The 71,021-nt window shown below is 41.7% G+C and overlaps 5 protein-coding genes across 12 annotated transcripts in view; 3 read left to right on the plus strand and 2 right to left on the minus strand.

Annotated features, from left to right (window-relative positions):
- Positions 1–10,718, plus strand: part of tesk1a (testis associated actin remodelling kinase 1a) — a gene marked incomplete at its 5' end in the record, with an annotated part of 11,379 nt that extends 661 nt beyond the window's left edge. The window contains 9 exons of the mRNA XM_079277832.1: positions 1,711–1,832; positions 2,740–2,788; positions 3,059–3,205; positions 4,166–4,248; positions 4,891–4,981; positions 5,316–5,399; positions 5,706–5,792; positions 6,009–6,102; positions 7,478–10,718. Of these exons, the coding sequence (XP_079133958.1) occupies positions 1,711–1,832; positions 2,740–2,788; positions 3,059–3,205; positions 4,166–4,248; positions 4,891–4,981; positions 5,316–5,399; positions 5,706–5,792; positions 6,009–6,102; positions 7,478–8,703 (1,983 nt within the window). The 3' untranslated portion in view covers positions 8,704–10,718. The remainder of the gene's footprint in view (positions 1–1,710; positions 1,833–2,739; positions 2,789–3,058; positions 3,206–4,165; positions 4,249–4,890; positions 4,982–5,315; positions 5,400–5,705; positions 5,793–6,008; positions 6,103–7,477) is intronic.
- A 2,416-nt stretch (positions 10,719–13,134) lies between these two features.
- Positions 13,135–15,408, plus strand: LOC306784970 (GTPase IMAP family member 9-like). The gene is made up of 2 exons (XM_079279179.1): positions 13,135–13,204; positions 13,904–15,408. The coding sequence occupies exons 1-2, from the start codon at positions 13,189–13,191 to the stop codon at positions 14,971–14,973; spliced, it is 1,086 nt and encodes a 361-aa protein (XP_079135305.1). The 5' UTR covers positions 13,135–13,188; the 3' UTR covers positions 14,974–15,408.
- A 1,676-nt stretch (positions 15,409–17,084) lies between these two features.
- Positions 17,085–25,376, plus strand: adisspa (adipose secreted signaling protein a). 3 transcript variants are annotated; one of them, XM_079279118.1, is made up of 7 exons: positions 17,085–17,168; positions 18,557–18,606; positions 18,950–19,027; positions 19,412–19,548; positions 19,874–20,027; positions 22,458–22,583; positions 23,140–25,376. In XM_079279118.1, exons 3-7 carry the CDS (start codon positions 19,009–19,011, stop codon positions 23,238–23,240), a joined length of 537 nt encoding a protein of 178 aa, XP_079135244.1. In that variant the 5' UTR covers positions 17,085–17,168; positions 18,557–18,606; positions 18,950–19,008; the 3' UTR covers positions 23,241–25,376. The 3 variants fall into 3 exon arrangements, with proteins under 3 accessions (XP_079135244.1, XP_079135245.1, XP_079135243.1); XM_079279117.1 differs by having other exon boundaries at positions 17,097–17,168; positions 18,955–19,027; XM_079279119.1 differs by lacking the exon at positions 18,557–18,606 and having other exon boundaries at positions 18,955–19,027.
- Positions 25,377–25,535: 159 nt separating this feature from the next.
- Positions 25,536–39,804, minus strand: LOC306783999 (E3 ubiquitin-protein ligase TRIM21-like). The gene is made up of 11 exons (XM_079277804.1): positions 39,687–39,804; positions 34,478–34,994; positions 32,355–32,526; positions 31,915–32,010; positions 31,439–31,528; positions 31,145–31,288; positions 29,714–29,861; positions 29,356–29,400; positions 29,198–29,224; positions 28,918–29,093; positions 25,536–27,529 (listed from the first exon to the last, which is right to left on the minus strand). The coding sequence occupies exons 2-11, from the start codon at positions 34,981–34,983 to the stop codon at positions 27,161–27,163; spliced, it is 1,773 nt and encodes a 590-aa protein (XP_079133930.1). The 5' UTR covers positions 34,984–34,994; positions 39,687–39,804; the 3' UTR covers positions 25,536–27,160.
- A 9,256-nt stretch (positions 39,805–49,060) lies between these two features.
- On the minus strand, positions 49,061–69,362 carry LOC306784882 (uncharacterized protein). Of its 6 annotated transcripts, none has more exons than XM_079279058.1 (24): positions 69,267–69,362; positions 65,391–67,107; positions 62,677–62,738; positions 61,524–61,553; positions 60,888–61,084; positions 60,055–60,233; positions 59,005–59,220; positions 58,366–58,464; positions 58,100–58,134; positions 57,897–57,991; positions 55,857–55,888; positions 55,441–55,560; positions 54,894–55,025; positions 54,668–54,709; positions 54,042–54,179; positions 53,679–53,843; positions 53,084–53,521; positions 52,498–52,971; positions 52,241–52,411; positions 51,906–52,146; positions 51,241–51,507; positions 50,768–50,887; positions 50,491–50,612; positions 49,061–49,337 (listed from the first exon to the last, which is right to left on the minus strand). In XM_079279058.1, exons 2-24 carry the CDS (start codon positions 66,756–66,758, stop codon positions 49,299–49,301), a joined length of 4,782 nt encoding a protein of 1,593 aa, XP_079135184.1. In that variant the 5' UTR covers positions 66,759–67,107; positions 69,267–69,362; the 3' UTR covers positions 49,061–49,298. The 6 variants fall into 6 exon arrangements, with proteins under 6 accessions (XP_079135184.1, XP_079135185.1, XP_079135186.1 ...); XM_079279059.1 differs by having other exon boundaries at positions 69,303–69,361; XM_079279060.1 differs by lacking the exon at positions 69,267–69,362 and adding an exon at positions 67,207–68,746.
- Positions 69,363–71,021: the final 1,659 nt, after the last annotated feature.

Genomic DNA, 71,021 nt, shown 5'->3' on the forward strand with positions numbered 1-71,021 from the left:
GAGGGTTTATACAAAGTGGATTCCTGTTCACATTCCTCTGCTCTTATCTGAAACAGCCAAAGCTTTACACACACACACACACACACACACACACACACACACACACACACACACACACACTTACCGTCATCAAAAACAGGGTGAGCAGAAGATATTTGATTCAACTCCGTACGTAGTTATTCAGTACCTCATATGATTTAAATGGCATGACTTCTTCTAGTAAGATCCAGGGTTCAATGCTGGAGTCAGTAGACGAGTAGATGCTCAGTTTCATGCCTTTTCTTTGTCCACAAACTGCAAACTAAACCAGCTACTCCAAGAACACTAACAATATAATCTTTATTCTGTTTATTCTCTTTTACATTATAGATAAGAGAGCTCCATAGTGACCCAGCCCTCATGTTTGATCGTTACCATTCTAGCGGTAGCATTTCACTCAAAGCGATGATATTCTCCAGTTGAGGAGGAGTGAAAACAGAGCTACTGTTCCTTTAATAAAAGCATGTAGTATGTAGAGGGAGCTTTCTCAAGTGCCCCTCTTACTGTTGGATGGGAGAGGGTTCATTCAGATCATTATGATAAATATAAAAGAGAAAGGTGGTGATGTGAACAGGAGAAAGGCAGGAATCAGGCCACTGGCCAAACGACCCTTCACCTGCAGCACAAGTTTGGTAAAACAATCACTCGCTGTTCCCCCTGCCTTCTCTCATCATCTCTTCATTCTGATGACTAGAAACAGAACAACACTCACCCGGTGGTTGTAATGCTCCTAAGGAGTGGATGATGCAGTGTTATTAAACACAGTAAGCACACAGACACCGAGACAGAGTGTAATACGGTACATTCATTCACTAACAGATGACACCTTGAAGTTTATGTTACATCAAAAAATACCAATGCATCTATCTGGTACACAAAATATACTTTGTCTCGTGCTTTAATAAAGCTAATTATTTGTTATTATACAGTGGTTTTTCAAGGATGGACATTTTCCATCAGATATCCAAAGGGAGACTTAGACGACTGAAAAAGGTCAAATTGGGTAAATTCCAAATGTATTCAAAGCCCCAGCAGGCCGAGTGTCTGAACGGACGTTACTAAAAAGAGAGGAAGGTCATTTTGTCTTTCACTTCACATTGCACTTATTGCTGTTGGACCCATCCACAGAACCAGTTCATGAGGTCTGCTATTACTGTTCAACCCAGCCTGCTGTCTCAGTAATGGACCAGTGGATTTGTGCAGATCAGGAGGAGTGATGGGAAATCCAGAAAGCCTATTAGTGCTACGTTATTAATACACACACACACACACACACACACTCACACACACACACAGGTCCAGACACTGGCTGAACCCATCCAGTCACACACATGACCACAGGCCCAGTGTGCCTGCAGCGTCACATGGCCATGTACTGGGACACTGTGGTTCTCTGCTGTGCAGAATAAAGGTCCAGCCTTTGACAAGTGAAAAGGAGCCTGTTGTCTCCAGCAAGTAATCAGAAGAAATCAACAGCTGCCCGAAGATAACTCATGTTACTATTAGCCTGCTGCGCTAACATTGCCATCAATTATGTCATTTCAAATGTAAGCTTCCTTACATATTTATATTCAATTTAGACAGACGTTTGAAATGAAAACGAGATGATAGAGGAAGTGCTTTCCAGAAGAAGCACCGCACCTTGATCACCCTTCTCTGCTTGTTTTCCAGGTGCAGCATCGGATCACAGGGCAGGTGATGGCACTGAAGATGAACACTCTGGCTAGCAACAAAGCTAACATGCTACGAGAAGTGCAGCTCATGAACAGGCTTTGCCACCCAAACATACTCAGGTATATATATATATATATATATATATATAAGCCTGTTAATAGGTGAGCTTAGATCAGCAACCTTTTGGATATGAATTGCCATTTTCACATTTTGTTGCTTTTTTAGTGTGCCACATCAACATTAAGGTTAACATTACGTTTAATTATGACACCACATGACATTTTAAATCTCCAACGGATCTGTAATTGTATTCCATCTATAAAGGCAATGTGCGCAGCAACATTTTTACCCCCCCCCCCCCCCCCCCCCATCATCAGCTGCCATCCTTATTGTATCATATGATACCGTCACAAGCATACTTTGGATTTTGTGTTGTCTTACTAACTTAGTTGTGCAATATCTGTGGAGACGCTCATCACCTTTCATTTTCTATTCATTCTATTTTTTTGCCTTGAATGAAGTCAAATTGAAGATTCTGAACCTTGGCAGGGCAGCTTCAGTCCACAGGTTATGCTACTCCTCTACAGAGGAATATAGTAAACATCGCCATTGGAAAGTTCAACCAGTGATTTTGGCATATTGTGAAGTATAAATTGAACACAAATTGAGGTAACAATGGAAGAAATCCTGTCTGTAACAGTATTGATATGCTCAGTGTGAACGCCTGTGTTCAAGTCAACTTCCTCAGCTTCTGTACAGTGTTTGAGCGAGGAACTGCTGCGAGAGAGAACAACACAGTGATCAGCAAATCGCTGAATATCTGTCTCTTATGTCGCTAAAAATAGTATCATAGGTGAGTTTTGATTGTGAAAGCCTGAAACCTGCAGGTAAATCAAGCACTTTCAAGGCCTTCATTATTATTCTTTTTAAATCCTTTTACATAATTATTTTCCAAGACACGTGGCAATTCTACAGTATGGCCTGCATTAATAAAAAAGAAAATCATATTTTTTTCTGTCTCCTCAGGTTTCTTGGGGTTTGTGTGCACGAGGGTCAACTCCACGCTCTGACTGAGGTAAAACCATCTTCTGTTAATATTGTCACATTTATGAAGCTTTTTGAAATGTGTTGAAAAGTGGTTCATGTTTTTTTATTTTCACTTTAAGTCTCCCTCTTCCATTTCCTTTTTATTGTTAATTTTTTTGATCTGATCCGTTATGGATAAAATAAGTAAAACACCACAAAATAATTGAATGTTGAAATAATTCAAATGCAGCTCCTACTTTAACACACATGAATGTGCTGACAGGGCATCTCACTGACATGCTGCTGTTTCTCTCTGTAGTATATAAATAGAGGCAACCTGGAGCAGCTGTTGGACAGTGATCTGTACCTGTCGTGGTGCGTCAGGATTGGTCTGTCTCTGGATATCGCCCGAGGGCTGCAGTACCTGCACAACAAGGGCATATTCCACAGAGACCTCACCTCCAAGGTACAGCAGGCAGGAATAAGATTCTTATGGGTCATTGATTATGAGTGGGAATCTATCTACAGAAACTCATTTTACAGAGAGACAATACGCTCTGTTGAATTCCACCATGATGCTGAAGTTCTAGAGGGAACAGTGTGATGACTGTGGCTCAGTGGTAGAGCAGGGTCGTCCTTCAATCAGAGGATCGGTGGTTCCATCGTGAATGACATGTAGTGTGAAAGTGCTTTGAGTGGTCGGACGACGAAAAAAGTGCTATACAAGTACAAGTTCATTTAGCATTTACAGTTTCCTGCATCCTGCTGTGAGAGTGCCAATGGGAAAAGAGAGGCTCAAAGCAAATTCATGACAGGAAACAACCTGAGAAGTGTTTCCCATCTCATTGTCTTTTGCGTCAGTTCACACCAGTCAGTACTTTGCGGCTGGCAGCACACCTCTTGAAGCCCGCCATGACTTCAGCACATGTAGAACATCACAATTTGCACCGACTAGAAAGTGCGATTGTTTGGAGGGCGAAGTGACGGTGCTTCCGTGTTGGAGAGCCTCCCCAGCGTAGCTACGGAGCAACCCATGCTGATCACAGATCTGATCTGATCATTTGGAAATAACAGTGTGGACAGTCTGTCTTAAAGATTTGATTTGAGAAACAAATGGGATCGTCTGATCGAACCCTAAACACCTGCTTTAGCTCCACCTAGACATTTCCTCCACGTCATGTCGGGCAGGATGTAGAGAAGTAAAGGAGGAGCACGTGTTCGATGATGCTGCACGTGTAACTGGAGGTTTACAGCTTCCAACTATAGCCTGAACAGTTCAGAACAGAGGGCTCATGTTACACATGAGACATTTCAACACAACCTGGACAAATAAAACGAAAACTGTCCGCATGGCTAGGCTAGAGGTCAGTGAGAAAATGTGTCTTTTTTTATTGATTAATAGGCTAATTTCACTTCCCCTGTGCAGAACTGTCTGGTTCGATGTGATAACAGCATGTTCACTGCTGTGGTGGGAGACTTCGGCCTGGCAGAGAAGATCCCTGATTACAGGTCAGTGAAGGGAAATCCAGAATCTTGGTGTCTTTTCTTCTGCTGCAGTCTAACAACAAACGCTCCATGAAAGAATTGTAGTCAGCAATACATGATGTCATTCTAATGTCATTCTGATGTCATTCCGATGTCATTCCCATGTAATTCTTAGCTTTTAGGTTCCAGTGACAGCTGCTTTATTTTAACAAACACATCTGTATCCATTGAGGAGCCAGTGTAAACCATTATAAACCAGTGTAAACCAATCATTATCAGAGGTTATTTATGCTGAACCCATCTCAGTCGGTCTGTTGTGCATTATATGCCGATGAATGACTCCTTGTGCAGAACCAGATCTTCATCCGACTCCGGAGATGACTACATTCTTTCATTAGTTGGTGATTCTTGGTACAGAAGTGTTGCTCATATTTAGTTCCCCGTGGGAACAGGGATGGAAAAGAATCAATATAATATGAACCAATACAAGAAGAAAGCGTTGAAAAGAACCACAGTGTTAACTAAACTGAGCAGTGCAAGCTCAACAAAGACGTGTTGCAGGGCTGTTGCTAGAATATACAAAATATTAAAGAGAAAATTATAGCACAAGCTCACAGCTAATCCCGACTAGTGTGACTTTGAATGAGAACCTTGCTTTCTCTGCAGTGATAGTGTGGGGAAGCAGCCTCTGGCCATCGTGGGCTCCCCCTACTGGATGGCCCCTGAAGTCCTGAGAGGGGAGCTGTACGATGAGAAGGTAAAGCTGCACAGCTCACACAAACACCCACTGGACTACAGAACACTGTGAAAGCACAACACATTCATCCTCCTACAAGTGAAAAGCTTCATTTTTAACAATTCAACCACTCTTGGTCATTTCAGTGCACTCAGGGTTTTACTTTGTCTGGTAGGAGCAGTAGCTTGTGGTGGCTGAAGTCAGATAATGTCAGCAAATTATAGATAGATGTTACTGGCTACCACACTCTCTGGTGCTACTTTTATACTGTGTTATAGGAAAAACATTCCGATAGTTCTATTAGGAAATGAAAGAAGAATTAAACATGATCAGAACTAACATGCATTCCACTCAGGTGGATGTGTTTGCGTACGGCATCATCCTGTGTGAGATCATCGCCCGCATTGAAGCCGACCCTGACTTCTTACCCAGGACAGAGGTAGGCTCCATGCCTGTGATTTAGTCAGGTGGGGGTAGTGATGAGTCGCTCCCTCACAGACAGAAACATGTTGCTACTTTTATATTTTATGGTGGGAGGAACAATATTGTCTACGTCAATGTTCCAAACTGCTTTTGAGAGCCATGGAAACTATTTGCAGTTTAACATTTGCAACACAGCAACAAGATGTGGAGGAATCAATGTTTTACACTGAAACACTGTGTGTGTGTGTGTGTGTGTGTGTGTGTGTGTGTGTGTGTGTGTGTGTGTGTGTGTGTGTGTGTGTGTGTGTGTGTGTGTGTGTAGGACTTTGGTCTGGACGTGGATGCATTTGAGAACATGGTTGGGGATTGTCCAGCTGCGTTCTTAAGCCTCGCTGTCACCTGCTGTAATGTAAGTGCTCACACACACACTGTCTCATTGGTCATAACCTATAAGGTTGCAAAGTGTGTCAGTTTCCCTCGTCTGACACCACCCTGGGCAGTTGGACCTCTCTGAGCCGCTGTGTCTTTGCTGACAGCATGTTACTACGTTCTCTAAATGAATGTGTTACTGATGTTAACGTTCTCATTCTTTGTATGTGGATCTTTGTCCTCGTGTTGTTTTCAGATGAGTGCACAAAGGCGTCCCTCGTTCTCTGACATTGTCCTCACATTGGAGGGCATGGAGACAGAAGAAGAGAGAGAGACATCCATTGCACTCGGTAAAAAGCATCAAAAAGATATTTTTTACGTCTTCATCAAAAACATCTTTTACAGCACTGTCTGTGTGAGTGCTCCCACAAGTCTTTGTGGCTTTCCCCCTGGATGTGGATGTGGAAAGGGACATCACTGGAGGAGGAACCCTGGGTCGGTTGGGAACCTTGCTGTGTTCAGTAGGGCAGCTTCTGGACCCTGACCCTATCAACCTCAAACTAGATCCCAATCTGACCCTAATGTACACTAAAATCACACAACTATGTTTGAGCCCTGTGATCACATGCAACACCAGGCATAATAAACCAGCAGAGCATCAAACAATCTGAGCTAATCACATTAGTAAATCACATCAGAATGAACAACACCATTTTTACCTCAGCAGGTGGCAGGTTTGTTATTCAAATGCATGTTGAATTCATTACTACTGTCAGCCTATCCCAGGGGAAGAGCTGTCTTATCTTAAGGAGGCTATGCAGACACTCAGAGATGAGCAAGCCTGGACTTTGCTTATACGATAAAAATAATACTACCAGTTACAAAAATATAGATGATAGAATAATGAGTAAATAAGCCCTCTTCAGGACTTCAAAAGTCCCTCCCCCCAAAGACCCAAATACTTAGTTGATTCTCCCTATTTATACATCTTTACTTGGAGCATCTTAACCTTCAGATCCATTTATGGTTAACAACTAATCATCACCAAACCATTGGATTATACTGTTTATGTTACATTTAGCTGGTAGCCCTCCTTCGAAGCTTCCTGTCTGGCCTTTATCGGTGGAACATCAGTCAGGATGTCTCTCACCGTTACAACCTGTTTCCTATGCTGAATCAGACCAGAGCAGGGTCAACGAAGACGACCTTTTTCCCTGATCTCACCATTCAGTGGATATAGAAGCACACGTGATTACATAACAATAAATGAAAGACAATCACATAAAGGTTTTCATCATTAAATGAACACTAAGTAATATGAGATTAGACATGAGGTATAAAATCATATCTGAGACCAAAACCCTCTTCGCGCAATAAAAGGAGAGAAGTCATAGTAACTTATCAGAGAGAATGAAACCGGTAGTTGGCCTTGGCTACAGCTTGTGTCAGAGATGGGGTTCCCCTCCGGTTCTCCCTTGGAGAGTTAGCTTACTTGAAGGCCGACTCACATACAGACCAGTGTTGAATCCTGGGAAATGAGATCCTGATATTTCAATGATGAACAAGAGGATGGTTTGGTTAGTAGTTTACATTCAAAGGGAATTGTTCTAGAAAATAGTACCATATCATCACACAATTCTTCCCCGTATCATCTGTATTCTCTACATTTCTCTGTGACATTCTGTGACTTGTTCACTGACATGTCTCCCTCCCTCCCTTGCTCAGAGCCAGTATCGGTAGAAGTCAGCCCGTATCGGCGCCGCAGCTCTCCCTGTCACCCCGGTGACCGAAGCCAGAAAAGACAAGACTTGGCGAGGAGCCAGTCGGACATGTTACCCCCGGCAACCCTGACCCCTCCTCTCCTCGGGACTCCCCCGCGGGTCAACCCCTTCTCTCTCAGGCAGGACCTGAATGGGGGGCATTGTAAACTTTTAGACACACCTAGCAAGTCCGTCATCTCCCTGACCTTTACCCTCCCGGCACTTCGCGACCCGTGTTCCTCCCCCCAGCTTCTGAGAGGGATGCCGGGGACGCGAGCTCTGCCGAGGAGATGTCAGTCGCTCCCCTGTACTCCAGAGCTCAGCCGGACTGTAGCCTTGCCACGAGACACTGAGGGGAAGGAGGAGGAAAAAGAGGAGGACATCAGAGCGGCGCTTAGAAGAGGAACAGTGGAGGATGTGGAGGACGATATGAGGAAGGAGACAGGGGTGTCAGAGAAGACAGGTGAAAGGTTGCAGGTCGAGCAAATGGAGATAACTGAGAAGAGAGAGTTGTTAACGGAAGACGATGAGATGGGAGAGCTTCCTGTGGAGCTGGAAATGGTGTCTCTGGAGCGACTAGAGGAGGTGGAGGAAGAGGAGGGTGTATGTCTAACAGAACCCATGGACTGTACCAAGTCTCCAGAGCCAGCAGATGGAGTCATGGAATCCACACCTAGAAGACCCCTGCTCACCTCCACTTGTTCCTCCTCTTTACAGACCAATGGCTGGCGACTCCCCATCTCCAACGGACCGCCCTCCTTGCCTGCTCTGCCACAACTGGACAACAACAACGGCTCGGCCCTTGTAATTGGCCAGCAGGTGCAGTGGGGTAGAGGAGGGCGTGCTAATGGTTACAGCGAAGCCCAGGTCCAGTCCTCTGACCCTCGTGGCCATGCTGAGCAGGATGAGGTCATTTCCTGTCCAGGTTGCTGTCTGGTAGGTCTGAGTTTTCCCTCTGTGTGCCTCCGTGGTTCAGCTGCTGTGCCTGCCCCCCGCCGAAGGGCTTCCTTACCACGGCAGCGACCCTACCGTAACCTCAATGGTACCATAACTGGTGGCAGCGCTTCCTCGTCAACAACGGCCTCCACAGCAACCAAAGCTCTACTGTGTCGCAGCACAAATGGACTAGTAGTAAGTGGGCCCTCTGTGCCACGTGAACCCGGCCGGTCCCTGCCGGAGGCCCAGACATAGAGCCAGAGTGCAACGCGTCATATTGTAAAAACCACGCCACCGGAGGGGAAAACAATCTCCGACACATTATGCAACCAAGGGCTAAAAGGCTAACAAAATGCCAGTAGCTCACTAAAATTATAGATTTCAGCATATTATTTGATCACGTTATGTTTACCAGGCGTGTAGCTGATAACTAAAATGGTGATGGACAAGTTAGCTATTAGCGAGCTAATGTTAACTTTGTGTTAGCAAGTTGCTGTAGCTAGCTAAGGCAAACATAAAATGGCCGAGCCTTCTGATGTGTCCACATTCCACAATAACATAATTCCCAAACTGTCAAAATACACAATACAAAGTTGATGGAGAGCCATCAATTGTTTTCTCCTCCGGTGGGGGCGGGACTTAATTGTGCTATGTCTCTTTAAGCCTGATGAAGGGGGATTTGGTTTTGAACTTGTGACATGCACCAGCACTAAATGCTAGCGTTCAAGCTTAGCAATGCTAACTGTTGCTGTGCTAACACTGAGAACCCAATACTGACCCCAGCATCTGAGATGTGTTGTTAACTCTGTGCTGTCACAGCAAACAGTAGCATTGGTGATTAGAGGGCCACCTGGTGGGCACAACGAGTCACCATGACAGTGAAGAACGTGGTGGTGTGACGTAAGACATGGCTGAAGCAGGCACAATACCGCTTAACCTGACAGGGTTCGAACAAAACGGGCTGAGCAGGGCTGTAAACTGAACACTGAACAGTCAAGGCCAACTACACTCATCACTGCTGGTCCAAACAGTGACGCTCGCCCCATTCTCTGCTGAACCAAATCTAACCGAACACAGTCTGCAATCTACTGTGCTGGCTTCACTTCTGGAGGCTCTCGTGGGGAAAGAAAGTGTGCGACTCATTTATCAACAAGTAAAGTTGCAGTTTATTACAACTGGGATCTTATTTACATAGTTATGGCCATCATTTCTATCAGTAATAATAACAATGTACTGTCCAAGCTAATCGCTGAGATCTGTGAACACGTGACATGATTAAAAAGAAGCAACCCTGAGGTTAGTCAAACTGGTTTGGAAGGACAGTAAAATAATGAGCCCCGCTGTCTGTGGACTGTGGTGTTCCTCCGTGTAAAGTCTGACTGCTCGTGCTTGTTCCCTGTCAGATTATATTGCGACTGTGTTCCCAGTTCTCAGCATTTATTTTAGTAAGTGTAGATATGAATGATGGCCCAAACTACAAAATATGAAATATCCTTTAATATGTAGAGTACTTTTTGTAAATGGCAGTGGGGGAAGAACATTTTGGAATTCATTGTTCCGCCCTTTATGGAGGAAGTTTAGGAGAAATAAAAAGGCCCACTACTGATGGACACACTGCACTGGTGCTATGTGGAGAGAACAGTTAAGCACCGTGTGGCTGCAGGGCCACTAACACATGTAAAAACACTGTTTTTGATTCTATTTAATTGACCAACAATAGCTACAGGGACAATATTTATACAATTAATAAAGATGATTTACTTCCTCCATTTTTATAGCAGTTGACCTGCATGTGTGTGTGTGTGAGAGAGAGAGAGAGAAAGAAGCCGACATCTGTTGCTTTGGGGGATTTAAAGAAAGAAACTGTTGTCATGTAAATTCTTTATTTTTGCACTTCAGTTTGCAGCACTTTGCTTTTACTTAACGTTGCTTTATTTAAATATGTGCTACTGGTGTTTGTAATGTGTGTTTGTGTGTGTGTCTGGCCCAACAAACGCACCTTTCATCCTTTGACATCCACTCCCCCTCACATGTAACTTGTGTGTTTACATGTGCATTTTGATGACACAGATGTAACTTAAAGGTGGTATGTGAAGCAGGTATGCATATTTATTGTACAGATCATTCCACACACTGTGTGTGTATGTGCTCTTGAACGAAGGGTAGAGTGACAGATACCTGCAAGATAACCTTTTCATCCCGTCATTTCTGATGTTAAACCCATTCTTGCTTCATTTCTATGTTAAGTTCTTCAATACAGCGAGGAACCTGCGGGCAATAATCTGGTAATAAACAAATATGGTTGTGCACAATCTTCTGTGCTGTTTGTATTTTATTCATCCATGCCACATATCTACCAGAAACCACAAAAACACACCTGAACTGTAACTCACAAGCCGGATACATGTGTGAATAAAAGATGTTATTGATCAGTTGCAGGTATTAGCATGAAAAAATACTCATTGAAGTTATATATATAATTATTTTTCTTTTTTTTCTTTTCATCAAACAACACACCACCTCAATCTTTTTTAGGCCCTTTCCAACAATAATAGGATTGTAATTAAGATTGAAAAAATTTGTGTTACCATGACAACTTTACCAACTTTTTAAAATCTTAATAATAACTAACAAACTAAATATAGATATGTTCTGTTTGTTTCCATGTTCAATCCATAGGGGGAACTGCTGTGCACTATTTCCTGCAGTTTGCTGCCATTTCTTGTAAATGGTGGAGGGAGGTGAAGTGTGGAGTTATGCAGGGGGAGCGAATACAGCAGCTCAAGTCTGATAAACAGCAGACTCTTTAGCTGGCATATGGAGGATTATGCCTGACTTATTTTCATAAAAGTAACTGAATTATTTAATGAATTCAATTTTTCAGAAATGTATCACTTATGCTTTGTTTTACAGGTGTTTCATTTTTTATAATTTCCTTGTAAATTCCAAGACACTTGTAGAAAGGACTATGTATTTTGACATTATGTATAAATCAAGATGTATTCAAATGGTAGACTTCCAAATAACTTATTCAGATTTTCTCGTGTGACCTTGAGAGTTTTTAAGTCAGTACACAGCATGACAGCTGTACACATAACAATTTGAAATTTGTCTACAGGTTTACAAATCCAACATAGAAAACAAGATATTTAGCAACAAACAAAAAATGAATTGCTGTTTAGATAGGGGATTCCTTAACATCTCAGTACAGTGGTGTTGCAATATTTCTATTTTTAGTTGCAAGATTATATGACATGTTAAAGAAGTCGTTCTGGTTATTAAAATGTAATTCTCCTCATGGAAAAATATATTCATCATTTATATCGTTTTTACTGTGTCTCTAATATTGTTCAGGAACACCTCAAACAGAATCAGGACTGAGCATCAGGTCACATAATCACGCAGATTCAATATGTGTACATATATACAGATACAGTATATATAAATACACATATATACATACATATATATATATACATATATATATATATATATATATATATATATTGATATATATATATATATATATATATATATATATATATATATTGATATATATATATATATTGATGTATATATATATATATATTGATATATATATATATATATTGATGTATTTATAAATATTTAAGAGGCTGGGATTCAAAGCAAGTTGTTCTATGCTTGTATTTTGGTTTTGCACCTTCAACACCTCCAGAGCACTCATACCACACATCCAGCTTGCGTTGTCGATATCGCTAACTTAAACACTCATGAGGCACTTTGAATTGTCTTTATGTATAGTATGTCATATTAAAATAAACTTGCCTCACAATGTCTTGCACTCCTGCCCTATGAATCATGTCATTCTTGTTAATCGTATAATTTATTACATAGGTCGATGAACAAGTCCAAAATACCCCGTGGAATTTAAGAGAATTGCTTCCGTTTCCTGTAAATACTGAAGGGGAGGGGGAGCTTTGTGCTGCTTTAAAGAAGTGCTGCCATTTATTGTAAATGCTCAGGAATATGAGACCAATGTTTAGGGTGTAACGCAGGGAGTTTCCTGCAAGTACAGCAGGGCCTGATCCAGAAGTCAGATAAACAGGACAAACTGTCAGACTGAATAAACCTTTTTTGAAAGGCTGAATTCAAACAGAAAATACAATTCAAACAACAGCGGGAACTTGCAAAGGAAAGCTAAGTTATAGGAAACGCTGTGACAAATAAACCAGCATGTGGTCATTGAGAAACACTTTTCTCCGCACAAGTTCCATATTCATCTGGGATATACTAAGTCATTATCATGACTGTATGCATAGTTGAATGATTGTCTTTTTTCTCAATATTCATGGATGTTTTGCAAAGGGATCAAGGTTTAAAACATTTGAAAGTACTCTTTAAAATGTATACTACACTAAAGCTCTGGTAATAACTGAATGTGTTACGTGACAAAGCTTGTGAGATTGTTTAAGCTAATATGCTATCTTGATTAATTCATCTACAATAATTGTCTCTTGCTTTCTTTGACAAGACTACGTAAACTTATCCAAAATGGTTAAAGACTATATTGTATTTAGCATATATTCATATCTATTAAAAATCATTCCATAACCGAAACCTCCATAAAAGCTTTAGTTTCCCTTTCTATTTGTGGGTGTGGTTTAGTACAAATAAGGTTGTTCTAACAGAGCTGCAGGAGACACTCTCTGAACTGTCTGAACTTCAGCTGCAGTATCTACTCCACTCTTCAACACAAACATGGCCAGAATCATAGGTAAGTCGGAAACTGTATCTATGTTTTAAAGTAAATTATTGTATGTTGATAGCAGTGCTCACTGCTGAATCTAATTTTATGAAATGTTCCTCTGTACCTCCTATAAACTAATACTGTGTTAGACTTTCTGGGTAGAACTGCAAATACATTTAGTTTTCTGACTTTAGTACCAAGAATGTAACCTTATACACATTCTGTAATACTTCTTTTCCCTTAAAATCATAATTTCTTCCTCACCAGAAAATTAAAAAAAAAGAATTATCCATAGTTGAGTCAGATGAATGGAATTTTTATTCTTAAGAATCTGAGTCAAAAGTTAATATGTTCTGTTTTCGTCATTGTATTTGGTAGGGAGGATTTGGTAGGGGAGGTTGAATTGTCTGGAGGGAGGTTCAGTTGAGCCTTTTCTTTGATGTATTAAAATACCTGCTGCCTTTTCCTGTAAGTGGTGGACTGAACAGTATATGGAAGACACATAAGATGATAGAGAGAAAGCCAGATGAGAACATTTATTTGTTTCAAATGAAAGTCTGCAACAAATGTTGTAAATTGGAACCTCCAACAAACTCCTTTATTGACTCTGTCAAAGCAGCGGAATGGTTGCTTCTGTTCTCCTATATCTGTACAAGTTACATTGAGTACAACATGTGTACAACCTGATGTAGATTCTTATTCAGTGTCACTCATTCTTCTACACAGGAAGCAGCAGGAAAAATGATGAGGTGCTGAGGATAGTGATGGTGGGGAAGACTGGAATTGGGAAGAGTGCCACTGGAAACACCATTCTGGGACCAAAGTGCTTTGAATCAAAGTGCAGTGCCACATCTCTGACTGTAGACTGTTCCAAGGGCGAAGCTGTGGTGGATGGACAACGTGTTGCTGTTATCGACACCCCGGGCCTCTTTGACACCAGGTTTGACGAGAAGAAAACATCTAAAGATCTCAGCCAGTGCATCTCTTATGCTGCTCCTGGACCCCATGTGTTCCTGGTAGTCATCGGGGTGGGCAGATACACTGAAGAGGAAAAGCAGACAGTGCAGAGAATTCAAGAAATCTTTGGCCAGACTGCAGATAGATACAGCATGGTGCTCTTTACTCATGGTGACAACCTTGAAGACTCATCTATTGAGGACTTCTTGAAGGGTAGCTCAGAGCTGCAGGAACTTGTGGACAGATGTAATGGCCAGTACCATGTCTTCAATAATAGGCTGAAGGATCGCTCTCAGGTCACTGAGCTGCTCGAGAAGATCAGAAAGGTAGCCCAGAAGAACGGAGGAAGCCACTACACCAACGAGATGTTCCAACAGGCAGAGAGGGCAATCGAAGAGGAGCAACAACGCATCCTGAAAGAGCAAGAAGAGAAAATACACAAAGAGCAAGAGAAACTGGAAAGGAAAATACAGGAAAAATATGAAAAAGCGATAAAGAAAATGAATGACCGACTCCAGGCTGAGAGAGAGAGGGAGAAGAAAGAGAGAGAGGAGGAAATGAAGAGGGAGAAGAATAAGATGACTGTGGCGAGAGAGATGGAGAGGAAAGAGAGAGAAGCCGAGAGAAAGAGAGATAGAGAGGAGAAAGAAAAGGAGATGGAAGAAATTAAGAATAAAATGAAAGAACAGCGTGACAGAGAAGTGAAAGAAGAAAGAGAAAAGTTGCAGGCAAAGCATGAAAAAGAGGCCAGAACGATAGCTGAGGAGAGTCATTCAGTTATTGATGTCATAGTTGACGGATTGACAACAGCTTGGAGCTGGGTCAGATCTCTTTTCTGAGACAGTTAAACTACAGAGTAACCCTCCAGAAGCTAACACATACAGGAATATATAAACAAAAAATGATTTCATCCACAGAACTATAATCTACATTTCCCTTTTTTAATTATCAGAATGAATGATAATGAAGCTAATTCTATGTATCTAAGTAGAGCTAGAGACTGTTGGTAGTCAGGCTAACTCAATATGATTTATTTTCATGTGGTCTAAGGAGGTATTCAGTGTGCAAGTTAACTTTTCATCGTGTTAAATGTACGCATATCAATAACATTTACAATATCATATCAAAACTGGAGAAAGTCAAAGCATTCTTTTCACAAGTTATGTAAAGCTGTAAGTAAGTGATCTAATAAACATGTGATATTAAGACCAGACCTTTTTCAAAGTCATGATTAACTGTTCAACCAAGAGTTCAAAGGTCACAAGTCTTCATCTAAACTTTGACACATATATGAAAAAGTTCTTTATACACACATACATATATATTTGTGTGTTTTAAAGTTGCTCTGGAAATCACCTTCCCTGTGTTCTCCTCAGAGATAAGAACTGACAACAAAAGGGAGACATTTATATTCTATATTTTTTACTCCTATTATTGCATTCATGTGACGCTATACTGTCCTGGTATGAATCTGTCTTTCAATAAACCCCATCAACTGTAGCCTGGCGCGTTGGAAGTTCACAAACCATCTCTGTGGGAGGTCAGTGGGAGCTCAGTGGGAGCTCTGCACAAACTTATGAATTAAAAAGTATGAATTAGGTCTAATTAGACTGTTCACACAGGAGGGACACAAGTTTAAGGCACTTCTGCATTGGCTTCACGTTTCAGAACCACAGTCTGTGCTATACTGTCCTGGTATGAATCTGTATTTCAATAAACCCGATCAACTACAGCCTGACGTGTTGGAAGTTCCAAAACCATCTCTGCGGCTCAGTGGGAGCTCTGCACAAACTTATGAATTAAAAAGTATAAATTAGGTCTAATTAGACTGTTCACACAGGAGGGACACAAGTTTAAGGCACTTCTGCATTGGCTTCACTTTTCAGAACCGGAGGTTGCTGCCTGGTCTTGCTTTTTTTCATTTCTTTTACACACACTTAAAGAGGCGAAGTCCTGCCCCTTCCGGTTGACCACAATGGGAAAAGTACGAACGTAGTCAATGGCGAGAGTAAAATAATGAGTTGATCCCCTTTGAATTGTGCCGTGAATTACAAATATGATGTTTGACCATTTAAAAAAATGTCCACATCAAGAAAGTTGCATTTTGTTGTAAAAATGTTGAAGGACAAGACTGTAAAAAAGTAATGAGAACGACTACACACACAAAATGCAAAAAGGAAAGTAACAAAAAGCAAACACGGAAATGTATGATAATTCAGATTTCATGAAAACTGAACATATGTTGATTGCGGGTTTTGTACGTTTTAATTGATTGTTTTATCGTTTAATCGAAAAAACGAAAATACAGAAATACCATGTTTATTCGTTTTATGTTTTATTATAATGCATAGATTGTATAAGGAGACGCAGCGTAAACGTGTTCACCCTTTCTACTAGTAGATGGCAGTATACGTGTATTTAAACCACATATTTAGTTCTGTGTCTTAGTTAATTATCTAGGTTATTAATGCAGATGTATTTAATGATGTTTATTTCATCTGATATTTGATGTTGATGGTTCATTTGGAACATAGTTTGTACATCATGTATTTACTTGTTATTTCTGTAATGTTAGAACCAAACATTCCTACATGGAAGAGTGAGCATGTGTTGATCATGAGGCAATAAATAATGACTATTGAACAATAAAGAGATGTTTGGTTTATTCTTTAAACACTAAGCAGAATTGACCTACCTCGTTGATTTATTTGTCACACTTAAATCCTGCATTGAATGGTTGAACAGAGGTCAAAGATATAATGTTGGTCAAAAGCTGTGGTACAAATAAAAGGATTTCACTCTTGACACGGATGCTATGCGCGTGTCCGCCGAGAAAGCACACGCCCGCGCAATTGAAAGACGTGTGCGCCTTCTCTCTGTCTGGTCAACGCAGTAGCCTTCATTGTGGCAGCGCTTCAGCGGGACAGATGTCGGTGCTGTGAGGGGACAGACGGCGTGTCCCCATGGTTTTATGAATAGATGAATGCATTCATGTAGAGAGGCTCCTCCAACGTCCGGCACATCGAACTCAGCGGTACGTATTGGTCATATGATTGATCTCATTTCACTGCGCCTTTGAGAGATGCTCGTGTGTCTGTGCGTTGGCCGGTCGAGACACTTTCATATTTGTGTCACTGCGTGCAGTATGGCTCCCTCTAACATTATGCGACCACGCCTTAAGTGCGATGTGCTCAAAGACGTCACGTTGAGAAGGAGGGATGCTCGTGCGTTGTGAGCAGAGGTGTAGCCATGAAGGAGACGTCCTCCTCGCTTCACTGTAGACTGTGAAGGGACTATGTTTGAGGCCCAGGCCCCTTACTTTGGTCCAAGTGAATCAGGAGTGTTCACCTCATTTATTTTCATGGTGGTTACAATCACAAATGTAAGGAGAACATATTAGTTTGTTTTCTTCTCAGTAGCTGCAGTCGGTGCTATGTATAGGGACACTGTGTACTTTATAAAGCCACATGATGAGAGAAAAACATCTGATTACAAAGAGACTTGTTCTGGCTAAGAAAAGCTGTCAGTGATTTGTATTGACATAAAATGTTCACAAATACCTTTTGGAGCGAGAAGTACCATTATATGAAAACAATCTAAACTTGATAAAGAATGCATTATTGCAGGATCTAAATGACATTTCATCCCATATGCTATTTACAAAATAAGATGTCTGTCTTTCTTATTACAGTTCCTCACTATCTTAGTCACCCACAGACTAGAAGCTTAAAGCAACACTACTGCATTGCAACTTTAAAGATTTCACCTCATAAAGACATCATTCGATTTTTTATTTTGTATTTTTAAAACTGAACAAGAACAACTATAGTCTGATCTGTTGACCAATGAGCAGTTAGGACTTGCTTTAGGACACCTTCAGCGTGGCAATGAGCAAGTGATGCCCTTTCACTTTCCTGACCTCCAATTCTGCAAAATGAAGCCGATGCTTCTTGTCCTAAAGCTGCATTCTCCCTAATGTCCATCAGGGGGCGACTCCTCTGGTTGTATAGAAGTCTATGAGAAAATGACTCTACTTCTCTCTTGATTTATTATGTTAGGGTTTAAACAGAAGGCTTCAGCAGGCCACAGGGAGATTTCTGCTTCGAGCTTCCTACTGCGCACGCGCATCAGAAAAACGGCACTGGATCCCGTTTAAAATTAAACAATATTTAATGTACGACACAAAGTTCACTTACAAACTGAATCAACTATCAATAGTAATGTTCTCGAGAACAGAGACCACATGCACGCATCCTCCTCACAGGTCTGGCCACTCCAGGTGCTGAAAAAGAGGGGCGGATGCGGTCTGAGGAATGCTCTCTAAAACAGTCTTTTACATGTCATAAAACGTGTGACTGATCCTCCGTTGATCAGTGATTGGCTCCGTTTGAATTCTGTCCCCTCCCTGGATCGATCCTTTAGCGAAGCAGCTTGGCTCCTTGCAAAACATCTTTCTTGGCTCCACCTCTCCGGTCAGTTGTCCGTCCCTGTCTGACCCTCAAAACTATTGTTACAGTGTTTTAATACCTACAGTGACTATACTTCTATGATTTAATACATTCAATGAGTTAATATACTGTAACATATAATATCTTCTGTTGGTAAGAATATTGTAAACACATTGTGACTAACATATATTATTGTGACACTTCTACTCACCACTAGGGGTGTTGTTTAAGACTGAAATTCTCCACAATTACCTCAGTAAACATTGTAAACATGAGTTTTTACTGCGAACTGTCAGACCTCACAGGCATGGCACCATCTCTCTCTCTGTTGTCCTCTCTTGTCTTTGTCTGTCCTCATACTCTGGAGGTCAGTGATGACATCTCTTAGGCATTGTCTGACACTTCCCAATTCCTAACCGCATTACCATGGCAACAGGAAGAAAAGGTAGGTTTGACACTGTGTGTGTGTGTGTGTATGTGTGTGTGTATGTGTGTGTGTGTATGTGTGTGAATTCACTCAGTGAATTCAGTGAGTTCACTGTGCAGCTCCTTATTGTAGCATACTACAGAACAACACTTTCTCAGATCTCTTATAATGTGAGTGGGGGAGATAATTCAGAGTTTCATTTATTGAGATGTTTCTGTTGACTCAAATCTGCTCTCCTTCATCTCTGTTTGCATCTTCAGTTTTTTTTAAATACACAATGCTATTTTTGCTTTGTTGCAGATAGGTCCTCATATTTAGCCATTATTCTTAATCACATCATCATACTTGTTCCTGCCTTGGTTGCTAGATGATTTAAATCCTGTATTTCCACCCCATCACCAGGCTCCACCTCCAAGGCCTGTGGGGTGCGTTTCCCTGACGACGACGAGCCCCCCGGCTCTCCAACACGGAGAGACGATGAGTCAAACCTCTGCACTCTCATTGCTATCCTAGAGAAGGATGGCAGCTACTTGGTCAAGGTGTGTCCATGTGTGAGGGTGTGAGAACATGGAACCAGAGGGGCTGTTTCAAGGCACGTCAACGTAATGTGACAGTGTGCGAGGGGCCACTCATAGTGATGAACCTACAGTGAGTCATCAGCTGAATCTGCTGCTCCCCTCGGCTTTACACAGCTTTTGTAGCTTCAGCTCATTGTGTAGCTTTCCGGCTGCTACTTCACTGTTGGGTCACTGTCGGCGCTCTCAGAGTGTTGTTTTCATCCACAGCAGACAGCTGTTTCCAGCATGTTAGCCCCTTAAATGTTCTCCTTTACTCTTTACTCTACTCCGTCGTTTCTCTCTCCAGGCGGGTTTCCTGAAGTGCCACCACTGCTATGAGGTTGTCTTCACCGTCCCAGATGTCCCCACTCTGGGCAAAGAGCTCTCTTGTCTCCCTTCCTCCTCTCCAACTCGGAGGTTCCCCAACCTGCGGGTCCATCGTATTAACTCCACAGTGGAGGGTAAGTCCAGGCATACAGAACAGTGTACCGCCTTTCTTAAGGAGGCAAGATCTGTGAAGATCAGAGAGTCTCAATGTGTGACGGTTGTGATCTCACTTCGAGACCATGCATGAATGGATGAGTGAATGGTTGGTTGTGGTGTGGAAGTCTACACCAGTTTGGTTTTCTGCCTTTGGTCTACCATGATGGCTTGTCAGACCGGCTGTGTGCTGATTGGCTCATTGTGCAGTCTATCTTCCTGCCTCTCTTCAGGATTATTCAGACGTTAAAACTCTCTCGTCATCAGGCAGCAACCAAGAGCCTGTGCAGTAGTAGCGGTTCTAATTACACCACACTCAGATCCACGAACACAAAGGGGAATAAGAGCTGACCTCTGGGGTTCCAGACTCGCCTTTTTCTTTAGAAACACATGCAGGTTTACAGTTAGATTACTGAATGTGATCAGTGGTTGACTGTATTCTAATTAGGCCAATGACTTCGGATGGCTCACCACCAGCTTATCAGTTACTGGAGCCAGAAAATGCAGAGCTAAGCAGAAATATGGAGCCTGGGGTGGAGCTGAGGAGGAACGCCACCATGGCTTAGTGTGAAAGTGCAGCACTGCTGTCAGTTTAGCAAAAATGCTCCGACACATACCTCTCTTTTACCCGTAGGATCTTTGTAGTCCCTTTGTGGCAGTGTTGGCCAGTGAGTCCAACACTTTTGTCCAAGCTGAAATATCTCAACAACTGTCAGATGGGTAGAGTATACAGAGGAGGAGGAAGAGGAGGATGAAGCCGACTGACTTTGGTGATCTCCTTACCAGCACCACCTGCTCTTACCCTGTGAAATATACACAGATTGTGTGCAGACATTAATGGTTCCCAGACAATTCATCCACAAATCATCAGGTTACAATTTCAATTCATCCAATGTGATGGATAAACTGCTGAGGCTGATCTAGCTTAGCTTATTGCAGATACAGCTGTATCGCTGTATGTCAGCCGACACAGATGGGGCAAACTAGGTTTGCGATAACTGAGATCATTTTAAATATTTGTACATAGAGACCAGAGAATGTTGAGGAGCTGATTTATTATTGTGAGCATGTTGGCATGCTTACAGTAGCATTTAGCTCAAAGCACCGCTGTGTCCATGTACAGAGCTGCTCACGTGGCTGTAGACTCTTGAATTAACTACTTTTCCCTCATTGGTATTTCACTACACAGTATCGGTACGAGTATCAATATTCACGAGATATTACAGTGCATTGTGGGAAACAAATGTCTTCAAACATATTCTACAAATTTGAATTCCAACAAGAAAAAATACATGATCATGTGAATAATGATTCCAGACACAGCCTTAATCTTGGAAAAATATGAGGTTTGCTCACGTAGCGTTAGGCAGGTGGCATGGTAGCTCCTGTCATCAGTCATTAGTGTATGAATGAGGGTGAATGGGTGAATTACAATTCTCTCAAAGCTCTTTGAGTCGTTGGCGAGGGTGTGGTCCTGATGCATTGTGGGTTTATAGGACACTGTCTGTAAGGTACCTACTGCTCCCTCCAGCAGGCATCCTCAGGAGGTGCTATAGACAGCTGGAATCCTGCACCCTTGCCTAGCCCGACTGCTCCACTAGTAAATGTGTGAATAGTCTTCACACACTGAGTGTGGTTTTTTTGTGCCATTATTCCCCACGTCAATATCAGTTTTCAAACTATTGTCATCATCATGCTTTATATTTACGTCGTATTCTCTATATACGCACTGAAAAAAGCTTTGGAATTTTTTTGGGAGCTTTCTGAGCTTTCGCACTGCAAGTAAAGGCATCAACCGATCACGTTTTGTGAAATGGACGTATTCAAAACAGACTATGGTGTACAACAACAGGCAGACTCTGTAGTCCGGCAAACTTTAGACATATTTGCAGCCAAGTATTTTGTGTTATTTGTGTGGTTTTTTCGTCAGGCCTGCACTGTGTAAAGGCCTTAACTCTGGCTGTCTTCATATGGACTTCTTTCATCAGCAAAAACATGTCCAATGAGTCTGAGCCACTGGCACACTGTCAACTCATCAAGAGACTGTAGTTGTTCAATATGTGTCGAATGTAGAATATATATATATATATATATATATATATATATATATATATATATATATATATATATATATATATTTAATTACATCTGAAGAGGCCTAGCCTTCCTAAGAGACCCAATGAAGTCTGTGCAGCAAATATGTACCATGCAGTTCAGAAGAAACTGTTTTGATGCAGAGCTGAGGGAGCAATATCCTGCACAGACAAATACGGTTTCAAAGTGCATCTGAAGCACCAGTAGAAAATACAACCATGCGTCTCTCATCCTACCCTTATGTCCTTCCTTGATAAGACGCAACTGAACAGTGTAAGTAAATGTATATATTGATGAATCCTCTCCCTCTCTGAAAGGAGGAGTAAAGGTAACGTGTGAGTACAGGACTCACCAGGAGGGGGTGCTGCAGGAGGAGATGACTCTGGTAACTAGAGGGAGAAAAGGCAGCAGTCTGAAGGTCAGATTCCAGGCCAAGGTCATTGGTATGTGCTAGCGCACACACACACACACACATGGACACACACATACACTCACGCACACACGCACACACTGAGTTTGATTTTCTGAGAAGTTTCTGTTGAGGATTTAGGAACTAATACACACATATACAAACTCTGAGTCCAACACATAAGGAGGAGGTTGATGTGCTGGAGGGAGCAGAGCGATAGGTCCGTTTCACAGGGGACATTTTGACATGTTACAGTAGGAAAAGCACAGGTGTCAAAATTAAAATGAATGATGACTGAATTCAGTTTAGCTGCTTCAGTTTCAGGGTCCTGGTGTTGTGCATACTGGCTCACTGTCACACTGTCATGGTTTACTGGGACGCTAATGGAACAGAGACATCAGTAAGTTAAGTGAGACCTGACATCCCAAAAAACTAAGATTGAAATGTTTTCTCTGGTAAGTGGCCATGCTCTAAGCTCCATAATGCACCCAGCAGTGTCCTGATACAGAAAGAAACGGACAAAGACTGTAATACCAGGAGTGAACACAAACTCTCCCATTGCCCTCATCCCTTTCTCTCCCTCTGTACAGACCCACATCACGGGACTCCCATGCTGCTAGAGGGGGTGAGGTGTCTGGATGCTCAGAAACACACCCACAGAAAGGACAGCAGCGACCGTGAGAGGATATGATAAAAATTATACACACACATAATGTACATGTCAGGGCCCAACACCAAATTTGAAACCACTGTATTGGACTGGGAAATAATGGGTCTGTGATGCTATGTTTTGCTATTGTGGCATTTCTAAATATTTGTCAGAAAATGAGAACCTGTCAAAAACAGTGTCATATAAAATATGCTTGATGATGAGGCTCTTCCACAAAAACAGGTTAAATGCCTTTATCAGTTCAGATAGCCAGGAGCCTCTGTTGGTGGAGGTACAGCCACAAGCACTCAACAGGAGCCAGCGGACACATCACACACACACACACACACACACACACACACACACACCTACACACACACACACACACAGCCTGGAAAAGTAAAAGTAATGATCAGAACCATACATACAGCAACAGACTGTAAAGTAACTGAAAATAAAAACATTATAATTTTACAGCAGCCCAACCAAGAAAAACTCAGATGTTCTCATAATGTCCCCGTTCATCAAAATGTCAATGTTGCTGATCAAAGGCAGTAATTTCTCTGTTAGAGACTTGAAGGCTTCAAAGACAGAACCAGCTGGCCTGGAGTCACTCACATGTCTGAGGTCTTCTCTTATGTTGACTACCTGCAGCCAGTAAGCATGAAATACATAATAAGTCAAATCTCAATATAGAGTTAGCTCAAATCTACGAGATGTAGTTAGCAGGGTTTGTGCAGGATGACACTCTGTTTCCCATGGTGTCCACCTCTTACTGCACCTCATTATTGCACTAATACTGTCATTGTAGAAGGAGAATTGATTTGACTTTAGTGACGGCACTTGTTCAAGTGCACTGTGGCAACATGGCACTGTTTGCAATAAGAGGCACTTGACTGTTCAGCAGCTTTCTTGATAACCAGTCCACCCTTTGCTATCAGGTGACATGATGGTATGTTATTCCTGTACTTCTACCATAGATGAAAAGATTTCCATAGAACCACACTGTCTGTTTTATGTATTTTAACTGGCTGGAAATGTAACATGTCAAATATAATATGAATAATATAACGTTAAACAGCACGATACTAGTAGAATGTGTCAGCTTAATAAGCAGAAAGTATCATCCAAAGACTTGACTGATTGTGTTGTAGAACAGAATCTGAACAGAAAAGACAAAGAGTTTATCTCTGGGCAGGAAATGCCATTACTGGAATATTTTATTATTATATTGTATTTTATACCTAAGAGTACTTTACATTGTCTGTTTCGTCAAAAAACATTTATTTGCCTTAAGCATCTTTTCTGTTGACATCAGCATAGCCTTCTTCATGTGTATTATGACAGCTTACATCAAATATTACAATAATATATCATGTTTGAGGTGTTTTCAATATACTATTAATGCTGTAACAGTGAAAAAGATTGCAGTTTTCCCCTTTATTCGCATGATTAATATTGTATGTCACAAAGTGTAACCAATTCAACTGCCCCGACTAAATAACAAAGACATTTTAACTTCTGAAAAAGTGTTTACGATACTTACAGGTTTTGTTCGGCAGGATCATTTTCATATATGTGCAGCACTTTTATGATTTTTGAAGCATGAATACAATCAGTCGACATAAAAAGCTAACGTTAGGCTATAAAGGAACTACAGCACAGTCACATGACTTCACATCTCCACCACTAGGCTAAAGGAGGACGAGGGAACTGGAGGTGCAAGCATGTTGAGTCATTTCTAATGACTCTGATGACTCATTGCTAATGATTGTTATTGACAATAATTGCAATTTAAATCACAATATATTTTCCCTCAAATTGTTCACCCCAAGTGGCCGTTTAGCCAAGCTTAGCTAACGCTACTATGCTTCATAGTAACACCAGTAGCCTGTTACTCAACATGAATGTTTACTGGAAGTGTTAGAATGGAGCTCCAATGCTTCTGATCTAAAGACACATTAATGACCAAACATGACAAGTGTGAAGACATTTCCTGTTTGTTTAGACATTGTTGATGGTGGAAGTGCTGCTGTATGTGGTGCTCTGACTGTGACCTGTCACCATATGTTTGTGTCCTTTTGCACTTGTGCCCATCAAGACAATACCGCTGTTCACTTGATGTCAATAAAGGGTCCTCTCACATGTGTACTGTACAAGCTCATGCCCTTTTCTGTTTCATTTAGTAAATGTATCTGCCATAGGTGCCTCTGATATCTTCTGATGCTTCTTGTGGACTCAACAATGTTTCTGACGTCAGATATGTAAAAATAGACATACATTCACTGCCTTAAATGCTTTTTAATCAAATACCAACTTGGACAGAAATATTATAAAAAGTATAAAGTCATGATACATAGTTGACTGTGTAATATCCATGTTGGACCAGAGCAGTGGTACAACCAACGTTCCTGCCCCAATGTTAGCATAGGACATCTGATTGACCCTGAGCTTTAACATCCTTTTTTTTCATAATTGCTTACAATGAGGGAATCATATTTGGATGGATTTAATTCGTCTGGTTTATAAACTATATATTTAGCTTACCACCGAAAGTGTTGGTGGTAAAATGGTTTCACTTGCATTACTCAGCAACTTATTTAGATGAAATTGATGCATCGAATTCATGTGCTATGTAACTTTGAACCAGCTGGGCCGTAGAGTGATTCTATTACCGGTACCTATGCTCTATGGGCCCAAAAACATGGACGCTAGAGGAAGCCTGAAAACATTTTTGGCATACGTGTTAATTTGGATAAATAGGTTCCATCTTTAATTCTATTCTGTTCTCAAAAAACATCCATGGTGTAAACATGCTATCTGTGGCCATGTATGCTATGCTGTTAACATGCGACTAGCTTTGAACCTCCATCAAATGTTTTTGATTTCTAGTGTGTCATAAGATTTGGAGCCTCACAGCGCATGCTTTCACTCAGCCTAAAAGCATTTTCCTGTTGCCCTGGGTTTCAGCAGAGAGTCTCTGCTCCAGTGTGTCTGAATACTTTCTCCGGACTAAATAGGGCCAAACCTGAAGAATCTGAAGGTTGGAACAGAAATATCTGCTGACTTCAGACTTGGCTCATAAAACAACCTCATCAGTGACACCTTATCCTAAAATAAGTTAAATGGCCTGCTCATTATCTACTCCACTGGGATGGGCATTTTCAAGCACACACGCTATAAATACAAAACAAGACTATTTAGTAAAAAAACAAACAAAAACATGATACAGTCAGAATATTAAAAGTTAATAAAAATGAAAACTCATCTTTGATGCAACATTCACAGGAAATTACGTGTTCAACATACATCCTTGTAAAGTATATTGTGCTATACTCTTATTGTATTAAATATCAATAAAAAATGTCACTTAGTCAGGGGTTGTCAGTTTAATCAATGAAAGAAAGGGGGTCCCTTAAAGTAGAAATTAAATTGGCACCCTTTTAGATCACATTCCCCATCATATTGTGCACCTATTTAAAAATATATGCAAAAATCGATTTCTTCGTATTTCTTTATCAAAATTTGAATCAGCTTTTCTTCCAAAAACAAAATATGACGTATTATGTAAGCTGGTGCCAACCAATTTCAACCAAAAACGTCATGACATCCATCAATCAATCTGCAACTTTTAGTGACGAAGGAGGTGTGTGTGGAGCCACAGTCCTCTGTAGCTCCTTATCGTGCGACATGCTAAGCCCGCCCACTTTGTAGCAGTCCAATCACATGTGAAAGATTCTATTTCAATGCCTCTTTTAACTGTACATAGCTCAAACATTCTGTTTCACTGGGACTTTACAGAGAAAAGGTTGGGAACCACTGCTCCATTGCAATGAAGGAATGAATGCAGATGTGATCACATCTGTTCCAGAAGTATGCTTGTGCATCTTAGTCTTCTTCCAATATACACGGACGCATGTGGAGGCTCATTAGTGAAGATGTCCTTAACTTGTTGGCTCATTTCATTCTGTCTTTGCAACAGGACAAATGATCAGTGGAGCCTCGTTCCGTCCTGATTTATTGGTACAGGGGCTGAAGAACGCATGGATGGTGTCAGAAAAATGATCTGTGAACGTATAAATGAGCAATCTGGCCTCCACGTTGTAGAAGGACACACGTCCTTTATCATAATCCACATAGATTCCAATCCGGGAGGGTCTGAGGCTGACTGTCAGGTTGGTTGAGGATTCTGTTCGGAAGGCGTACTCGGTACGATCCCGCAGGCTGAGGAACCAGTAGCCATGGGCGGGGCTTACCTTGACTTTGCCCTTCCGATTGACGGACCGACTTGCCACTCCCAGGTCCCAGTCAGTCTTTGCTCCCACCTCCACCTAGAAGAGGGCAGTGAGGTACAGCTTACTGGTGAGTGCAGACAGACAGACACACAGACAGACAGACACACAGAGATTCCTCGCTTTTATAATTACTTTAAATCTGGACATCAGATGGAAGTATAGCATTTCCTCAGTCTCAGTCCGACAGCAGACGAGAACATTTTCACATTGTGAACCTGGCCTTTCCTTCTGATTTACCAACCCAACAGATAAGGATGAGCATGTGCTCGAATATTTCCCAAATGTTTTGGTATGATTTTTTAAGCCTCGATGGGGAAGATTTTGATTTGTGTGTGCTGATGATGCTGAACCATCTCAACCTTACCTTTCCTTGAACTCAGAGAACCCTAGCTGTGTCATTGTAACACTTGCAGAGGAACTCAGGCACTGGGGGCTTCTGTTTACACTCAAGTTGTGTTGTCGTCCAGCTTGGTGCACTAAGCTTAGACTCCAACTACAGAAGACAGTTAGCAAACACTCTCTCCATCAGCTCAGCTGCTTCATCTAACTGTCTCTTTTCTCACTCAGCGGAAAAATCCTGTTTGTTGTTTAAATTCAAAAGAAATGACAAAAAATCAATTTCTTCGTATTTTTAAATCAAAATCTTTTCTTCCTGTAAAAGAATGACGTGTGACGTGTGCTTATGTAAGCTGGTACCTCTGTAGCTCCTTATCATGCTACATGCTAAGTCTGCCCACTTTTAGCAGTCCAATCATATGTGAAGGAGTACTGTACATGCTCAATTATTCAGTTTCACTCCATAAAAAGTAAATGCTGAAAGTTCACTCATTTATGTTTTTCATAAAAACAATGCTGGTGTCATAATTCTGCTTACTGCTTAAAGGCATACAGCTTCTGTGATAGTTAGCCTACAGTTTAGCCATCTTGCTGTTGACCACTAATTTCCGTCACGTTGTCGTCATCTGCTGGACTGGACCAGTGCAGATGACCGACTAACATTGTGGTGATGGATAGGTGTGTCCTACCAGGCTGGATGTAAACAGGAAGAAGTTGTATAAAGCAGAAGTTCAAAGTACCGCCTCCGATTGACAATACATTTAATACTTAAGGTCTTAAGTAAAAACGAATTAATTTACCCATTCCATACATGTGTTAATAATTCATTAAAGGAATAGTTCACGAAAAAATGATATAAGTTGTATCAAGTACTCTCCAAACACAACTATTTTCACGAAGCATTTTTGGATTAATGTGTGCATGTGCCCGTATGCACACAGCAAATAATTTTTTTTAGCAATATGTATTCATATAAAATAGCTTGCTGACTCAAAATTAAGCTTTGTGGTTGGTGAGGTGCCGCACATGGGTCCTTTGTGGACGACCGCCATGGACACGTACACAGCTTCACATTGTGTCCCACCTACCTCCCAGTAATGCCGTCCTGAGTTGAAGCCCTGGCGGGCGAGCACACACACCACCCGGTCAAAGCGCTCCAGGTTGTCAGGCACCGACTGATTGCGATCTCCACAGTGCACCTGCCTCCCATCTGCTGAGATGATGAGACGTTGGTGGGCTGTGTTGGCGTCTAAAGTGATGTCGTCTGACAGATTGAGAGAGTGATGGTTGGTGATTAAACTACCAATGAAAATAACACTCCATGAGTGAAAATTACATAAAAGCAGAAATTATTTTTTAAACCCTGACCTGCATATTCTTGGACCCTCCTAATCTCTGCAAAGAAAAGAGAATACATTCATAAATAATTGTATTATTTATTTTGACACTTTCTCATTGAATTTAAAAGGATCAGAACAAAGTTGAACTACATAACATGTTGTGCTGTTAGCTCATCAGAATCTTACTTGGGTTGGGCCTGGGTACAGACTGGTCCAACAAGGATTGCTGGCCTGTAGATTAGGGAAAAGAACATTTATTTTACACTGCTGTTTGGATCTTGTCCAGTTCAGCCTGCAATGAATATGATCTAAGCTCCGAATCCGAATGAGACATATTCAAACAAAAATATATGGGATATTTTTTGTCTTTTACCACAGTGGGAAACATGAAGGTACTGCTACGGTACAGTTGGTCCATTTGGTTCTAAGCTTCGCAGTAAAAAATGAAGGAGAATCCACCCATGGTCTTGGTCTTTTTTAATCAAATGTTTCCCTTAAATTCAACATCTTTACTTGACTACTCTTGGTCTGAATGAAGACTTACAGGCTTTGGGCAGTTTCTGCATCTCTTCTCCCAAGCGCTCCATCATTTGATTGACAGTCCTGAGAATCACCCCTGAGGTCAGCTGAGACCCTACAGAGACACTGGACCAGTCCTTAGCTTGTGGAGGGGTGGACAGGGCAGGGAACCTCTGCAGGTAGAAGAAATGTCAACAACACATGTGGCTTCAACAGGCTTAAAGAAATACATCCGCATTGGTTAACATTATCTCAAAATCCCTCTATCAGCTGGTGGATCATTCACGGGGTTAACAGTGTAACACATACTATTGGGAGGCAGTAGACAGGCATTTGTTGAGACCTGATAACAGAGAGTAAGAGTGAACCATGGTTATTTTGTCTTGGCAAACTTAAAGTGGTCTAATAAAAACCCTAGCAGAGGATACAGGGTTCTGAGAGACCCCATTACAGAAAGATAACACACCTCAGTGTGGAAGGTCTATAAATAAAACTGAAAACAATCCGAACAACTAATAGAAACAGAAATATTTTAGCAGCCCAGTTGCCAGGAAATGTTATGTTTCTGCAAACCACGGATAAGCTGAACGTCAACATTTTTGCATTGGGTCAGAGCAAGTAATGTAGTTTATCAAGTGACCATTACTGAAAGTTACATGGCATGAAAATGAAATGTTATAATCATGGGTATACCAAGAGGGGAAGTCCACTCAAATGGGAGGGATGGGTCAAACAAACAGGACTTTCACCCAGGGGACTCCTGTTTGTGTCCCGTGTGAGACCAAAAGTCAATGTTGACTTTATGATTCTTACAAAATGTTGTTGAGGCTCTTACACTTGAGACATAACGCTACGTAAAACGATTCCAGTGGTGTTTATGCTAGTTACTTTGTGGTGGTTGTTGTTACCATATTGTAGCAGTCTGACCACCTCCAAGAGCTTATTAACAGGATGGGAGTAGGCATATTTGACTGGTAAACACAATAAGGAATTAGCTGCCCTTAGCTGGAATAGCTCCACTAGAATGTGACGGACATTATGCTGTGGAAATATTTCATGTTTCACTTTTACAAGGGAAAGGGTTCAAGGATCAGGACAATCTTCTCGTTGGACTGATCTTGGTTCAAATGTCTTTTTCCAACAGAAATAACCTGGCTTGATTTATAATCTGGCCAGTACGGTAATACATACAGCCCACAAACCAAAAATATTATTTGGTTGCCTTCATGAAAATGCAACCAAAGATCCTGGGTTCCTACAGAAGGTCCCGGGTTCTTGGAAAAGTTCCTTCAGTGGAAAAGATACCTCAGATTCTTCACACTCCCATAATCACTGCTGCCAAGAAGTTTCTGGATTTAATGACTAAATCTAAAATGAACTAGTGGATTAATTGTTGAATGCATAACTAGTGGACACCTGCTTATTTATGAATGTATTTTTTGTGTTATCTTGGTACCCTGAGAAACAGTACGTAGTCTTCAGACAGAGCCAGCTGGCTCAGTGATGAACTCCTCTTCTTTAGCTCAGCGATCTCCTCCTCCAGCTCCCTCAGCAGGCCCTGAGCTCTGTGCTCAACTGCACGCCGAGTCATCTCTACCACCTGGGGGTAACAGATGCCATGGAGCTCAGCAGCTTATACCTCATAATGCTCCTCCTCCGTTAATAAGCAGAGGACTTGCCTACTTTTATTTCAGTGAAAACAGAAAAGACGTTTTTGTCCAGCGATTCTCTCTATATCGGTGTTATTTACCTCCAAGACTTCAGCTTGGCAGCGCTCCAAACTGGAAATCAGCTTGGAAAACATGCAAACAGTTCCATCTGTCTCTCTCTCAGCAGCAGCCTATAAACGATGAAGAGTAATATATGTGAGTTGTTTCAAGACACTCATTGGAAGTTTGTCAAATCAGCTACTTCTTTAAGCCCATGAGCAAACAGTGGGGAGGATATTGACTGGAAACCACTGATAAAGAGTGCTTGGGGGGGTGAGTGAACTGTTATTAGGATCCCGAATTGTATCGCTCCACCTCAGTTTGCTCAATATTAATTACAGCACATGTCGCATACTGGCAAAGATCTGTAGGTCCCAATCTGACACTATTTATTTCAATCATTTAACTTCTCTCTTTGAGAAAATTAGAAATATCGGTCGATAAATATTCTAAATAGATGTAAGTTAGTAAAAAATCCTGAAAAAGGATCCACCTTGGTGCAGAAGGAAAAGCTCACCTGTATTTCTCGTAAGGAGTTGTGTATCTCCTCCACTTTCCTCTCTCTCACACAGATGAGATTCTTCAGCTCCAGCTCTGCAATACCTACCTGGGACTGGAGAAGAGAGCACGCACACCTTTACTCAGGAGTATAGCATTACTGTCTATGACTAATCACCAGCCTTGTCCCAGGCCGGTCACATGTTCTATGCCAGACAGTACCCTAGTGAGTGGGATGCACAAACGTGTAGAAATTAGACTTACAATGGCTTCAAATCGTTTTTGGATTCAATTAGGTGTTGCCAAAGTCAAAGGTTTTAATCTTCAATACAACCTCAATGAAACAATCTTTTAGAACAATCTTGAAAATAACGGTCAATCACTCTTCCCATAATGCAATTACTGTAAAAACATCATTTTGTCCCCAGTTAGACAACGCTCCCTAACTGAAAGAAATACCTTCTTGTTGTGCCACTCTCTCTTGGCAGGGATGACGTTGTGTCCTCGGTGCTCTCCTGTCTCCACACAGATGCAGCAGACGCAGGTGTTATCAGTACGACAGAAGAACTCGAGACCTCTCGGGTGGATGGGACACAGAGGCACATTGGGGGAGGAGTCACCGGGACCGCGTCTTAACATTTAGCCAGAGACGTGGAAATTGAATCAGTACCTAATTGGATAACTTTTCAAAACAATGCAAACATGTTCTGCTCGTTTTCTGTAACCAGTGTAACGTTAACATGAAAACATGGTGTAATTAGCAAGCTAACATTAGATAGCTCACTATCCATTCGCTAAATGAGAAAGATGTAACATCTTCTCGCGTCGTAGTGAAGCACATCGCTATCGGGCACATCACATGACTCTCAGTGCAACTCATATCGCACACACCCTTTTAATCATGGCGGTGTATTTAAGCTGCCAGTGTACTGTTCTAGGAGTGACCCCGCACAGACGATTATTTCACGATTCAATGAAGGAGCCTCATTCAACTGCCAATCGCACAGTCAAATAGTCGCAATGATGGGAGAATGTGATCATAAAACAGAGGATCATTCATAATTAACAACATGGCTATTTCAAAATCAAAGAATAAGTTACATGTATTTCAGAGTGCTCACATAAGAACAGAGCACTATTAGAGCGCTAGATATATTTTTCAATTTATGAATGATTCCCGAAACAAACAGCCGTTTGTAGCTTGGATCTCTCTCTCCAATTGACTGTCCCTTCGCCGGCCGGCCCTCTCTGTCTGTGGACAACACTCGACCTAAAGTTCTATTTACAACATTGAAAATCAAGCAGGATGAAACAGTGCCTTTAATGAAACAGAGCTGTCCATTATTCTTAAACAACAGCCAAGGGATGGTAAGGTATATCTCGGTAAAATCTTGTTCAATAATGCTGTTGTTTTTATTTTCTTCTATAGATACCTAAAGCTTTAGGGGGATTAATTATATAGGCAAGACTTGACAAATCGGGTTGGACTAGTTCTTAATACCCTTACTCTGCTGGGTCTACGTACCTGTGTAAGTTGAAAAATGGGACAACACTGCCATCTGCTGTTGTAAATTTGTACCTGAGTAGCAATAGGAATGAATTATGGAGGATCAAAGCGATGGAGTATTTGCTACTTGGTAGTCTCTCTGAAAAATACACATAACAATGGCACTAGATTGATATGGTTGGATATAATTTATCTTACATTAAATGATAGGTTCAAGAAACCATTTGTTTCATGTGCTTTATTGCCAGCATAGCTAGCTAATATTAACATGATGCCGTCTTTCTAGACAGAACATGTGCTGTTTGTCCACAAGGGATGACCATCTGCTCTTTTCGACTTTGTCAGATGCAGATGTGAAATAAACCTGCTGTTATCACAAGCCTGACAATCTCTGGGAGATTCATTTAGTTAGGAGACCTTTCACAAAGGTCACACCTGCTCCCCCGAAAGGGGGATTCAATTAAATCAAATTCATTTTGAGATTTATCAATAATGCAAAGAATTGTCAGTTGCAGCCCTATTATACTATTATGGGAAAATGTCATCCACACCTGGCACCTTGCCGCTGATAATTACCTCAGAGACCTCTGCCAGGGATAGTGAGGCTTCAAACTCTGTTGTTCACTCCTTGACCTTCTACTTCTACACTTTTTATTTTATGATAACTTTATAAGATTTTCGGCTAACCGGATGAGCTCCACGAAGTTCAAGCCTCGCATCTCAATCACGTTTACCTTCAATACATCTGTTACACGCTTCTATTTGATGGTGTGGTCCTTGCTTGTGAATGACAATAAATTATCTTTGAATCCTTGAATACTGCCTTAAAGGTCCCCTAGCAAGTCCTGCTCCCCGATTACACTTTTCTTTGTCTCAGCATGTTTCCTGTTAATTTAGCACACCCAACATCATACCATCAATGTGTCAGGTTTTTTTTTAAAGTGAGGTTCATTTGTGGCACTATTATATGACAATTACTCACCAACCATTACTATTGTAGTAATAGCCTTTTCTGTGGAATGTTTAAGACAAGTCAAACCCATTTCAATGTAGTCTAAGGAATGTAGTTTGTCACCTGTGGGGAGGTGAGTATGGTGGATGCGGGTCGAGGGGCTCACTGTTGGGGCTTTGGGGTTGAGGGTCATTGGGGTAGGAGGGGGGAAACCTAGGAGTCGGCAGCTGCTGAAAACGAGTCATCATTTCAGTAAAGATGGTCTCTGGCATCTCTCCTGGCCTCTGGGGTGGAGACACAGCCAGGTGGTGATGATGTGAATTTGGATCCCCCACTCCTCCTTCTCTTCCATCCATTGGCACTCCAGCATTGGCCATCTCCTTGAACTGTTCAGTGATTTCCTTCAGAGTTCGGTTGATATGGAGCTCTGGCCGCTTGCGGAAGGACTCCTTGCAGAGGGGACACTGGTAGAATTTGGCGCCTCCTTCTCCGTCCCAGTAGTAGGAGATGCAGGCCTGACAGAAGCTGTGGCCGCATGGTGTTGAGACTGGGTTGTTGAACACCTCAAGACAGATCGAGCAGGTGAACTGGTCTTCAGAGAGAAAGGCGGCAGGCAGCGCCATAGTCATCCAATGTGAAGCTGTATGAGAGATAGAAAGAAATGCGAAAGAAACAAAAGAAATATAAAATAAACACAAAAGAGATACAAAAGAAATGCGTAATTCAGGATATTTAAAACCCTAATGGCAGCAGTGGCGGGCCATGCATTTTATACCTGGGCCTTCACTGCCGTCCTGCAGCTGAAATACCACCTTATACCCACATTGTGGCTCCACAGCTCATTTTTAAGGCCGGCTAGCAGCCGCTGACACGTCAAAGAATACGCCCAACATGTCAAACTAAAGATCTGATTGGTTGAACACTATGACAATCAACAATATCGTCCCCATGTACTTTAATCTGCACTGGCTGCAGGTGAGAGTCTGCCGGCCTCTGGCTCTGTTCTTACATAGAGACACAGAAGTGAGATCTGAGAGCAACTGAGAGCAACTGAGGAAGACAGTAGCTGTTCAATGAGAAAATAAGATAATGGGGGAAAAAAAATTATAAATTATAATACATGTAGTGCATTTAAGAAAAAATATTAAATTATAAAATAGATTTCTTTTTTTTTCCTTTTAAAAAAATATATATAATTAGCTTTGTGATTCTGTTTAGGCCAGCAGAGAAGGACTTGCAGGCCCTGACGGCCCACCACTGAATGACAGACATACAATCTTCATCTGCTCATTGTTGTGTTTTGGTTGTGAGAGATCATCAAACCTGATACATTAAAGGAAAATGTTCTTTACTTGCAGGCATTGTAAAAAACAACTCAATCAGGTTCGGCAATGTGAAATACAGTGGAATCAGATGCACTTACATGAAGAGGCCTGGCTTTCTGTCTCGACTCACAATCTGCTTATTTACATTTAAGGCAGCAGCTGATTACACAATCGATCACTGACAGTACCACTACAGAATATTTCAGGGAAAAACACATTCATTTCAGTGCAGAAAATATATTTTTTCTTAATTGCTTACTTTCTCTACATCCTGATGCATTGTCATTCAGCGATGCATCATCAGAGGAACATTGCAGAGTTTTTCAATCCAGCCGCAAACCAGTTTAAACTGCTGTGTAGTGTCTCTGCATCCCTCAAATAAGCCCTCGAAGTGGATTTACAGGCTTATATTTCATCTTTCTCACTTGGACCTTTTAGCACACACACGCTCCGTTTAGTCTGAAAGCCCAGCTCGAGGACGATTCATCAAATTAAGGAAAGTCAGTTCACTCAAAATTACTTTCCTCCCTCAGCTCCAGTGGAATCTGATATGCTAATTAGTTATTATCCATGATACTCTTCATGCAAAGGGTAGGAGTAAACACATATCATATCATTAAATCCACGATGAATCAACAGTGGAAAAACATTAGTTGTTTGTTTACTTTCTATTTGAGCAAATACGGCTCTGGAAAGTATAGAATATCATCCAGCCTTGGAGCTGCTAAATGTTCTTCTTTCTTACCGTCAGAATTTTACGAGCCATCAATGCATGTTTACTCAACACACTGTGGGCTAAACAGTGATCTATTACCAGACAGTGAGGTGGTTTACTTCCAATGCTGTGATTGGAATTTGGTGATGAATTTAACTTAATCCTAATCCTTAACTTGAACCCTTGGCCTCACCCAAAACAAATCTTACTTCTAACCTGACCCATAAACGGCTTCAATTGTTGGAGTGAGTGTAATAACATATGAAGCAGCACTGTTAGAAGCATTGTACTCCTCTCTGGAACGTCAGTCTATCTGAACGAGTGTGTGCCTCCTGCACTTAAACACACCCATGCTCACTTATACATTCAAACAATACTCGTGAGTAGTTTCGCAAGATCAGGAAATTCAGGTTTGGTTGGAACAGTTAGACTATGCCTGCTGACCCTGAGGGCATCATGGCAACAAACAGCTGCAAGTCATTCACACTTCCTCTTCTCTTTGTTTGAAATATTTGGGATCAGACTGCTTCCTTAAACGATACATCTGGTGGTATTCTATATTTTTCTTACAGACAACAACAGACCAAAACCAACACTGAATGTAACAAGTACTGTGTGTAGATCAAAGCCGGATAAATCTCTTCCTGTGAGCCATATTAAAAACACATCAGTGAACCTCACTGTTGCATTGGCTGACATGTTCCTTCTTTACCATGAACACACACACAAATGCACTATGTTGTCCTGTTTGAATAACATTTGTTTAAAACTACAGTGACCAGTTGTTTTCGGAAAATACTGGACATTTAAAATAATTTAAACTACAAACTAGTGAGCCATTTTTAAAGATTTACATCTTTAGTATGAACAATTCGACTCATGTCTGAGTGCCATGACAATAAGACAAATACAGAACAATATCAGCCTTATTCTTTATCATTGGCTAGATAAACGCAGAACAGATAGCGTGCCACTATGTCTCTTTTTTCCAAGACTGAAGCATTACAGTAATAGTGAACTTTGCAATGATTTGGAAGATTGAATGACTTATGGGACACCTGTTATTTGCCATGTTGGTGTCAGCTGCAGTGTCTGCATAACCAGCTGTTAATTTAGCAGCTAAATGCTGAGTCATGGATACACTTGCTAAGAAGTTTAATTGCTAGATTAGTTTAATTATGTGTCTGTCTCTCTCAGTGTCTTTAGAAAGCACATACACACACACACACACACACAGACACACACACACACACACACACACACCTTTGCACTGCTACCTGTTATTGTATCTGTCCCCTAACTTCTATCCTAACACTAATCTGCTCCCAAAATGAATCCTAATTTAACTCACAACTAAGCCTGTACAGATCTGAAGAAGGGATCCAACATTTAGCATTCTATTACTGAGGAATAGAATACACGCACACACACACACACACCAGCAGCTGTAGTACACATAGTGCCAGTATTTAGAGTTTAGAGTGAGACACATCTAGCTCATGGTAGAGCAGGTCCAATTGGAAGATTGGGAGTTTGATCCACCAGTCTATGTCAATGTATCCTTGGGCATGACACTTAACCTGCAAACTGTATGAATGGATGTGAATGTGAACTAGTTTAGTCCTGATGGGCAGATGGCATCTCGCATGGTAGTCCATTTACCATTTTGGAGCCACATGTGTTTCTGCTGCAGACCGAGATTTCATTTGTACTGAAATTCTTACATTTCTATACTTTCCACTGCTCTTCTTAGTATTTATTCTATTTATTTTCAAAGGAATTCACTTTCCCATGCATCTGTGGGCAAATACTGATACACAAACTTAGACTTAGAGTTTTCCAAAGTAAATCTGTTGCTCCTGATCCTGCCATTTGGAAAACAGTCGACCAATCAGAGATCTGTAGGATTATGAACGGGGGCGTCAGGTGCCTACATAGCCACCTAGCTACATTCATGACAAATAGCGAGAGTCATATGGCCACAAGTCTGAATGAGATCAGAGTGGCTGTATAAGTTGTACAACTCTCAAATCACATTTTCTACCACAGCTCCCATGTTGACTAAAAATGACGCATACAATAACAAAACAATGAAAACAATCAAACCTACCACGAACAGGCTAACACGAACAGAGTTCAGTTAAAGGAAGTCTTATTATCAGGTTAGGTTCAACCTTGGTTCAGAACTCTGAAAGGCTCTGAATTTAAATGTGTTTGGATTCTGTGGAAAAGTTGCACATTTAACATTTTTAAAGCAACAATCAAACATTTTACGAAATACCTGCAAGCAGTTTTACAGAGTCCGATGAGGACGTATACATCGACATGAGTCTGAATGCAGGGGGACCCTTCTAGCAGAGTTGTATCCAAACTGAATGCCCCACACAACTACAGCGCGACTTTACACAGTGAATATAGCATTTCATTCAAAAGTGTGGTTACTTATACACCTTCACGTTGAGTGATTTTCGCAACTCCCTGTCCTTTGTGTACTTACTCAATTGGATCTGAATGGAAGTTGGTGATCAGAGATGTGAGGTGCTGCTCCAGGGCTTGTCACATCTAAGACAAGTATTTAAACTAGCTTCTCTTTGATCTCATGTGTCAGGTACAATTTTAGGTGATACAACGCAGCCCTACGTCGCCTGTCAACAGTAGCACTCGGTGCATTGTTGCATATTGAGACGTCAGTCATGGGTTGAGTTCTGCATGGTGAAACTGTAAAGCTACAGTGTAAACAGGCTACAAATGCTATTGATAACGTGCCTACCCACACCTGCATTGTCTGACATTCTGTTTGCATTCCATTCATTTGGCAGATGCTTTTGTCCAAAGCCAGTGTGTTCAGCCTCCGTAGGAACAAGAGGTACTTTCAATCTCCACTTATCCACCTTATCACATTCTTTCACACACTCACAATCACATACTTCTAACAATAGAACAACAATCTAACACTAAAAATGGCTTTTAGCTGGACACATAACAAACACTGTGGTTAGCTTGAACCTTTTAACACCTTTTAACATGTTGTCCATGTGTTAATGATGGAGCTTTGAGTACCAGTACACAAGTATTGTATACAAAGTAACTCCTGTTATCTCACATACAGGAGTTACTTTGAGACAACAGACAATGTTTTGGAGTTATGCAAATGTCCCACAGACTCTGTTTAGTCCATTAGCTTGAACTTGATGCTATCCAGACATTAAAAAAGAGAACTTCATAATATAAGCGACAACATGTGAGACACACATGTTCTATAGTGCTTCTGCCGTAGGTAGACAGGCCTTACCTTCTGTGAGGACTGAAGGGATTCAGGAGGAGATGTCAGTTCAGTGGTAAACAGATGCAGCGTATTTCCAAGACTTTCTCAGTGCCGACTGTCTCTCTCCTTCTCTACAGTCCTTTCTCCTTACATTAATCCAGTGTCTGCTCACCAGTTGTCACATTCTAATCCTTTTGACTTCCTTCTTTCTGTCATTGTGCTGTTGACCCCTCCCCCCTCAAAGTTTATCCAATCCAACCTGCTCGACAGGTGCAGCAGTTAAAGGTATGCCTTTTTAAATTCTCTCTCAGCCCATACCTCTGCAGCACACTGACTCCTCTCTGCTCTTTTACTTTCTAGACAAGGACAGAATGACATAACTGATGCATTACTTCAGTGGTGGGCCGTCAGGGCCAGCAAGGCCTTCTCTGCTGGCCGAGACAGAATCATAAAGTTATCGTTATTTTATAATTTTTCATAAATACACTACATGTATTTAAAATATTTTTTCCCATTGGCTAATTATCTCATTGCATAGCTTCTGTGTTCCTTAGTTTCACTTCCAGTGCAGCTTGTTTTAAGTAGCGCTTTTATCCAATCAGATTCCGGCCCTATGCTGTCTCTAAGTAAAGAAATCTGCCCGAGGCCTTCAGAGTTACAAGTGAATCCCTTTGCAGTTTAAGTACATGGGGACGATATTGTTGATTGTCATAGTCTTCAACCAATCAGATCTTTAGTTTGACATGTTGGGCGTATTCTTTGACATGTCAGAGCCTTCTAACTGGCCTACAAGTACGTCAGCATTAACGTGCGGCTTGATTGGTCAGTGGACTAGCGTGACTGTTGTGAAGCTAGCTAGCAGAACGTTGTAGTAGAAAGAGTTAAAGTTTAAAGATATGTAAAACGTTTTTACGTGACATTACATTTTTAGCGTTTGGCGGTGACAATCCCAATATCACCTGCTTCTGTCGAGCGGACATTTTCAGCCCTCAAACACATTAAAACATATTTAACAAATACAACTGTCATCACTGGCGTCCATGAATCGAGAAGGACCTCTGGCTGAAACTGACATCAGCAGTAGCGTTAACTGTATTCATTTTTCTATCGTATTGTTTTTATGATATGGTTAATATTGTTCCTTCTCATGTGAATACTATTTTAATGGTGCCCTTGAGTGTCTGGCGGAATGCGTGTTTTAGCGCCGCAGTGTTGAATCGTGTTATTTGGGTTTCATATTATTCTACCTGCTTTGTTGTCATATAAATATATGTTACTGGTTCTTGTGAGTTTCCTCTTGTCATTGTGTTAATTACATTGATTTTGACTGTAAGCATTGTCCGACAAAAGCGTCCCGTCATGCATTCATGTATCTGCACTCTGCAGTTAGTGTATTTGTAGCCCTGTATGTTGTAGTGTCATTTGAATATGAGGTTTTTAAATAATAACCCGTAGCTGTGGTGGCATAATGAGGTCATTAGGAGGTGGTTCAACTGTAGTAGGAGAGCACTGAAGGCCTTTTTTCATTACTTCATTACTTACATGTGAAACGTAAGGGGGACTGAACTCTCCCTTAAACCGTTTACTCTATATACAGTGTACCAGTTCATCTCTTGTACGGTAAGGGGTGAAGGGGTGAAGGGGTGAAGGGATGAGGGTCGAGGGGTGGGATGCCGAAATCGGGATCTCCCCCGGGCTGTTGGAAGGCGGGGGCGGACGACTTCAGAGTTGACGGAGAATGGTTATCGAGAGCCGCGGGGAACGTGGATGGCTAAACGCAGCCGAGGTTACTGGCGACGAAGAGTGGTTAGAGAAGGAGGAAGCTCTGGGACTTCGGGATATGGCTGGTCATCTGGAAGGGTTGAGAAAGATCCTTTGTGCAAGGTAAGCGGTTTTAAGACTTACTGACCTGGTAAATGGTTGGTAAAAGGCTGTAAGGGCTTAAAATAGTGTAAATAGGAATGGGACAGCACTTTGCTGCAACATATCACATTGCCATGACAATATCAAAAAATAGTATGTACAATTGTTGGTTATTTATTTTAGCTTTTCAATCCCTGATTTGAACATCTTCCTGGATCTTTCCTCACAACATGAGAGGTAATTTATTTCCGATAATCAATTTACTCATTTTACTAAATTATCATGCAATAAATATCTGAAAACCCTTTTGGACCTTTTAAACAGAGAGCTGGTTTATTAGTTAGTCCTGTATCGGGGCTTAAACTCCCGGATCTAACAAACTTTAAATGCAATTCTGAAGTACTTGTACTTATTGCGTCTGTACACTTCCAGTCTACGGCCCAGTCTCAATCTCCACACTCACGGACTCACGAACTTACGAACTTTGAGATGCGTTCCCGAAAAGTCTGTGAGGATTTAGTTCTGTCCCACTGTCAAGTCATCGAGTGTTTGAGGGCTCTCTGGCAGACATTTGGAACCCTTTATGAACACTTACCGTAAGTCCACATTTCTGCAGACTTTGCCCAAGGGAATTACCCACAATTCATAGCAATGTGACGTTAAAGTTAAATAGGACAAAGAGAACAAAAAGAGAAAAGCTGTTTTATAATCTGAGGACATTAACTCCCTGGATAAAATCAGTTTCAGATCTAAGCTTCAAATGCCACATTAACAAGGAGATGAACTCGTCATTTTTCCACCTTAGAAACAAAGCTAAAATATGACCATTCATTAATCAAACAGAAGTCTAAAAACTGATACTCATACCTTTATATCAAGCCGACTCAATTACTGTAATGCACTTTTTACTTGCCCCCCGAAAAGAACAAAAGAGACTTCTGCTCATTTAAATAAACTTTGCAGCTCGCCTCTTTAGCAGAACCAAGAGGAGAGAGCACATCAGTCCACTTCTAGCTGCTCTGAACTGGGTCGCAGGAGATTGTATCTGGGTCAAATAGATTTGCAGAATTTCTTCCATATTCTATTAGTTAACATTGATATCTGCAGTACACCTTTGAGCCCCATGAGGGAGCCTGCATGTTTGTATCTGATCAATATACGGTAGTCTACTTTGAACATTGAATCTAATATGAAAGGCTAGCGTATACGTCCTCTTAGTTTTACTGAGGATGAAATGAAAACAATGAGATATCCTGTTAACTCTGCATAAATGCTTTTATTTGGTCTCATTGGTTAAGTATTTAACCTGTTCATATGTTTTCAACAGCACATGCATAAAACAAAGTTGTGATTTATTAAAAATATATATCTCAGCAATGGCTGGTTTACCTGTTCAGGATTGTATAGGCTGATAGGCGATGTGGTAATGTCAGTAAAAATGGTCAGAAACGTTCATTCAAGCTCAAATTCACTCTTCTAATGATTTATAGATAAGGCCCGTTGTGAACTGGGTCGTGATGATGTCATTTTTAAACACAGTGGAAAATACTGTTCTAAGCTAACGAAAACACAACGATTCTAGGATTCAGGTCATTATACACAAATGAAAACATAGTTTTGAATATGGTGTTCAATTTCTGCTCATAGATCCCCAGATCCTTCACACAGGACCTCTAAGGTCATCTTGCTCATATGCAACGACTTGAATGCCATTGTCAATTACAAAGATATAGAACACACTATCAATGGATATCAGGGAAGCCAGCTTGCTAAATACTTTTAATAGAAAGCTAAAAACGTATCTCTCCATTTTAGCCTTAAACTAGCTATCACTTTCCTGATACAGGAACTGCAAATAAAAACGACCATTCTTCTTGTATTGTGTTTGTATAGGGTTAGGGTTAGGGTTAGGGTTAGGGGTTAGGGTTAGGGTTAGTTAAGTTTGTGTATCAGTATTTACACACACATACTCACACTCACACACGCTCACACACCCACACACACATGCTTACGCACACACACACACACATACACACACACACACGCACACACTGTATAGGATATTGGAGTTTATCTCTTACATGGCAGCTCTCCAGCCCTGCTGAGGAACAGAAAAGCCTGGACTGAACTTCCAACAGTGGAAAATGTGAACGCTATGGGCACCCAAACAACTGGACTTACAGAGGTCAGAGGCAGTACAGTGAATGGAAGCATATTAAAAAACAGCATCACCAACACCATGCAAATGATCTTGACAGCTCTCGTTTTCTGCTGGTTCTCCTCCTTCTTGCCCTGAGCCTCTTTTCTTCCTGGGCTGGGCCTCCTCAGGATCCTGACAATGGACAGACTGCAGAAGAGTTCAATGAAGAGGGCGGGGGCTAGGTGAGCCGCTGAACAAATTAATAACATATTGTGATTCGATGGTAGGAAGACATTGGTGAGTCCAGACCCTACCAATCAGCAAAAAGAAAACAATAAAGACTGCGTATGAATTCACAGGGTGGGATCCTTTACATTTTATGAGGTATATTGACATATTTGTGGTAAATATATAGATTATTTTCTTTGCTTACATATACCGACCAGCCAAACAGCAGCAAGACATGTACCCCTATACCTTAGTTGTTTGTATCTGAAGAAGAAGAAGAAGAAGAAGAAGAAGAAGAAGAAGAAGAAGAAGAAGAAGAAGAAGAAGAAGAAGAAGGCAGGATTACTGTGATAATTAATGAATGATGTATTTAAATCTAGAGTTCAGAGAAGTCAGCATTTGGCCTAAACTAACATGACGAAGAGGAAGATGCGAGACACCAGACCCAACAATGCAGACGAGCTGAAGGCCCCTATCAAAGCAACCTGGGCTTCCATAACACCTCAGCAGTGCCACAGTCTCATGGCCTCCGTGCCACGCCGCATTGATGCAGTAATTCATGCAAAAGGAGCCCCGACCAAGTGTTGAGTACATACTGTATACTGTACATGGACATACTTTTCAATAGGCCAACATTTCTGTCTTAAAAATCCTTTTTTTAATTGGCTTATGTAATATTCAAATTTTCTAGGCAAAGGTTTTGCTCAAACTGAATCTGCAATTGGGCGACTGCTACCATCATAACTCCATCTGATCATCCACAAAATGACTCAAATATCAAAACATGATCAATACTAAAGCAGCACCGAAAGTAACAACCCACTCATAACTTGAAACTGAAAAATGTCCTGTTCATCTTCAAAAGACAATTATATTAGAATGTAAAGAAGTTACATTGTATTAGAATGTAGCTTCTTTACATTCTATTCGAATGTAACTTCTTAAGAACTTCTTTAAAGTTTCAGTTACCTGATGAACACCATCGGATGAACCACAGCCAGATAGCGATCCACACAGATATGGCACTGGAACACGGCTCTGCCCACCAGAGCCATACCGCGGTAAAATCCTGTGAGAGGACCAAGAGAAGATACTTTGCACAACAGGTGGATCAGCGAAAGAAAAAAACACATGGAACACGCAATTTCCATGGTTATCAGGTTCAGAGTTAAAAGTTCAGATTCAATGAGACTCCGCTTCCCGGAGACTATCAGCCACAGAGCCCAGCAGTTGATCGGGATGCCAATCATGTGGTCAACTGAGCCAGTGAGAAAGAAAATCATTTCTGGAGGGAAACGATGTACTGAGGATTCATTGGCCATCTGTCCTTTTCTTTTTCTGAAGATCAAGTACCTACAATAAAAAGCAGAGGCCTCTTAGATATAAGAACAAGAGAGTTTGTATTTTGTATGAAGTTGATATATATATATATATTTTTTAACTTGTTAATTTAGTTCCCTTTTCAAGTAATTTCTTCAGATTTTGAAATGCATATATTATGAGTTTGTGACAATGGCTGTGATAAATGTGTGAAACATTGAAAAACTGGACTTCAAATGTGTAATTCTAAAAATGCAAGAACTAATTTGATCAGAACAGAAATGGCTGAAGTTATTATCTTCTCATCCCGTGTTTGTAATTGCTATTTTTTTTTTAAATCACAGTTCACACACACTGCACTGCAGGGACATTCTGAATAATAATTACAATAACAAGTAATAATAATAATACGACACAACAAATATCAATCATTGTTGAAATTGAAAATACCGACCTGTTGGAAATAGGTGTCTCTCCTGTGTACAGTAGCTTACACCTGCTTCTATTCAAAACATGCGAGTCGTGTCATTCCAAGCGTGACACTTTGCATGCCTGCTTTATTTGACTAATGGCTCAGTTCTCCTACTTTGTGGACGCCTCTAAACAAAACATGGCAGGACTCTGAAGATACAGAACTAAATTCTCACTACACAAATGATGACAGGTGTTGTTTCTGTCCCGCTGTCATTGTCAATCATCTGAACCTCGACTTATTAAACAACCAGCCAGAGAAAAGTTACCATTGATGCCGTTTGTTGTTTGTAAGTCGACGTCTACTAGATTCTGTTGACATTACCAGGTTCAAACTTCAATATTAAAAAACGGTCTATAACACAAGGTGCAAGTGTGTGTGATGGATTAGTTCTTTCTTTGATGGACAGTTGAGATAGATTATAAAAATGACGAGTTACGAGTCTTCAATAATGTATTGGTTAATGATAACTCATACAATGTTCGCATATTAAATGTTCAGTTCTATCACATTTTACAAGATTTGCACTTATTTTATCAGCATTCTAGCATTTATAAACTCAATGTAAACAATGAATAACAAAAATAATAAAGTAATAATTCAAAATGTATATTTCTATTTTGTTTATGACAATTGCAATATGTTAAAAAGCCTTTATTGCACGTGTACAAATCACTAGCAAATAAAGAAATAATTAAAAAACTGCAAAAACAAATTTCTTTGAATGAATATAATAAATTATCAGTTTATTTAAAGATGTATGATCGTAATTGCAGTTACAAACATAATGGGAAAGCAAACAATACATTTATACATTTGTAATTAAATAATTAACATATATACAGTATGTATGTTGATATGAATTGTGTTATCAAAGTGTTTGTGTTAACAAAGGAGGAAACTATTGAAAAGCCAAACTTATCAACAACAAACAAAAAATCCTGAATGCTGATTACAATGAGAAGTGTAAGTCAAGATGAATGGAGTTAGCGTCTCCTGCCTCAGCCTCAGGACCGAGGTCAGGAAGCACAGCGGGGACCGGTCTTTGCCTCCTGGGCTGAAGTTGTTATTCCTTCAAATTCACACTTCAAACTTGCAACACTCAAATGAAGTATGGACAATCCCACCAAGCAACTTTCCAGATCTCCAACATTGTGAATTATATTTCGAGGGAAATGTAATTAGTCGGGACTTATTTTAGATCTAATGACTTTTCAGAGAAAACAAAGACATATAACTAGAAGACGACACCATCTGGCCTCAACGACTACTGACCAGTTGCCCTCACATCTCATGTGATGAAAGTGTTGGAGAGGCTGGTCTTGGCCCACCTCCGACTGCAGGTGAAATCCTCACTGGACCCTCTGCAGTTTGCACCAGCCCCGTGTGGGAGTGGACGACCCCATCATCAGTAGTGGATGACTTTGTGGAGTGGGCCGGTAGAAATCACCTGCTTCTGAACGTGGCCAAGACCAGAGAGATGGTGGTCGACTTCAGGAGGAAGACGACGGGTACAAGAAGGGGATGAGTCGACTCTTTTTCTTGAGGAAACTTCGATCCTTCAACGTGTGCAGCAAGATACTGGAGATGTTCTATCAGTCTGTTGTGGCCAGTGCACTGTACTTCGCCGTAGTCTGCTGGGGGAGCAGCATTGGATTAACAAACTAGTTAAGAAGACCGGCACCATCATTGGCTGCAAACAACACAATCTGGAACAGGTGGTGGAGAGGACACTATTATCCATATTGGATAACATATTGGATAACACCTGCTACAGGGACAGCGGAGCACTTTTTCCAACAGACTGATCCAGCTCCGCTGTCACAAGGACAGATAGGGCAGCCGTGGCTCACTGGGTAGAGAGGGTCGTCCGGCAACCGCAAGGTCGGCGGTTCGATCCTTGGCTGCTACGTGTCCTGTGCCGAAGTGTCCCTGAGCAAGACACTGAACCTCTAACTGCTCCCCGGGCGCTTCACAGCTGCCCACTGCTCCCAATAAGCTAGGGATGGGTTAAATGCAGAGGACAAATTTCGTATATATGTATATGACAATAAACTTAAACACAGGAGAACATTCCTGCCCACTGCAATAAGACTTTATAATAAATCACCTCTGGCCTCATCATCCTTCAAATAACAACGCTACAAGGTTGTTGCTTGTTGGTGATCCTTGCGTGTGTTGTACCATTCAATAATAATATAGCTACAAATATTAACACAATAAATGAAAATGTCATCATGGTATTGTAACGAGTTGATATTTAAAATAAATGGCAACAAAAAAACATGTCCGACAGTGAAGAGTTGCTGGCTCCACTGTGGAGGAGGTGGTATGCAACATGTACGGTGCTCGTAAACATCACAACATGGTTCCAAAACATCTGTGATTAAGGGGAGATATCAAAGGTCGATCACCCATTGGCCAGTCCAGCTCTTCTGCGGGAGTTGAAGTGATCATTTTCTCACATGTTGGTGAGATCTGGAGGACAGCGCTGGGTTTTCTCTGGAAAAGGCAAATTAACTCCTGCTGAAATGGACTCTATAGCATACAGGTTAAAGTTATTGTGAAGAAAGGGGAAATCCAGCACCGTGTTTGTGGTGGAACGGACCGTGATCCGTACAGATCCCCCTCCGGTCATCAGTGTGAAATAAAGTTTTACCGACATCGCCATACTCCAATATTCAGGAAAAATATGTGATCAGGACATCATTGCTGTGTTATAGTCTCTGATAATGTTACATTGTGAACCAACGGCTAACCAACAGAAGTTCACTTCAGTTACATCATGATCACTTCAGGCTCTGCTCAGTGAAAATTAATATTGAGCTGAAGTACATTATAACGCTATCATGTGTAAAATGTAGTTTTGGTGATGAACTGGAATAAATCCAGTAGTTTGAAGGAGATGTTTTCACATGAATATAAAATAGATATTAGAGATGAATTATGAGCCGTTTAACTTCATAACACATAAGCACATTATTTTTAATATATTAATATTAAAAATAATGACATTTGTATTAGTCAATACAAATGCAATCTTTTATTTCCGAATCAGTTGAATTTCATGAAGAAAAATCACTATAGATGACTACAACAAAAGTAAAAGAATAACATTTAGAATTTCTGATGGTTTAACAGACTTCAGAGCATTGAAATGATTTTTGGGACGGTGACAAAAATAGTCTGGATCCTTGTAGACCAGCGGCTATAATCACAATAATAATAAAGGGATCTGTATCTGCCAATATGGATCATCAATGATCTGCGGGAAAAAAACATCATGGATTTCTAAAAGTTCTATTTGCTCCCTTTTATCTTTTTCCCGTCAAAGCTGTGAGCATACACCACAAACACTGAATGAGTGGAAACAGACCATTTCGGCAAAGTGTTTATTGACTGTGCACAGTCCTTACAGCCAGCCATCTTCCACTCTTCCCACTTTCTACTAATTTCTCTTAACTGTACATGAAAAATCTATACCACATATTCAAGGACATGAGACTAATCTACATCAATATGAGAATCTGGACCCTTGGTGAGAAATGAAGAGACAATACAACAGGAGGGGAATGGTGAATTCAGTCAAGATTTTCATAGGCGCATCCAGGTGGAATCAGGTTTGAGAAGCTGGGTTCGTGGTCCTCAAGTATTTCTAGAAGAGAATGAACAGGAAACTGGATTAGACCGGAATATTCTGGCCTCTTTGAGACCAAACATGTCTGACGACATTGAAAGCTGTATTAAAATAAGTGTCCAGGCTGGGGAAGGCCCCATTAGCCGAGAAACAATGCGACTCCTCATGACTTTGATCGCACTGACTAACTCTACTTTACAGACTCTACTTTGTTTAGTGTATTTCTCCAGTGTCACAGCTTTGATCACTTAATACTTATGCTGAAATAAAAAATATTCCTTGAATTTCCTGTATGGGTGGAATGACACAAATTGACTTGTACAAGAAGCACAGGAGCAGAGAGGATGTTCTGATCAGATATCACTGTTGACTACAATTTAAAACCATAAAGCCAAACGGCAGAACAGCAGAGCCACAGCAGTTTTGGGAAGAAATGATCGCTGATCTGTTTCATTTATTTCTAGACACACTCACAACCTGTGATGTGCCTGTTGTTGTAGAGAAGAGGAGAAAAATGGAGTCAGTTGACCCTTGGCTAAGCCCCGCCCCCCTCCTGCTCCTCCATCAAGCTGTCAGAGCTAAGTCAACTCCATCGTAATTAAAGGCTCAAACACAATGACAGCGTCTGACGAGCATGTTTGAAGTACACATATCGTTTTAAATGGCCAAACTATCTTTTTAGAAGAAGTTAAAATAAATGAAAAGCTAGGGATTTCTCCAGAGGATGATATTTCATTAAAGAAACTATTACTGTTGCTTTCACGGGTTCAAATGATGAACGTCACCAGTGGTAGGTCAGATCAGCTGTCACTTAGCGACACTACTTAGTGTGACTTGATGGCTGGTGGTAAGAGAAGCTTCACTCTGTAACACCACTGTACAACTGCAACAGCCATGAGTCTTCCATTTAGTGGATTGCGTGATGCCAATTCCACATTATCTGGTTCAACTTTCATTAGTATCATGTTAGGAATATAAAAGATAAGGTGCTAAGTGGTTTCTGTAATATAATAAATGTTGCCTAAGTAGCAACCTTTTCCTAAAACACTGCTGGTTCTGTGGTGTTGCCATTTCAAATCTGATGCCGTTTAAACCTTTCAGGGCGTTTGGGCCTTAACAGTATATCCACACATAACTGTGTGTGTGTGTGTGTGTGTGCGCGTGTGCCTACCTGTAGGTTCTCATAGTGTTTGAGGGTCCTGCAGTGGTTTTTCTCAGCCTCTTTGCCTCCATTGAAGAACCTATTACACACTTTACAGAAGAAACCCGTCTTTGGGACCAAGAACTCCATACCTGTGGACAAACACACAAAACATGGAGTGAACTCTATCAGCTGATGACCACTGCCAGATAGTCAGACATTGTGAACATGCATGTAAGAAACAGATGAACACTATAGTGAAAGTGTAATGGCTGACATGACGAGTAAATACAGACAAGTATCTTACCAACTGGGCAGCTGGGGTCAAAAGGAGGGAGGGAGTAGTCAGTGGGAGTGTCTGTCTTTAACTTCTTCTTCACACTCTCCTCTTCGCCATTTGCTTGATCTTCAGACCTCTCATGCTTTCCTGTGAGAGACAGATACCGGTTTAAAATCTGGAACAGGGACTAAAAAGTCCTGGTCGTGGTTTTACTGAGCAAGCCTATCCAGATAAGCTAGTAATCATGGTTTTTCATCTTGGTGTCATTATTAAACACCTGCATCTATTCTAGCAGCTCCGAACCACAAGGATGAGGCGCCATGTTCAAGATGAAGTCAATTAGGACACGAAGCATTCAAGTGTCAGCCATACAATTGTCATTTCCCACGTCCACATTTTCTCAACCAATTCAAGGATCCAAGTAAAGACGTGCTGGTAACTTGCCTGTTGATTCTCTACCCACTAAGGTACTGCTGCCACACAAATCAAGTAAACCATACCTGTCTCCACAGAAGTAGCTTCCGGCTCTTTGTCCTTTTCATCCTGCTTCTTCTCCTCTTCCTCTGTTTTGTCAGACACCATCTCCTCCTCCTTAGCCCGACTGTGATTGAGTGCATTCTTCTCATTCTCCTCTTTCTCCCTCTCTGACGTCACTACTCCTGTTGCTGGGCTGTTTGGGGAGGCTCCAGCTGGAGCGACTGAAGCTGCAGGTGTGGGAAGCGGTTCAACTTCAGTGGTGGATTCCAGAGTGTCTATCAGTGTGGCTTCTATGGAATAATGACAAAAACTTCTTAAAAAATGAAGAAAAAAAACCCCTTCAAATTCAAGAACAATATCTAAGATGTTTCCTTTGATTCATTACTAGAGATGCACTGATCAGCCGATCACTCTCATATGTCCTGCACACAGCAATATTAGAGAGACTATTACCTGTTTAACTCCCTAACAGCAGCTTCAAATCTATATTTAAAACTACTAATGCTAAGGTGTGCGTTTTTCTGCAAACTTTAGATGGCAATCAAAAAGTTAAGGCATAAAATATAGAATTTTTGACTTTGTGACGGTGGGGAAAAAATGATACAGATTATTATTATTTTGAAATCATAATCTGCTAAGAATATTGCACTTGCATCTCTATGAGGATTGATGGAGTGAGAGATAGTACCTGTCTCAGTGATCTGGGTCTTGGGTGCTTCTGCGTGCGTTTGGCCGGGTGAGGAATCAGCTTGTGAAGTCGCTGGGGAAGCTGCAGCGACAAGTGTTACATCCGATGACTCGAAAACATCTGAAGTCTCCGCTGTGGACACCGTCACAGGTTCAGAGTCTGATACGTGCTCATCACACTTCACCAGGGTCGCTGGGGCGTCTGACACTGCTGTTTCCGTGGGAACCTCCATAGGCGTGTCCTACAAACAGGAAACAGGAAGAGGACCGTGACGTCATTAAATTGTGGAGATTTAAATCAGAAACTCCAATAAACGTGCAGAAAAGACGTCTCACGTGTACCCCTGGAGTTTCATGTTGGACAGATGTGGGAGCATCCGCCCCTCCCGCCGTGGTTTCCATGGGAACAGAGGGGGAAGGAGAGGAAGGAAGGTCATTCACATCTCCAACTTCATCGACCGTCACAAAGTCACTCAAGTTGAATGGGAAGTCATCACACTCCTGCACCTGATTCCACGACAGGACAAAAGCATAGAAGTGAGGATAAGAATGAAGAGGAGAGAACACTTTGTGACTCGGCGAGGCCTTCTCACCATTTCTGTCTCTGCTTCAAAGTTGTTGTACCGTTCGTCCCTCCAGGAGCTCTGCTTGTACCCCTCTGACCTGGAGGACGACCTCGACCCTGACAAACCTTCACGGTATGCTCTCTTCCTCTCCCGCCTCTCCCTTTCCCTTCTCTCCTCCTCCCTCCTCTCCCTCCTGACCCTTTCATGACGCGCCCTCTCCCGCTTGGTCCTCTCCTTCTCCCAGTCCCTCCTCTCCTTCTCCCTCCTCTCTCTCTCCCTCGCCTCCTTCTCTTTTAGCTCCCTCTCCTGCTTCTTCACCTCCTCCTCCTCTGTGAGATTGCTGGCTAGCTCGTTTGTCTCCTTTGTTGCTTTGTCCCCCTGCTCCGTCTCTATTTGTGTTTCCCCCTGTTCCCCGTTGGTGGGAGCTGCTGTGTTGTTGGGATGGCTGACGGTTCTTGTTCGGCACTCCACAAGCAGTGCGTTAACCATCTCCTGAGTAACCTGATAAAACAGGGATCAGAAAGACGTCAAAACTCACAAATATCAATTCATATCCTGGAGGTTTCTGAACTTTGCTACACAATCTGGCTCCAACAACAGGAGGATATTTTACCTTGGGGAGCTCTGGCATGGCCGCCTCCTGGGGAGCTGCTTCAACATCAGAGCTAGATGTCTTTGTCTCTTCACCAGCAGGAGTCTCGTCATTGCCTGCTGTGGCTGCATTGACACCTCTGTCCTCTTCTGCTGTCTCCATGACAGTTTCAATATCTGATCTTTCCTTCATGTGTGTCTCCAGGTCTGCTTCTGGTGCAGTCAAAGAGTCAGAAACAGCAGCAGTAGGCACGTCTATTTTGACGTCGTCATCTTGGCTCTTGTTTTCTCCCAAAGCTTCGTCTTCACCAACTGTCTCGTCGGTGCTCTTCATTTTCTCATCCTGCCAATCGCCATCTTTTTCAATCACCTCCAATAGAGGCTCAGAATTCTCTTTTTGAGCAGTCTCCTCTTTGTCTGCAGCTGCTACTTGGCTGCCTTTGCCCGTCGCAGGTGTATCCTACGATCAGAGACAGGGAGGTATTGATCGTGTCGCATCAAACCCATGCATTCAGGTGTTTGATACGAGTTTAAGCTGCAGGAATGTATGGCAGCAGTAGACAAAAGGATGTTCCATAAGTTATGACCACTGCAAATCAATGATCAAAGTTACCAACCTCAGATGACTCAAGGTATGCAGTGATGACTTTGGTCTGCATGTTGGCTTTGGGGTCAGGCTTGCGGGAGAAGAACAGCGGGTTGTTATGGATGATGCACGGAAACATCTGGAAGCGTTTGTACACAGACAAGGCCATAGCTGCAGTTGCCATCTCACAAATGACCTGAGCAGGAAGAGACATATAATCAGGTCAGCAGCATATGGGATGTCTTTGCCTGTGAGACATGACAGATATGTGGAGAGAACACATTCTCAACCCAGGCCATAGCTGTGACTGCAAAAGAGCTTTTAGATACAACCAGTAAGGTTCAGGGGCTAATGGATTAGCATGTTCGCAGCTGCACAGATGAACAGCCCTCACCGTATCAATAAGCACTAGGGTCTTGATGACTGTGCCAAAGCGTCGCACCAATTTCTGGACCTCAGAGGGGCCGGACGGCGTGTTGGGAACATTACTGATCACCAACAGGCAGCTCCAGCCGACTGGAAAAGAACTCTCCTGCAGGAAGCAAAATCATTACCAGTTCAGCAATGTAACAATCACTTCAAAGTATACGAAGAAGTTAGTCTGACAAATGCATTGTGTCAATAAATGATGGTTTCACAGCCCCTTGAAACCAAACATATGGGAACCACATAAGATATTGCTTTGTTTGTTAATTCACTTTTTGTCTGAGGTCAGAACCTCAAACAAACCCTTTCCAGTTTGTAGGATGTGTTGTCGTGCAGTCACTGTGAGGAAGCTTAATCTAGGTTGGTCAGTGTGATGGGAGCTTTGTGGAGATCCACCTTTGGATTTCCAAACACGCACACACCATGTCGAATGATCAATAACCTGACCACTGTGGAGGGAGTACCGATGAAATCTCCCTCTAACTCTGGAGCAGTTACAGCAAAGTCTATTTAATGTGCACTGTCCCTGTGACATCAAGAAACCATTAAGTAAAAGAAGTTGAGACAGAGAAGTATACTGGTAGAAATACTCACTAATGGGTCCACTGATCCCATCAGAAGATTGTAGAGAGCCACCTGTGTAAAGAATGATTTAGCATTAATCTCAGTTGTTGTTCAGCGCTCATTGTTCTACACAGTACAATGTCAGAGACCCGACCTCTCAGAAGTGAGATGATGAACAAAGAACCCTACACGGCTACAGAAGATAAGACGATCAACATGCTGGAGAGCAAAACTGGATAAGTGATGAAAGTCCTACCGGCGTGCTGAGACCAATACGCTGTTTGAGATGGATCATCTTCAGCTCAGAGTCTTCAATCTTTGCAGGGATGAAGGCGTGGACCTTCACTATCTCTTGAGCAATCTCCATGTCTGGCACTGACACAAGTACCTAACATACAACAAGAGTGTTTGTTATCTTGTGTTGTAGGCACATCAACTTTATGTCCCTTCACAGGAAAGACCATAGCTGCCCTGAAAACGAGCTCCAGACATTGACACAGTCAATCAGTATTTTAAATAATAATAATAAAATATCAGTATATAACCTATTCATAATATAAGTAATAAACTCCTTTAATAAAATGCATTAAAAAATATTATGTACAGACAGATAAATTCTGTAGACATAGTGTACGCTGTATTTTGTTTTGTGGTATTCATGCTCATTTACTGTGACTATCCGACTCAACAGCTGCTTTGGAGCCTAAACTAACAGAGAACGCCACCATCTTGAAAAAACGTCAAGGAACTTAGGACTTGCATTAGCAGTCACAGCTTCAGACTGAGTTACCGGTAACACCAACCTTTCCGATTTGTGTTGCCGTGATGATGTCAGAGGGGGGTCCGAAGGGCTGGACCAGCTTCAAGATGTCACTCTCTGACCAGCCGCTCTCAGGAAGTCCTGTGATCAACACCATGCCCCTCTGTAGGAGACATTGTTTTGGGATGTAATACAATGCAAAATAACTGAACACTAAGATTTTATTACAAGTGATGGATTTTACCCAAATTGACAATATGGTACACTAAAGCAGAATATGTCCAAATAATCACACTGTACCCTCTGGATTTGGATGACAACACTCACCAGCCCTTTTCCCAATGCTGATATTGATATATTGATATTGATATTGATTGATATATATATATATATATATATATATATATATATATATATAGATAGATGTTGTATTTGACAGGGTACGTGTGCATCATGTACCTCATCAGAAGCCTTCTGGTCAGCCTCGCCTCCTGCAGTGGGGAGTTGGAGGAGGAAGTGCAAACAGAGCTACAATTAGTATGTTTTCAACACCACAACCGCACGCCATGACATCACCAACCCATCTACATGGGCCTTAGCTACAGGACTGGCACATGGAGCAGTCACCCTGTGGGCCCACCGCTCGCAGGGATAGGCATTTGGGGGTCGGGTGCATTGTGAGCCAGGGGCCACGGTGTGCCGACCCCCGGCACCGCAGGCTGGCTAGGGACTTAGAACGTCACCTGTCTGGCAGAAAATGAACCTGTGCGAGAGGAGGAGTGGCATCAACTAGATGGAGTTGGGCGCACCTCCACATGGGGAAGGTGAGGGGGGGGGGGGGGGGGGGGTTGCGGACATGGAATCAGAGTGAGCCATGTAGGGGTGGCTGCTATAGAGGTGCGGTCAGAAGGTCTTTGGTGCTTGTCCTGGTGGTGACCTATGGAGGCCTTTGCCCATCCAGTCTACATGTGTTTTGTGGACTTGGAGAAGGCTTATGTAAGAAATTTGAGCAAAAAACGGTGTGGTTAGTAGATATAATAAGTGTTTAATAATTCATAATTAAGAATTCATAATTAGTCATAATCATAGTGTATTGGGAATGCATAATTAAGATAAACATAAAGGGTTGTAAGATTAGGAGCTAATAAGACATGAAGCTTCTGCCAAGGTTGCAGAAGTGTAACATATATACTGAAGGATTATCATAGAAGGGAGTAAGTCATAACTGACAATTTGAATGTGTTAGCTGCTCAGGGAGAGAGAGATGTGGAGATAGGCGTTTACAGAAGTGCGTAGAGAAGTTAGCCAATAGAAATTGAGATAGACGGGAGGGGAGGAGTCGCGAACGAATATGTGGGCGTGATAGAAAGTGTTTTTTCTGCCTCTTTTTTTAGCGTGTGGGCCCCAGCGACGGCTGTGTCTCAAGGGACCAGAGGTAGTTTTTTTCAAAAGTGGGTTAATATTGTAATATTTCATAGGAGTATGTACTCTAATGTTTAACTGTAATCGTACTTGCATCAGTGGAATTAAATTCCTTTTAATTGTAAACCAGTTTTGGTAGATTTCTTATTGCAGCGTGTCGACTGTAAAAGCAGCCGGACACGTGCTCTGGCCTCCTTCTCTGGGGGGTGAGTTTCATCCTCCACACTTATGTGTCTCCCAGGGAGTCCTGTGGGGGGCACTGCAGAAGTGTCTGTGAGAGCTGTGTTCATATTCAAGTCAAGTCAAACATGTTTTAAGTAAGTATCGGCCTTCAACCAGGGTTGTCCCTTGTCACTGATTGTATTTGTGCCATTCATGGTCAGGATCTCAAGGTGCAGCCGGAGAGGAGGTGTCAGGCAGCTTAAATGTAATTGATCAAGTATAGCTAATATGTTGCATTTTGCGGATTGAAATAATGCAGTCAAAGTAGAGTAAGTGAGGAGAGCGAGTGGTGTTAGCAAGAATAAAGAAGTGAATCTGAGGAAGATATTTTCACAGTGGTTACGTTCTGAAGCAGAAATAAACGAACCTAAACATATTGTGAATTGAATGCAGCCGAAGCTCAGGCTTCATCCCGTCTGCTCTGTGTGTGGCTCACCGATAGCAGCACACAGCAGAGGAGCGAGAGAGAGAAGCAGAGGAAGGCTGGAGCACATGGAAACACAGCCATGTAACAACACGTTTTCATCCCAAGTCGTCAAATACACCAGCTTTGCATCATAGACAGGCTAAAAGGGGACCTGTGCTTCGGTGGTATCAGACTCTGAGGGGCCTGACAACCTGAACGGGCTGCACATCCTGCTTATTGGCCGGGGGTTACAAAGGCTCTCTGCTCACGCCCAAACACAGCCAAAGAAGAAGAAAAGAGAAACTCCAGGCAGAGGGCAGGCTCTCTGCAGACACAGACAGCTCCACACACTTCTAGTGGGTCAAATGTGATGACTGAGATTATTCTGTAGGAGTCTATACATTGTTTGTATACTAAGCATTTCTTGACAATGATATATTGGCACTGACTTATTTTATCGGTGGGTATTGCAGCCTCCCAGTTTGTCGTTCTCCTACCAGAGTCTTCCCCAGCAGCATCTTTGTCCTGTGCTGGAGCAGGTTTGCTGTGGAAATTAAGAGTGGAGTGAACAAGAGCGGTTTTGAAATTGGCAGGGTGAGTGTGCAGCACATGGGGTTAAAAGGGAAGGTTTCAGAAGATAACTGTGACAAACCTGTTTGCATCAGAAGACTGTCCTGCTTCAGGTTTCTAAAACAAATAAAGAAAGCACGTTTACTGAAAGTAGAGAAGAATATATACGCATGTAGTCAAAAGGTAAGAGATTTTTGTGTTTCAAATAGTTTCTGAATGAACATCCGCCCCCTCTTCAACCTACTTTCAACTGCTTTTCACACTCATTCAGGCTTCATGTTTTATGTATCAAAGGGTTTTAACAGGATACGCCATCAATGCGACATGTACATGTTCTCCACACGGTACCTTGGCGATTGAAGCCGCGATTTGTTGGTCTCTGATGGAGAGATTTGTGGAGTTGGCCAAAGCCTGGGCGCATTCAGCCGTCACCATGCACACAGACGCCTGCAACAGGGGAGGGTGACCACGTTATAATGTGGGACAACACAGAGACAGGAAATGTTCATAGCCACGTATCCACGGCTACCGGTTTTAGGACTGGTCTTACTTGTACGCTGCAGTTCTATTGAATATGTAGATGTGGCTAATGTTGCTACGACAAAACAGAGAAAAACATCATCCTTTTAAAAGGAAATGGCCAAATCGAATATTCCCTTTGACTGCATGTTATTTCTGTTAGCTGTAATATTCACTAATTGAACAGACTGCAACAGTGACAAATATCAGCCTATGAGCTTTAAGTGATGAATGAGTGAACAACACAACTTTCATATTGTGATAATTCAAAAGTCTATATGTGGGTTGTTGGATCCCTTCATTGCTGCCTGCAGGTTTTGTTCTTTACTGATAGCTATCTCGCCTTTAAACAGGCAAAATAGCTATTGTTTCCATTTAAACTGTTCTCTAATAGACCTGAAAAAAATCCCAAAAGTCAAAATATTTGCAAAATCCCTCAATAAGCACTATGTTACACTCGGATAGCACCTTTTGTCCTTCACCCTTCTGGCTCTCTTCCTCCGAGCATGGCATGAGGATCACGTTGTTGATCTTGCCAAAGGACCCCACCAAGTCGGTAACTTCCTGCTCAGACGCATCCTTTGGGATGCCTGTCAGATAAACCAGACGATCGGCAACAGACAAGTCCTGGGAGGCGGGAGTCACGAGTTTCTTCTTCCTCTTGGCTGGTGGAAGCTTGGCAGACTAGAAATCAACAGCAGAGGTTTTTTAGGTTAGTTTTAGGAGAGCACCAGTTAGAGACAACCAGAAGCAAACCAAAGCAAGATTTTCACACTTTGATAGAGGACTGAACTGTGAATCTTAAAACACAACATCTTGGTTGGGTCTGAGAAATGTACTGCGGTGGCTGACATTTGCTAACTTTGTAAAATTGGAATAATTCAACCTCAACTTGTCAAGCCACTAGAACTGAACTATCTCTAGTACTGTGCCTGAAATCAGCCTCGGGCATCCGTAAGCTTCAATAACATAAATAACTAATAGCTGAAATGGTGTAAAAGCTAGTGCCTACTGTACTCCTTTCAAACATTCAGCAGGTACATTATGATAATGTCAAATTATAACTGGCTGTACTCAAAGCAAAGAACTCAATAACCATATCAATAATTGTCCAATGATAGTTCACTGATATGTCAGTCAGTCAATAATCGACTTTCACCAACACATTTGATTCAGTCATTTCACTGCCACTAAGTCACTTCATGACCATGGTCGACTTCAGATACACTGGCAGAGGCTTTTGTGGTTGTGCTCATTTTACAGTGTTTAGCAGACACATATTTAGGAATAAACGTGCTTAAGATAAAACATAAACATGTTTACTTTTGGTACAATACAGACTGTGGAACTTGCTCAGGACAAAGGAAAGTTCTGAATTCTCACACTCGTAAACATTTGTATGAGCTACCCTTTCTTCTCATTTATTATTCTTCCTGAAATTAGCTGTGACATTTGGTCCAAAACAGTTCGACTGTGTTGAGCTTCGTACAACCCTGCGTGAGCAGCCTCGGCACTTGCCGTCTTTGTCGTCTTGGTTCCAGGCTTTGTCCCGCTCTTAACAGTTTTTGTGGAGGACTGTAGTGGCCCATGTTTGGAGCTATGACCGGCCTTAGAAGAGGGTGGATGTCGGCCTGCTCCAGTGGAGAACTTGTTGAAATCATCAGGAGGACGCTTCACACCACTTCGAGAAGAACCCCCTGTAGACATGCCAGGAATCATACGGAGGACAGGGTAGCAAACAGGAATGGTTGAAGAGATATTCACAAATACAATTAAAGAAATGTGGAAGAAATGTTTGGCCATTTAAAGCCCCTGTGTACAATATCAACCTTTCAATTTACCTTTTGTTCCTCACATCCAGGATGAAGGCTTATACAGGTTTTATTACATTTGCAATCCCATAAATAGAAACTGAAAATCCTGCATTCCACATTCCTACAACATCCATTCCAACAGGGGACAAGCCCTCCTTTCTCCCAATGCTTCATTTCTCAACACTAGCAGCTCTCAAACAAACTTAAAATGCCAACAAGTCTAGTCTATCGTCTCTTTAATATCTATTTTAAATTGCTGTGAAAGAGTCTCCCTCAAACAACTGGACTTATTCAAGTGTCTTGACAAAAAACACATTTACAAGATTATATTTGAACACATCATGATAGTGTTACCATTTAACCGGCCCAATACAATTTTTTTTACTGAATAGAGCTTGAACGCATCGTCATGCGAGTCAATGTAACCTCTGATAACGTTAGCCATTAGCTCTGTTATAAGAAGTCAAATTCAAATTGTTCATGTTGTGGTATTAAGATCATTGGCATTCCCCCACTTCTCTCGAGCATGTGGTCTACCTGTGTAGTGTTGGTGGCGGGCTTGATTGTGAGGAGAGTAAGGCCCCGTGTACAGCCTATAGGGATGGGGGCCCACTCTAAGTTTGCTGTGAGGAGGACTTGGGGTGGGAGAACCAGAGAGGGATCGAGACACAGAGTGGGATGGAGAGTGAGTCTTGGGATCCCACAGAGCCCGGCTGCCATATCGCTGCCTTTGACTGGATAGAAGACAACATTCATTAGCAGAGGTAACCGGTGAGGTTACAGTGGATTGTGACAAGTGGTAGTCCAAAGCTCTACATTTGCATGGATCTGTGTTTTTTGTTCTTTTTCATTTTGTGCAGACTGTGGAACATGGCTGGTTAAGAGGTACACATCAGTTTGTAATTGATATTTTAGATTTGAAAACACGCACATCAACTGTATTTTATACTTTTACACTCCATGTAGTCTAATTGTATACAAGATATGTGAAACAATGAATAGAATCACTTTCAAATTGATATCAAACAGTAAGATCTGTGTCAGATTGGCTGACCATGCAGTCAAGTCTTCTGAATGTGTGGGAGACGCCACATGACAGGACTGACTCCCGCTGGCTGCTGGTCACAGCTAAAAACAGATTATTGGAAACACAGGAACTTGAGTGAAACTGACCTTGGTCGATTTGGTTTCCAGCCAGGGTACCTTCAGAGACACACAAACACCTGTTAGAATGTCATTCACCATGGTCTACTCCTAAATTCCTATTTGAAAAGAATTACCAAATGCAATTGTATGCATCAACACAAAGCAGTACTCTTTAAAATCGGCATGATGTCCGATAGTATTCTGTGTAATCTCAAATGGTTGCTTGTAGTACCGGGCCCACTCAGGCTCTTCAGCTGTACCCACATTCACCCCCTTTCTGCTCCTTTTGGTTCTACAGCCTGCACATCAGTTGTGTGGTTGACTCTCACTGCTCAAGCCAATTCCCCCATATAAAACCAAACAGGCAGCTGTTTCCACGGAAATAAGCCCATTGTAAGCTGCGTTAGGTAGCCAGAGTAAATGCGTTGCTTATGAAGAGCATCTAACAAGATAAGGACCCAGGAACACTTCTCTCAGGATATGGTGGACCAGAGCAAGAAGGCAAGTTAATATCCAACTGAAGTACATCCTGTTAGCACAGCCTCAGTGGAACAATCCTGTTTGTTTGTGTCTATGTATGAGACTGTTTGCCAACACATAAGCTATAAGCACAGAGGCCAAAATAATCTCTGGGCTGTGTTAGTTTCACTAAAATTGCTTTATGCATCTTTAAATTAGTTCTCATATTTGCCGCTTTCTGACTGTTCATCAAAACTAAATGCAGAATATTATCAAAGTAACTATGATATAATACTGAAGATATACTGGAGATGCAAGGCTTCAGCATGTAATTTAAATGTCCTCAGTTGGGATGCTTGAAACCTGTTAACTGGTAACTAACCGGTTCATTTTTAAGAAAAGAAATAACTTTCCATTTTTTCCAGCAATCCATTGGTGTCGCATTGATGTGCTACATGCAGGCAATTTGAATGTATAAAATAATAAATGCTTTGCAGAAGTTTATTGCTGCATTATAATCAGGTCACATGTTCTCTGCTCGTTAATCGGCTATGAGAGCAAAACAGCTATTTCACACTGGCAATGTACCCGTCACCGCAGAGCTCAGCGCGTCCCATCTGAACAGCTCAATCTGGAACACGTTAAATGAACCATATATAGACCACTGGCCAAAATGTCCCCAGTGGTCAACAGATTAACGTGTAACATCCCTAGAACTCACTTGTTGCGCAGGTCCCTGCGGGCAGCAGTGTGGTTGACGGTGTTAATATGGTCAACCCACTCCTGAAGAAAAATGACAAACGGGAAAATCACAATCAGACACAAATACAGTGAACAACTCAAGTCCTGAGACAGAAGCTCATGTGTATCTGTGTTTGCTGGTCATATTTCTTTCACATGGAGAAAACCCAGAGCTAACAGTTGAGGCCCAGTTCTTTGATCCCAATTAATATCACAAGTACGGTACTTTCAGAAATACTAAACGTTGAATCTTGACTTTCAGATCATGTGTGTGCTGGGTGCTCACATTCTGTATCCACTTTACCTTTCATTATCTTCATTGTGATGATCAAGCTTCATCTTAATTAACACACTACGTACCATTGCCAAAAGAAACAAGTCTTCTTGTTGCAAATACTGTTAAATTAACATAAGTAATGCCCCCAGGCTCGAAGAGGACAAATCATTTATAACACCACTATCTACTCACCCGCCGATCTGTTGTCTGTGCTCTATGCAATGCGTATGTCACAGATTTTGTGACATACGCAAATTTAATTCAAGATTAAATTAAATAAATTCCCCATGTTCAACATGTTGAATGTGTCTGCATTAACTAAAACAGACCAAGAGCTTTAGAGTTGGGAACTTAAACATTATAGAAGCTTGCAGTCATTTTGACAAAGAGCACTTCACATTCTGCTATCATTACATGCAATTCATTGATGATTATTGACTACCGGTATATACTCATTAGGCTACAACCCTTATTTTGCCATTAATGACATTTTTTTAGATGTGGGGCAACCTTTATTGAGACAAAAGGAATCTTTTCATGAGAAGATGTAAGCTAAAATAAATGAAATTTAATTGCTTTTGTCCAAATATACCAGATCTTCAAAAATCCCACACTTCCAAGAAAAATGAAGACAGTCACACTCAACGAGTACAAGCCACTTTAAAACCTTATAGTCAACACCACCACCACCTGAGAACATGACAAACTCCACTCCACAGCCAGAACAGAGCTAAGGATTTCCCAGAGAACCAAGGAGTTTGCTCAACATTACTACTGTTGAGCAAAGCAAACATTTCTAATATGCTTTGACCAGTTTATACCAACTTTTTTAATTTGCTGTTAAAAATTTGCTGTGAGTTTGATAGTTGTATCTTGTAGACATCCTCCCTGTCCACTAATAGATGTGTAAACATGCAGCTTGAGTGTAAAGGTTCATATTTACGGTAACATTTGAAGTTATAACAGATTACCTGGATTCTTAAACGTTACACCTTTAACATTCAATGTGAAACACCGTCTCACTGCCAACTGGATGTATTTCATGATTAAACTATACATTGAAGGGGTGGTTATAAACTAGGAAACCAACAGAACAGGAAGACATCCGATGAACTGGGTAAAGGACCAGGACTGTTTAAAGATTTGTGATGTGGTTGGAATCTTTAACCTTAAACTTTTTTACATTAAATCCAATGTTTTCGTCATTGTAAATACCCTGTGAACTGTAGACGGGTCTGGTTCAGCATGAATATGACAACATATTAATGCTGGAATCATTTAAGTTTGCTTAATCTCAATAAATGAACGAGAAAAACAGCCGTAGCACTTTTTTCTTAGCACATACCTCTATTGTGGTTTTATGAAAAAGTTGAAATCGACTTGCACATGAAACCTCTAGTTGAGAAACTAATATTTGAAACAGAACTTCCAAATGTATATCTTTTAACACCTGGGCTTCACCAGTCACGGTAGCGTAGTGCTACAAAACATGTTGGGAAGTTCTAAGGAGGAGGGGCTCTTCAGGCCATTTTACTTTAAAGTCTTACTTTACTTCACCAGACAGTTGTCTTTTGAAAAACATGGCTGTAGTGTCCGTGAGATCACCCACAGTTACTCAAGTCAGAACATCCTAATCTGGGCAAAGAGGACAACGCCTGAGTGCAGCTGTGGTAGGATGAGCACATGACAACCAAATAAACCACGGCACACATCAGACATGTTCTTAATGCAACCAAGAAGTCATTGTTCAATTAAGGACATGAGGAGTTAAATTAAGTGATAAATATATGCCATCTCAGCAATTAGCGGTGTCGCATCTGAAGTCACTTCATCACTGACTAAAGCTTTCAGCCATCATGGTGGACGCAACTAATGCTGTCACAGGAAACGAGAGTATGGTGGCATCGTCAGGATTTAATACTCAAAACAATGAGTTTTGCTGGCAACAAGCGAGCTGCATCATTTAGAGCAGAGTCACAGTCTGAGACTCAGACAAAGCGTGGTAGAAGGTGCTTACTTGCTTACTGTAGTTCGCAAGAAAGCTACCTAGGACATTTATTAGTTTCTGACTCTAGTAAATTGGGAACAGTAAATTTCTTCAAAACTACTGTAACTCTTAACCGAAACATACACATTACGGTTATTCAAAGGGATTTCCTTTAAAAACGTATGTGATATTTTTTGAACCCCTTGACATTGTTTGTAGCCCCGCCTCCCACTCTGAATACCTCTGATTTAGAGCAACTGTACCTAAGCCTACTTGTTTGAATAGAAATGACTAACCATGCAAAACACTACTTGAATGACATCAGAATGCACTCTCATCTCAACTGCCTGGTGAAGAAAGGTCGAGACTAGAATTTAACATGTGAAGGTATTCCTTTCAGACATTGGTACGAGGGCATGTTGGCACTCACCTTTTCCTGATCACACAGTGTGTGGCACAGGGAGCAGGTGTGGGGATACACCTTTGGAGACACAGCTGAGAAATCACATATCATGGTGGGGGTCGGTAACTTCTTGCTGCTGCTGTGTGGTCTTGAGCCAGACGAAGAGGAGAGAGACCGTCTCGAGGAAGCTTCGCTCTTGGCTTCAGATGGGGGTCTAGGTTTGGGTCCGTCACGCCTGTAGTCCCGGTCCAGATTACGAGATTTGGATGGTGGTGGAAATTCTCTCCCAGGTGACCGACTGCTCTTGCGATGGTCGCCACTCGTCCTGCGATAGTCCCGGTCTCCGTGCTTGCTTGAATCACTGTGCTCCAAACGGACTTGCCGCCTTTCCGCTTTCTCTAACTTTGGAGCTGATGAGGACGATGAAGATGGGAACATTTTAACTGTCCTTTCATTGGAGAGCCGCTCTCTTTTGAAAGTCGCTCTGGTACTAGTCTCGTCTTTTGCCCGACTGGCATGACCATAGTCAATGACTTTACCTGCGGTCTGTGTAACAGTAAGAAGGCTGGGCACTTCTGATGAGCGTGAACGTGTCAATGGTGAAGATTGGGAAGGAGGCAGCGGCATATCATGGATGCTGCATGAGAGTGAGGAAGTGGAGGCCACAGTTTTCGGGTTGCCTGACTTGTTGATCTGAATGTCACGGAGTATGAATGGTAAAGTATCTGGGGTTAGCTGATCATCAGGGTAGTGACTCAGCACTTCTAAGTCCTCATTTGAAAGTCCAAAGCTAGCCAAGATGCTTCCTGCACTCTCTGGTGTGTACAAAGCCTGACCATCCCCGCTGACACCACTTCCGCCGGCATGGGGGTGCCGTACTTGGGGTGATGGAGAGTCATTTACAGGGGCTGTCCAGCTTGGGATGCTTGTTCCAGCATGGCTGCTCTGTGGCTGCTGTTGGGGCCCCTGTTGTCGTTGGGACTGCTGGCTAGCACTAGGTGGAGGACTGGCAAACAGTTTAGTTGGAGGTTGGTAGCTTGACCAGTCTACTCCTTGCTGGCGGACAGACTGATTATCGGAGGCAAGTGTTATTTGGTTAGAGCCGTAGCTTCCATGTTGACTGAACCCAGAACCAGAGCCTTGGTTCTGGTGTTGGTTCGGTCGGTTCATGTGGTCAACGAGGCGGTGATCCATGTCTCTAGCACCCCGGATAGCCAGGGCAGACTCTAGCTCATCAGGAAGCTGGGTAGGACGAGGAAACTGGAAACCCATGCCCTGCGACAGCATATTAGAGGGAGGACGATTCTGATGCTGATTTGGAGGTTGCTGATGAGGAGGCCTAGGCCCATTAGAGAAAGGCGGTGGCCCTTGTTGCTGGGAGTGGTGGTGATACATGGCAGCAGAGAGACTTGTGTTTCTGTAAGTCTTTCTGTTTGTGTCCACGTTAAACCCAACAGATGAAACCTGCTGTCTATTAAGAAGATTCAGCAGGGCCAGGTGAGGCGGTAATGCCACTGCAAACCCGTCGTGACACTGGCTGCCAATAATTATGGTCGCTAGTGTAGCAAGCTGCTGGAGAGCAATCTGTGCCCGAGTCTCAATCTGAGCCAACCGGAGAGCTGCCACTGCAGCCACAGGTCCAAATTTGAAATGGGTCCCTCTGGTGTTGTTGGAGAATGTTGCACTGGGCTCCAAACGAAGGGTAGGCGCAAGGTGCAAATTACTGTCGGTGTGCACAGCGAGGCTGTGAGGTGGAAAGCAGAAATAGACTATTACAGATGAACACGTTTTCGTTTTTTCATTTCAAAAGTAGCTTTCAGATGAAGTTCTTTTCACCACGCACTTTTTTAACAACAAGTGGGCTCAGTCATCTTGTTTGTGGTTTCTTTCCTTTAAAATGTGTCAAAGCACTCAGAAATCACCTCAAGATTTCTTTCTTGTAGTCCCACAGTGCTTTTCTTTTAGGACGGGAAAGCAAAGCAACATTATGCAACACAGAAAATATTGATTTAACCTTCAGGGACACGACCACAAAGCCCAAAGCTCTGGGCCTTATAGAAATAATACCTATGAGGCTGCTTCCAGAGAAACACTTGCTAGCCTACTATGCACGTTCAACATTAGGACACAGTGGACTTTGTCCAAACATGGCTTGGGCCTCTTTGCCAAAATGTTCAGAACAGAACAATTCTACAAATTATTTTCTGAATATTTGCTGCAGGCTACATAGATCACTGTAATGTCTACAAATTCTAAAGCACACTTACCGTGTCCTGGAACAAATTCAAAATAAACAGTGAACTGCAGACAACTTTGCACAATGCCAGTAAAACTCAAATAATAAAATGGTGAGCGCTAACTAAACACTTTGAACAACATGTAGGCCTGTTTGACATACTAAATATGTTTCACAAGACCTAAAAGAGCAGTCTCCTGAAGATAGGCTTAACCTGTATGTCAGGGATACTCAACTTGTTTTAACCGGGCATTACTTTTTCAAAATGACAGGAGGCCTGTGGGCTGTATCATCGGTGTGTTCGCACAACATTTAGGTAACAGCCTATCATCAGACATGACAGCCCATGTGATCTCAACATAAAGCTCATCTTTGGTATCGGTATCCATCCTCTCTTATTTTCAATATATTGTACCTGAGCCCAACTTGATCTGAACGGTTGGTTGTTTTCCTTTAACAAGGCTGTCCCATGCAGGCTCACATATTTCCATTTGATAACATGATGCAAGAATTTCCTCTGTGATCTGACCTTAAAGTCACATGTTTATAAAAAGGTCTGACATATAAAAAAATGACCAGATCTCCATAATCATAGCAGTCTGGTTATAATGCCTTTCACAGCTACTTCTCATGCATCTTAGTGAAGTAGAGTAACATCAGCGGTCTGGAGAAACGACTAGTGATGTACCGAGTTGGGCTGTGTGTGTCCGCCGATATACCAAGTGTGTGTGTGATACCAGTGTTAAATGAATGAGCTGCATGCCTCACTGTGTGGAAGTGGTCTGGGATCCATCTCGTATGTGAGGCAACATCAAGCTTGACTTAAACATTGTTTTCCTAACGTCATAAAACGAAATGTACCAAATAAATACATAGATCGTATTTTCTTAGAATAAAGCTATCTGATACCAGATCGACCTATTGTCACCGATACACGGTACAGCTATTTGAGTCCTGTCGGACCATCATCCTCTATCAATATGGGTGCGTCTCTAAAAATGACCAGAACAGAAAAGTACCACTCAATTGTATATTTCAACAGAAAAAAATATCAGCTGAAGCAACACAATCCAAGTATCTACAGTTATTCTTGCTACAAAATAATAATGTTACCGACTTCTCATGTGTTAATGCAACTATAGCACCCATCTGCACCTACTAAACAAACAGACATGTGCATCAATGGTCAGGTTAAGCAGACAGGTATATTCAGAGCATTATTTGCACACTTTGTGTCACTGGCTGCACATTTAAGGTGAGAAATATAACTCAAGCAACGTTACTGCGTTAACAGCTGCACCAGAGCCAATACATGTCGGGTCTTCGTGTTCTTGTTTCTGAACCACTAACCTCAGTGCAACATTTGGATTAAAACTCGTTCAAACCGGCTACATGAAGACCTACAGTCTAATGAATCCATAAACCGCATACATATATATATGCAACTGATCATATTATGATAGAATATATGCCTTATTTGATCAGATAACGAATCATTTAAATCGGTAAATACAGGGCCCCAGTGGACCCAGACAATACGGCCATTTTGGGTGTTTTCACGACGTAGCTTGCTAACGTTAGCTACCAAGATGAACGCCAGCAATAGTTCCGTTACATTTAATGAACACTCGTGCCATTTCCGAGTGCATAACACATTCAGTGGATACCTTTCACCAATGGTCGATGTGAGTCTTTGTTGTTACCGGAAAGTCTTGATTCCTTTTCAGCCCGCTGTCTTTAGAATCAGGCTGTGTTTCCCAACATTGTGGACAACGATATACACTTCCGCCCTCAGTTTTTCAGAATAAAACAATCCCCAACACGTCTGATAAACAACTATTCAACAAAAACAACACACATTATACTTCAAAATACATATTTCCTGATGGATGGAGCAGGATAAAAATGCATGTTCTTATATTTTATACTATATATCCAGGAAATATGTTTCCAAAAAGCGGGTTAAATTTGCGTCTCCATGTGACATGGGGGTTAGTTGAATATAGCAGATGTTGTTCATTTCTCCCTGAATTGCACTAAATACTCACTGGAACATGTTCATTGTGAAATATTTGTTTGGCAGCAGTTATTGTGGTCCCACAAGTGCAGCTAAACATGGTTACAGTGGTTCCCTGGCTGCAATGATAGCGGCAGAGGTGGAGAGAGGTATCTATGATAACCCACAATTTGCAAAAAAATGCTAAAACTCGCAACACAACTTTAAAGTCCAGGTTAAGTAATATCTTGATTCTAAACAACGAATACATGTGGACCGTCAAAAAATCCATAAAGTTTTTCCGGCACAGTCTCCTCACTGGCCCTCTCCGTTTGCCTTCATTCGGCGTGCACAAGAGAGCACACTGTAGCCTACTCCATCCATCAGAGTACATGGTATATACTCTAACTGCAAATATGTATTCACGCCTCATCCACGATTCAGCGGACACGGCCCCCAGCATTTTAGAGCTACTTATACTGCTTTTTTTCTAACGATTTTTTGATCTAAATATACTTGCAGATTTTCTTAAAAATTAAAGTTTGGCTGGCTAGTCAATTAACCATTTTCTGGGGTGTGGCAAACTCAGAACACATATTTAATATTGCTTTACCCAGACTTTCAACTTCAACATCTAACCTGAACCATCTCACGAGATCTTCACACGATCCCGGCGGAGCAGATGCAGAAGACTGGAAACTTTGAGTGGCCTTGAAAAGACAGGAGCTAAAACGGAGCGTTTCAGACAGGAGTTGAATACAGGCAATGATGAGACAAATGTTGTGTTATGTAACATTAAAGCATAAAAACAACCCAAAATAAAAGTATGAACCTGAAGACGGGCATATCGGACCTAAAACGTAATGTCTTTTTTGTGCAGCAAAAATATTGAGCGTTGAACTGAAGCCCACGAATGCAATACTGTATTGTCAGTAATGCTTGCGCGCACGCACACTCACACACTGTTAAAGCATTCTCCTCTTTCAACGAGTTATGTGATGGAGGAGGTGAGAGAAACATTTGTCAATCATAAATTTAACTCCTTCAACTCCATGTGGTACAAACAATAAAAGCACCAATCGATCCGAGCTCTATTAAGAAAACAAGCATTTTAAAAGTTATTTACTTGTCATCTTGCGGCGAGAACTAACAAAACATGAATTCAGACTTTTTACAAACCGGCATCATTATGTAGTTATTTCGGCATCCCTTTTTGTCCATTTATTGCAACGAAATCATGGCAAAATATGTTTATTTTGGGTTCATACCGTTGTAGTGTACCAATGTGTATTTATATAATGTGCATGCAAGGACAGAATGTAATTAAATGGCTGTAATGTCGTCATCTGTTTCTGCAATGAGGTCGCACTGCTGGCACCTCTTAAACTAAATGGCAGGGGTTGCATTTTATTAGCATCTAGCCACT

Source organism: Melanostigma gelatinosum, assembly GCF_949748355.1.
Source record: "Melanostigma gelatinosum genome assembly, chromosome: 11".
In the NCBI taxonomy this organism is placed as follows: domain Eukaryota; kingdom Metazoa; phylum Chordata; class Actinopteri; order Perciformes; family Zoarcidae; genus Melanostigma; species Melanostigma gelatinosum.

What these genes read in the sequence shown, in the direction of transcription:
- adisspa (XM_079279118.1), top strand. An exon ending in TATTAACTCCACAGTGGAGG is followed by an intron (nt 20,028 to 22,457) that starts GTAAGTCCAGGC and finishes CCTCTCTGAAAG; the next exon opens with GAGGAGTAAAGGTAACGTGT. An exon ending in ATTCCAGGCCAAGGTCATTG is followed by an intron (nt 22,584 to 23,139) that starts GTATGTGCTAGC and finishes CCCTCTGTACAG; the next exon opens with ACCCACATCACGGGACTCCC.
- LOC306783999 (XM_079277804.1), bottom strand. Translation starts at nt 34,983, where the DNA reads ATGACTATGGCGCTGCCTGCCGCCTTTCTCTCTGAAGACCAGTTCACC. An exon ending in CCATACTCACCTCCCCACAG is followed by an intron (nt 32,527 to 34,477) that starts GTGACAAACTAC and finishes CTAAATGTTAAG; the next exon opens with ACGCGGTCCCGGTGACTCCT. An exon ending in CAGGACGGCATTACTGGGAG is followed by an intron (nt 27,530 to 28,917) that starts GTAGGTGGGACA and finishes GCCCTCTTCTAG; the next exon opens with GTGGAGGTGGGAGCAAAGAC.
- LOC306784882 (XM_079279058.1), bottom strand. Translation starts at nt 66,758, where the DNA reads ATGTATCACCACCACTCCCAGCAACAAGGGCCACCGCCTTTCTCTAAT. An exon ending in CCGCCACCAACACTACACAG is followed by an intron (nt 60,234 to 60,887) that starts GTAGACCACATG and finishes GCATGTCTACAG; the next exon opens with GGGGTTCTTCTCGAAGTGGT. An exon ending in CCATGCCAGAGCTCCCCAAG is followed by an intron (nt 52,972 to 53,083) that starts GTAAAATATCCT and finishes CTGTTTTATCAG; the next exon opens with GTTACTCAGGAGATGGTTAA.